Source organism: Bos grunniens, chromosome 26 (assembly GCF_055505025.1).
Source record: "Bos grunniens cultivar Pamir isolate PY7600 chromosome 26, Bosgru_T2T1.0, whole genome shotgun sequence".
Taxonomy (NCBI): domain Eukaryota; kingdom Metazoa; phylum Chordata; class Mammalia; order Artiodactyla; family Bovidae; genus Bos; species Bos grunniens.
Genome location: NC_141190.1, coordinates 50,341,920 through 50,412,812, shown reverse-complemented (window position 1 = coordinate 50,412,812; position 70,893 = coordinate 50,341,920).

The following is a 70,893-nucleotide window of genomic DNA, read 5'->3' as shown; positions in this document are numbered from 1 at the left end:
GATGGCCCACCAGCACCTCACCCTCCCTGGGCCCTGGTGGCTCCCCTCCTCTGCAGAGCAGGGATTGGGTGCAGGCCCAGGGCCCCTAGTGGCCTGAGCATCTTTCCAGCCAGACTTTCCCCTGCTGCCTGCCTGCCCCCTTCCACCCCCACCCCTCATGGAGTATTTGGGTATTTCCTGCTTTCTGGAAAACTTCGCTTTCCTCCTGCTGTGCCTTGTCCGTCAGCCCAGCCAGCTCCTTATCTCCTGCTCCCCAGCCTCTTCTAGGGCTCCCCCAGCTCTGCACATTGAGCCTCCTCCAGGCTCTGGTCATGTCCCCCAACAATCCCCCCGTCTTGGTGAGCTCACTCCCCCCACCTCAGTAAGCTCCAGGGCCAGGGACGGGGCCTCCAGTTCCTCAGCCCAGTCTCTACCACAGCCAGTCCTGTGCAAACTATATAAAGAAAGGAAAGAGCCAAAGTGTTTGCACAAAGCAATCTCCAACATTAGGACCCAAAGCGATGCAGAGCCCAAGCATGTGTGGAGGGATGGTTCATTTCAAAGAGGTACCAAGCAAGAGCGCTGCAGAGGAGGGTGAGTCAGGCACCTCGGGGAGCACAGACACCCGTGCTGAGCCTGTAGCCTCCTTCCTGCGCGTCCTGAGCTTCCACCTCAGGCCGCCAGCAGACAGGCTGTCCCCGCCTCCCCACAGGCTTGGCCCCCGAGGGGCTACTGAGGATGATGTTAACTGGATCAGGGAGACAAAAATTGAGTTTCTTTGAGTGAAATGGTAATTTGAGTTTTAGAGCCAGAAATCATTCATTTCAGCAAATGCATGTGTTCACAGAGGAGAGGCAGGCTGCAGCCCACAGGTGCGGACAGGTCGACTCAGGGAGCAGGTTGTGGCCGGACACAGGTGCGGGCTGGCGGTTCAGGGAGCAGGTGGGGGCCGGGTGCAGGTGTGGGCCGGCGGTTCAGGGAGCAGGTGGTGGCCTGGTGCTGGCCAGCCCGCGGTGCTGGACAGGAGGCCGCAGGGGGCTTTGCCTGCGGCACCTCGGTCAACACCCAGAGCAGCTCTCAGTCTGCCCTAAGCGAAGTCGAGTTTAATCACGACACTCTTAGCAGTCACATAGACCAGAGCCTTGTCTAGCTCAATGAAGCTATGAGCCATGCCATGTAGGGCCACCAAGATGGACGGGACTTGGCACAGAGTTTTGACAAAACACAGTCCACTGGAGAAGGGAATGCCAAACCACTTCAGTATTCTCGCCTTGAGAACCCCATGAAGAGTATGAAAAGGCAAAAAGATAGGACACTGAAAGATGAACTCCCCAGGTCAGTAGGTGCCCAATATGCTACTGGAGATCAGTGGAGAAGTAACTCCAGAAAGAATGAAGGGATGGAGCCAAAGCAAAACCAACACCCAGCTGGGGATTGTGATGGGTGATGGAAGTAAGTCTGATGCTGTAACGAGCAATATTGCACAAGAGCCTGGAATGTTAGGTCCATGAATCAAGGCAAATTGAAAGTGGTCAAACAGGAGATGGCAAGAGTGAACATCAACATTTTAGGAATCAGCGAACTAAAATGGACTGGAATGGGTGAATTTAACTCAGATGACCATTATATCTACTGCTGTGGACAAGAATCCCTCAGAAGAAATGGAGTAGCCATCATGGTCAACAAAAGAGTCCAAAATGCAGTACTTGGATGCAGTCTCAAAAATGACAGAATGATCTCTCTATCTGTTTCCAAGGCAAACCATTCAATATCACAGTAATCCAAGTCTATGCCCCAACCAGTAATGCTGAAGAAACTGAACCTGAACGGTTCTATGAAGATCTACAAGACCTTCTAGAACTAACACACAAAAAAGATGTCCTTTTCATTATAGGGGACTGGAATGCAAAAGTAGGAAATCAAGAGCTACCTGAAGTAACAGGCAAATTTGGCCTTGGAATACAAAATGAAGCAGGGAAAAAGCTAATAGAGTTTTGCCAAGAGAATGCACTGGTCATAGCAAACACCCCCTTCCAAGAACACAAGAGAAGACTCTACACATGGACATCACCACATGGTCAACACCGAAATCAGATTGATTATATTCTTTGCAGCCAAAGATGGAGAAGCTCTATTCAGTCAGCAAAAAGAAGACCAGGAGCTGACTGTGGCTCAGACCATGAACTCCTTATTGCCAAATTCAGATTTATATCGAAGAAAGTAGGGAAAACCACTGCACCATTCAGGTAGACCTAAGTCAAATCCCTTACAATTAGACAGTGGAAGTGAGAAATAGATTCAGGGGATTAGATCTGATAGAGTGCCTGAAGAATGGCAGGGAGGAATGGATGAGTGGACAGAGGTTCATGACATTGTACAGGAGGCAGTGATCAAGACCATCCCCAAGAAAAAGAAATGCAAAAAAGCAAAATGGCTGTCTGAAGAGGCCTTACAAATAGCTGTGAAAAGAAGAGAAGGGAAAAGCATAGGAGAAAAGGAAAGATATACCCATTTGAATGCAGAGTTCCAAAGAATAGCAAGGAGAGATGAGAAAGCCTTCCTCAGTGATCAGTGCAAAGAAGTAGAGGAAAACAACAGAATGGGAAAGACTAGAGATCTCTTCAAGAAAATTAGAGATACCAAGGGAACATTTCATGCAAAGATGGGCTCGATAAAGGACAGAAATAGTATGGACCTAACAGCAGCAGCAGAGAAGGCAATGGCACTCCACTCCAGTACTCTTGCCTGGAAAATCCCATGGGCGGAGGAGCCTGTTGCACTGCAGTCCATGGGGTCGCTAAGAGTCAGACACGACTGAGTGACTTCACTTTCACTTTTCACTTTCATGCATTGGAGAAGGAAATGGCAACCCACTCCAGTGTTCTTGCCTGGAGAATCCCAGGGACAGGGGAGCCTGGTGGGCTGCCGTCTATGGGGTCACACAGAGTCGGACACAACTGAAGTGACTTAGCAGCAGCAGCAGCAACAGAAGCAGAAGCTATTAAGAAGAGGTGGCAAGAATACACAGAAGAACTATACAAAAAAAATCTTCATGACCTGGATAATCACAATGGTGTGATCACTCACCTAGAGCCCGACATCCTGGAATGTGAAGTCAAGTGGGCCTTAGGAAGCATCACTATGAACAAAGCTAGTGGAAGTGATGGAATTCCAGTTGAGCTATTTCAAATCCTAAAAGATGATGCTGTGAAAGTGCTGCTGTCAATATGCGAGCAAATCTGGAAAACTCAGCAGTGGCCACAGGACTGGAAAAGGTCAGTTTTCATTCTGATCCTGAAGGAAGGCAATGCCAAAGAATGCTCAAACTACTGCACAATTGCACTTATCTCACACACTGGTAAAGTAATGCTCAAAATTCTCCAAGCCAGGCTTCAGCAATAAGTGAACCGTGAACTTCCAGATGTTCAAACTGGATTTAGAAAAGGCAGAGAAACCAGAGATCAAATTGCCAACGTCTGATGGATCATCAAAAAAGCAAGAGATTTCCAAAAAAACATCTATTTCTGCTTTATTGACTATGCCAAAGCCTTTGACTGTGTGGATTGCAACAAACTGTGGAAAATTCTGAAAGAGATGGGAATACCAGACCACCTGACTTGCCTCCTGAGAAATCTGTATGCAGGTCAAGAAGTAACAGTTAGAACTGAACATGGAACAACAGACTGGTTCCAAATTGTGAAAGGAGTATGTCAAAGCTATATATTGTCACCCTACTTATTTAACTTAAATACAGAGTACATCATGTGAAATGCTGGGCTGGATGAAGCACAAGCTGGAATCAAGATTGCCAGGAGAAATATCAGTAACCTCAGATATACAGATGATACCACCCTTATGGCAGAAAGTGAAGAGGAACTAAAGAGCCTATTGGTGAAAGTAAAAGAGGAGAGTGAAAAAGTTGGCTTAAAGCTCAACATTCATAAAACTAAGATCATGGCATCTAGTCCCATCTTTGTGGCAAATAGATGGGGAAACAGTGGAAACAGTGAGAGAGTTTGTTTTTTTGGGCTCCAAAATCACTTCAGATGGTGATTGCAGCTTTGAAATTAAAAGACACTTGCTCCTTGGAAGAAAAGCTATGACCAACCTAGACAACATATTAAAAAGCAGAAACATTACTTGGCTAACAAAGATCCATTTGGTCAAAGCTATGGTTTTTACAGTAGTCATGTATGGATTCGAGAGTTGGACTATAAAGAAAGCTGAGCACTGAAGAATTGATGCTTTTGAACTGTGGTGTTGGAGAAGACTCTTAAGAGTCCCTTGGACTGCAAGGAGATCGAATCAGTCCATCCTAAAGGAGATCGGTCCTGAGTGTTCATTGGGAGGACTGATATTGAAGCTGAAGCTCCAATATTTTGACCACCTGATGTGAAGAACTGACTCAATGGAAAAGACCCTGATGCTGGGAAAGATTGAAGGCAGGAGGAGAAGGGGACGGCAGAGGATGAGATGGTTGGATGGCATCACTGACTCAATGGACATGAGTTTGAGTAAACTCTGGGAGTTGGTGACAGACAGGGAAGCCCGGCGTGCTGCAGTGCATAGGGTTGCAAGAGTTGGACGCAGCCGAGCAAATAAACTGAACTGCTGATTTTACAGCAGCAGTTTCATCAATGTTATAGCACCTCTCCTCTCCTCTCTCTTTTCTGAGCATGGAAATGAGCCAGTGTGCGGAGATTCTGGGCCAGCATCCCCTCCAGCCGCTGGCTGGCCTGCAGGAAGACGCATATCCTGTGGATACCAGCGCAGAGCTGCGGCCCGGCTGGCTTGCCGGGCTTCCCTGCTCTTTTCCCAGAGCCAGAGAGCTGCTGATTTGTTTTCAGGTTAGAGAACTGAAGCGCATCTGATAGACCCCCGCGTGGAAGGTGGTAAACACTGTGAAACACCCTCTAAGTGTCTTCACATTTACAATGTGGAGGCCAACTCCAGAATACGCGTTTCCACAGACAGACTGTGGACTGAGGCCCTGAGGACGGCCTCTGTGCAGGGTGCGGGTGGGGGAGCTCATTCCTGTCTGCTGTGCAGTCTGTTTACCAATGCACAGCTCATCACATGCACCCAACTCACCTGTTACACACACACAGGTCACTATGTATGCAGACCTCATCACGTGGACAGCCTGCTCATTGCACGTGCAGACATTATCTCATATGCACAGCCGCATATTATATACACACGGCTGTTTATGCATGCACATCTCGTCTCGTGCATGGGCTTACTACATGCGCACAGATTGTGACATTTGCAGAGGTCCCATGCAAAGCTTGGCCCTGGGGCAGGGGGTAGCCAGTCACTAAGCAGGAAGTAGCCATTGGCAGACACTCACCTCCTCAGTATTATTACCCTGGGGGGCCTCCCTGGCCCGATGTGCCTCCTGCTTGCCCCATGCCCTTCCCGCTGCGATCGTGTTGGGGAGACACAGGAGTCACCTATGAGTGCACGTCAAATGGAGTAACCTCCAAGTAAGCCTCATCCCAGGACTAGGACGAGCTTCCAAGGATGATCAAGGGGCTGGAAACCACTGCCACTTAGCAGGAAGGGACCCGCTCAGCCACTGGGGGGTCTGGAGAGCCAGCCTCGGCCTGGGCCTCCACAGGGGCAGTGCCCGCCACGAGTGGTCGGCAGGTCGATGGACCTGGGGCGCTGGAGCGGGAGGCGCTGCAGGCACTGACTGGCCCGGGTGCAGCGTTGATCCACTGCAAAGCTTTTCTTGGGAAAAAACTAAATACAGTTAAAAAAAACAAGGGTAGTTTCAATATCGAGCGTTGTCTTTGAGGTCCTCTGCCTTGGGCCTAGGACGTCTCTTGTTTACCTGAAAGTAAGCAGCACTCTGAGGTTAGGACAGAGTCCAGCTCAATTTCGGGTGCCCTCTCTGACCGGCGGTGGGAGAGAGAAGGTTCTTCTCACCGTCTTGGAGAGAAGATGTCCACCCTGGGCCCCAGGGCAGAGTGGCTCTCAATCGTCATCTAACACTTGGCGTGTGAAAGGGCCAGTGCACGTGTGAGCATTTGTTTTACTTTTCTTTGCCCACAAAGCAGTTGGTAGTTCCTTTGGAAGGAAAGCCGTGGGCAGAGAAGAGGCAGGGCTGGTGGAGGAAGGCCCACAGTTCTTGGGGTGATCTCGTTTCCATCGACATGGAGTGCTGAGGGCCGGTGTTGGCCCCGGGGGCTGAGGACTGAAGCCCCGGGGACTGAGGCCTGCGTGGGACTGGAATCAGACATTTAATTGACCACAGTTTGCAGATGACCACTTCACGACATGGGGGTTTGAGCTCTTAAAGACAATATATTATTGTTGCATAGACCTGACACAGCGAAGCAGAGTTTGGGATGATAAGATCAGTAGGGTGGCCCCAGGGTGGATATCCGGCTCTGGTGTCAAAAGCGCTGCATTTGGGGCAGGCAGGTGGGGAGGTGAGTCCCAGAGCAGCGGGAGGGCTGGCCACGGCCCGCTCACCCTAACGGAGGGCGAGGACCGCGTATTTGGCCGGCAGAAGCAAGCCAGAGAGACGGCAGTCTGAGTTACTTTTACCCACTTGTGATTCCAAGAATGTCAGCCAAGAGCATGTTTGGGGCCTGGCCAGGGGGACAAAGGTCTAGATGGGAGCGGGTGGAAGCTCCATTTCTAGCTCTACCAGTTATGGGAAACCCTACCTTGTTCAGGATACACTGCTGGTCACACGGTTACCAGTACTGATGATGTAAATAGGGCGCACGCTTCCTGCGCGCTGCAGGCCCCTTATGGGGACTCCCCATGACTTAGCCTGGCCTCACCACCGGCCCGTGGGTCACGGATGGTGGACCATTGTGGCTGGATTAACAAGCAGGTGCAGACAGGGGAAGTAACTGGCCCAAGGTCACACAGTCAGTGAGCGGCAGAGCTGGGGGAGGAAACAAGGTCTCTGTCACAACACCAGGCTCCCACGCGGCAGCCAAGGGCCCTGCCTGTCCCCGTCGCAGCAGGTAAGGGGGTACGTACAAAGCCACAGTATTGTGTCGATGGTCACCGCATAATTTAGATAATCTAATTATCTAATATATAGATATATAATTATCTAATTTAGATTAGAATCATAGATGATGGGACTGCCCAGGTAGCTCAGTGGTAAAGAATCTGCCGGCCAGTGCAGGAGCTTCAGGGGATGCAGGTTTGATCCCTGGTTTGGGAATATCTGGAGAAGAGAATGGCAACCCACTCCAATATTCCTGCCTGGAGAACCCCATGGACAGAGGAGCCTGGTGGACTGTAGTCCATGGGGTCCCACAGAGTTGGACTCGACTGAGTGACTTAGCATGTGCGCACGCATGGGTGAGAATCCCTAACTGAGGCTTTTCCACTTGACTCTCAGCCCCTCCTCCTCCAGCAGGGAGGGTAAAGCCCGCCCTCGGCTGGTGGGGGCTGTCCAAGGCCCGTGAGAAGGTGGATCTGGAAAATGGGCTCCTCCAGTGACCACGAACATGACCCTGACGAGGCTCTGGTTACCCTGGGCTGACACCCCGGACCACAAAAAGATGCCCCCTCTCCCACACTGTCTGATTGTTGCCTTTGTTTAGTTTTTGAGTCGTGTCTGACTCTTTGTGACCCCGTGGACTCCTCTGTCCATGGGCTTTCCCAGGCAAGAATCCTGGAGTGGGTTGCGGTTTCCTTCTCTAGGTTGTCTTCAGAGGAGAGCTTTGCTTTTACTTCTTAGTCCAAGAACGTAAGCTGCTCTCCTCGTGGCTGCCGTCTCTTCCTGCTGGACTGCATCCTCACGTGGCCCTCTTGGTGAGGGCCAGTGAACGGCCCATCAGTCTTCATCCTCCCCTCGGTGTGGGTAGGGTGAGGCCCCGGGCATGTGGGGAGCTCTGCTGGGAGGCGGCAGTGGCCACGCAGGTCCTCTGAGGGTGGCCTGTCTTTCCTCTTCTGCCCCTGTCCCATCTTGACCCCTTACCAGCCAAGCATTTAGCTGAGATTACAGCTAGAAGAAGCACAAGCTGAAGTCAAGATTGCCAGGAGAAATATCAATCACCTCAGATATGCAGATGACACCACCCTTATGGCAGAAAGTGAAGAGGAACTAAAGATCCTCTTGATGAAAGTGAAAGACGAGAGTGAAAAAGTTGGCTAAAACTAAGATCATGGCATCTGGTCCCATCACTTCATGGGAAATAGATGGGGAAACAGTGGAAACAGTGTCAGACTTTATTTTTTTGGGCTCCAAAATCACTGCAGATGGTGACTGCAGCCATGAAATTAAAAGATGCTTACTCCTTGGAAGAAAAGTATGACTAATCTAGATAGCATATTCAAAAGCAGAGACATTACTTTGCCAACAAAGGTCTGTCTAGTCAAGGCTATGGTTTTTCCAGTAGTCATGTATGGATGTGAGAGTTGAACTATAAAGAAAGCTGAGCACCGAAGAATTGATGCTTTTGAACTGTGGTGCTGGAGAAGACAAGGAGATCCAACCAGTCCATTCTGAAGGAGATCAGTCCTGGGTGTTCTTTGGAAGGACTGATGCTAAAGCTGAAACTCCAATACTTTGGCCACCTCATGCGAAGAGTTGGCTCATTGGAAAAGACTCTGATGCTGGGAGGGATTGGGGGCAGGAGGAGAAGGGGACAACAGAGGATGAGATGGCTGGATGGCATCACCGACTTGATGGACATGAGTTTGGGTGAACTCTGGGAGTTGGTGATGGACAGGGAGGCCTGGTGTGCTGCGATTCATGGGGTCGCAGAGAGTTGGACACAACTGAGCGACTGAACTGAACTGAACTGACAGCTGTTTTATCCAGCACTCATGTGGGAGCGCCAGTTTATCTGCTGAAACAGAACTCTTCTGCTCTGAGCTGCCTGACATCGAATTTCTTCCTTTGATTAGGAATCTGACTTTCACAGGCTCATTGTCCAGGGGGCGAGTTTGCGGAGGTGGGGGGTGCCTTCTTTGTTCTGTCTGGTGTGCGGTTGCCGCCGTGGCCCTGAGATCCTCACCACGAGCCGTGGTCGGCAGCTGTCCTGGCTCAGTGCTGATGTCATGGTGTTTTGGGCCACCCTGGCCTGTGGGTTTCTCAATGCTGAAACCCCATGTGGAGGCAGCCGGCTCCCCAGTAGGGCGGGGGCCCTCCAGGCCGAGCGCCGGGCTCTGTCCGCTTTCCCCGGGAGCAGGTGAAGCAGGAGCAGCCTTGCCCTCTCTGCTTCTAGGCCCAGAGCCCTGGACCATCAGCCCTGCTCCCAGAGATCCGACAAGACACCGAGGAATGATTCAACCTCATCCTTCCAGTGTACCACGGAGAGGGAGGAGGGAGGAAATAGGCGTCGTACTGGAGCAGGGGCACCTGTCTCCCCGCGGCGCCAGCGACACTCCTGCCGTGAAGCTGGAGGAGGGCTTGGCTCTTCTGCTTCTTTCTCCCGTCTTTCGTGTTATTTGCCGCCATCCTTTAGGAATCACATGCTGCAGACGGCTGTCTGTGCAAGCCGAGGCTCCCCAGGGGAAAGACCGGCAGGACGCACGGAGACACGTGCAGGGGGAGATGTGTGGAGGGAACCGGTCCACACCGTTGAGGAGGCCGGGGAGTCCTGCCCTCCGCCGTCAGCTGGCCGGGCAGCCCGGACAGCTGGGGTGTGAGTCAGTCTGAGTCCAGACCCTGAGGACCAGGGGCTCCAGTGTCCGAGGGCAGAAGATCCAGCTCAGGAAACCGCAGTGAGCTCCCACCTTCCTGCTCCACGGGGGCCTCGGCGGGCTGCCGACGCCCACCTCCGACGGGCAGGACCACCTGCTCTTCATCTGAGTCACAAGTTCACCGCTTCCGGAAACACCTGCGCAGACACACCCAGCAGTGATACCCGAGCAGCCGTGGACGCGCAGCCCAGCAGACTGACACATGTGATGAGCCGTCACAACGACGGTGATGAGAGAGTCCAGAGGAAGTGGGGCAGAGGGCGGGACCGGCCGCACTGACAGGTGATTGTTGGAGGAGTGAACAGTGCTTTCAGGAGTGTGACACATCACACATGTACACGCCGTCATTCTCACTTAAATATTTTGGAAGATAAAATTTTTATAAAGGTAAGTTTTTTATTATCGTAAAAATATTTTTAAAAAACACATGTAAAAATATTCTTTTTAACTAATTAACCAGTGAGGAAACCAACACATTACTACACTTGGTTAAGGAGAATTAATCAGACAAACACACAGGTGAGAGACAGCAGTGAGGAAGTTTATGACTAAGTGAGAACGCGGCCAATCATCACAGTCCCTTCAGATCACTCTTTGCGACCCCATGAATCGCAGCACGCCAGGCCCCCTGTCCATCACCAACTCCCAGAGTTCACTCAGACTCACGTCCATCGATTCCACCCAATTTGCTGTGTTCGCTGTTTGTGGCCAGAATCCTTTGTTACTCTGTATGGGCCAGGCTCCTGAGGGTCTCCTGAGATGGGAACGGCTTTGCCTTCCATCATCTCTGCTCAGCCACTGCCCTCCCCAGGTGAGGGGTTCCCGGGATGAGGGACTTTCCAGGACTGTCCCAGGGGGTCCGGGACTGGCTGGTCTGCTGGTCTCTGCCCTGCAGCTGCTCTGGGGGAAGGGAGGGCTGAGGGGTTCTTGTTGGGGAGCCAAGTTCTCTATATGGAGCCCCGTGTGGGTTCAGGGGCCCCCAAAGCCCAGCTGCATGGCTCCCTGTCCTCCAGGACCCTTCAGACGGCACCTGGAGGGATGTCAGAGCAGGGTCCGGGGGTGTCCTCACCCAGAGGATCGCCCTGCACCATGAGGCCTTATGAGGACCCCTCGGTGGTCCCGTGAGGCTGTGTCCAGGCCCTGCCCCACTCCACACTAGCCTGCCTGCCGCACCACCACTTATCACGGGCTTAGCCCGCCGTTGCTCAGCCTCACCTTTGCTGGCCCCTCTTCCAGGGTTTCTTCTCGGACCTCTGGTCTGAGTTACCCATCTTTCCCTTTGGCCTCTTCAGACCTGGGCTTTGGCAACCATCCCGCTGCAGAGTGACCATCTGAGCGGTTCTGCCCGTCCCTCCCCCTCCCTCCCCATTCCCCCAGGTCCCCACCCCTCCCCTTCCCCGTCCCCCCTCCCCGTCCCTCCAGGCCGCGGGCACGGGGCCTCCCCCTTCTGCCTCTTCACCCTCAGGAAGCACCTGTGCCACCAGCACCCGGGCCAGGCGTGCGCACACGAGTGGGTGCGGAGCATCTCCGTGCCGTCTGGTTGAGCATCTTCTTTGTGCTGCAGTTAGTCGTAAACTTTGCTGCTTGTTGACATTTGTCTGCCCTTTAAGATAATTGTGAAGGTTTTTTCAGGTTCCCATGAACACTTCATGTCTGGGAACGAGGAAGCCTGTGGTCTCCCCCTCTCAGGAGCTGAGTGGAGCTGGGCGATGTCTCCGCACAGAACGTGGGGACCCTCTTCAGCCTCAGCTGCAGTGGCCTCAGTGTGTTTGTCAAACAGCTGCCACCAGCCTGAGATTCTCAGTGACGGGCAGCAGACGTCCCCCAGCGGCCCCGGAAATGCATGTTCCTGGAACTCTCAAGGTGAAGCCTCTGAGATGATGCTTGATGAGGCAAGCACGATGTCTGCTTCAAATGTTAACGAAAGAGGGGACGTCCGGGGCACGTTTTCTGTAGGAAAAGCGCTGGTGCTCTGCCTGTCCGGCGGCTCTGCTGCAAAGCACGGGGTCTGTGGCGTGGCTCCCCCATGGTGGACAGGACAGGCGCAGACCCCTGTGTCCTCCTCTGTCCTGAGGGGATGCAGCAGGAGGCCTGTGGATTCTGAGGGTCTGAGAGGGGCCCCGGTGAGTGACCCCGGAATCACTGCTCCTGATTGCAGCAACTTCCTGCCTCCAAATGTGGCTGTCAAGGTGTGAGATGGAGACGAGCCTAACTACTCACTCAACTGCTTTCAGGTCAAGGAGCTGCTTTACTGACTGGGGGCCTGTTAGAAGGAGAAAGACCTCGTGGGTGTTGTGTTTAATGGGAGCAGAGACAAGAAGCATCACAGGGGGAAGCTTGAACGTTTTGCTTTTAGGCCGAGGCAGGGCTGTTGGGCCCAGGCTGTGTTCACTCCGCAGGATCCTGTGGCAGGGTGCTGAGAGGGCGTGGGGCACCCGGCAGTGACCGCTCTCCACGGGGAACCCCTGCCATCAGGCCGCAGGCATCCATCTTAAAGTGAGACTGTGACATGGGCATGTCCTGGGTCTATCTGTCCCTCGACCAGAGCCCTCCAGGAGCACCTCTGACTGCCAGAGAAGGTGAAGTGGACCCCCCAGTGGGCCAGCCTGCAAGCAGGTGGAAGCCGGGGTGCGTGTGATCATGTGCATGCATGTGGCGTTCGTGTGTCCGTGTGTGAGATGCAGACCAGGGGGAGCGCTCCCATCCCACAGAGCTCCTCCCCTCCCTGCTGTGTGCAGCGTGGGCACAGGCCCCGCGGTCCTGGGCAGACGGCCATGGTGCCCTGGGTCCCCTTTCAGCACGGGCAGCAGCTGTCCCGCCCTGCCTCCCTCCCTCCCTTGGAGCACGTCCATCCCCTGTGAGCCTTGGGGGAACGTGGCCCCATCAGTGACCTGAGGGGATGCCCCTGCCCCTGTGTGAGGGGGTGGTGGACATCCCTTTTGGGCATGGGGCTGTGGTGGAGGCTGCCTGCCCCCGGGAGCAGTTACCACGGTTGGGGACACCCAGCGCCGTCTCACCCTGTGTGAGGGAGTGGCGGACATCCCTTTTGGGCATGGGGCTGTGGTGGAGGCTGCCTGCCCCCGGGAGCGGTTACCACGGTTGGGGACACCCAGCGCCGTCTCACCCTGTGTGAGGGAGTGGTGGACATCCCTTTTGGGCATGGGGCTGTGGTGGAGGCTGCCGGCCCCCCGGGAGCGGTTACCACGGTTGGGGGACACCCAGCGCCTCTCATTTCAGTCTGTCTGTGGCTTGAGTTTCCATGGAAACCCCCATTGCAGGAAACACAGGCCCATGAAAGTTTTTCAACTATCATCTTTTTAAAGAATCTTGCTCCTCCTTCCTTGCTCACATTGAAATAGCTGTTTCCATGGAAACTGGAATAAAAACTGCCAGTAGGAGAGGAAATCAAATTTGGCTGTTTCCCACGGTTGTCTCCGGGAGCAAAGGCGGGTAGGCAGGAAGGCCCAGGGCAGTGGGGGGGACCCAAACTCACCTGCCGGAGCTGAGGGGCCCACCTGCAGACTGGGCTCCTGGGAAGATGTGATTTCCATCATACTGGGAGGGAAGGGGCCCAGGAGCAAGCCCCCCCTCTTTGATGACTCTTCTGCTTGGAGTTATGATAGCTAAAGCCTTTGGAAAGTGAGACCAGGAAGGGGGAGGAAACATTTTCTAAGAGGCTTTTACCCTGAAGTGCCCTCGGAGCTGATCCCTAGATGCTCAGAGAAGTGGGCTTTTACCCTCGGAGCTGACCCCTAGGTGCTCAGAGAAGCATCTGTCAAGGCCTGATGTATCCCCCCACATAGAGACCCTGCCTCTGCCTCCACCCACAGGGGATGGTGGAGGTGGAGGGGCACAGGCCTCACCTGGGGTCACTGCTCCGCAGGTGGGACTACTGAGGGGACCACCCTGAGGCCACACCTCTCTGTAGGTGAGAGCCAGGGCCCACATGCAGGACGTGGGAGAGAGGGCTCTGGGCCGCCCGTTCCAAGGCTCTGGTGGGTGGAGCCAAGAGAGGCACCGAGGGCCAGGAGCGGGGCTGCCGTGCCTTCTCACGGCTCTGCGACTGGCAGGATCCTTCTTGTTTGTGCGTTGGCTCGGGGCCCTCCTGGGGTGGGCGGAATGCTGGACCCCCACAGAAGCACCTGGCACCTGTGAATGTGACCTCTTCAGATCTTTGCAGATGTAATCAAGGATTTTGAGACAAGATCATCCTGGATTTATAATCGAAGGGAGAAATAGACAATTCAACAATAACAACTGGAGCCTTGAATACCCCACTTTCAATACTGGATACAAAACCAGACAGAAGATAAATAAGGGCATAGAAGATATAAGCAATTTTATAAATAAACTAGTTCTCATAGATGTCTACAGGACACTCCCCCCTGCCCCGACCAGCAACAGTAGAACACACATCTTTTCAAGTGCACATGGAATATTTTCCAGAATAGATCATATGTTAGGCCACAGAACCTCAATAACATTTGAAAGATTGAAATCACACAAAAAATGTCTCTGATCATAATGGAATAAAACTGGAAATCAGTAAGACAAGGAAATTTGGGAAATTCACAAATACATTCAAATTAAACAAAACACTCTTAAGTAACCCCTGGGTCAAAGAAGAGATCAGAGGAAAATTAGAAAATGCTTTGAGATGAATGAAAATGAAAACAAAACATACAAAAACTTATTGGATGCAGGTAAAACAGTTCTTAGAGGTTAATTTATAGCTGTAAACACATATATCAGAAAAAAAGAAAGATTTCAAAAACAGCCTAAGCTTCCACCTTAAGAACGGTGCAATCAGGCGAGCCAACGAGCCAGTGGCAGCAGAAAGGAGTGGTTAGACTAATGGTTAGAGTGGAAACAATAAAATGCAGAACAGAGAACATCAACAAGACCAAGGATCAGTTCTTTGAAAAAATAAACAAAGTTAACAAACCTTTAGTAAGACTAACCAAAGAAAAAAGAGAAAGAAGACCCCAAGTACTAACTCAGGGATGAAGGAAAGACATTACTCTTAGTGTTGCAGGAAAAAAGGATTATAAGAGAATATTACAAACACTTGTGTGCCAGTTAATCCCACAAAGGGAATGAAACGGACAAATTCCCAGAAAGACACAAATCACCAAAACTGACTCAAGAAGAAATAGAAGATGAAAAAAGACCTATAACAAAGATCTAGTAATAGAACAAGTAAAGATATTGACTGGGTAGTTAAAATACTTCCCCAAATGAAAAGCTGTACTTACTGAAAAATTCTACAAAATATTTAAAGAGGTATTAATATAAGTTCTCTACAAACTCCTCCAAAAATACAGTAGAGGAAACTCATCCCAGCTCATTCTGATGCTAGTATTACCAAGACCCTGAAACTAGACAAGGACACTTCAGTAAAAGAGAACTAAATGTAAGTAAAAAGTAAATAAAAAGTAGAGACATTACTTTGCCAACAAGGCTATGGTTTTCCCAATAGTCATGTATGGATGTGAGAGTTGGGCTATAAAGAAAGCTGAGCGCTGAAGAACTGATGCTTTTAAACTGTGGTGTTGGAGAAGACTCTTGAGAGTCCCTTGATCTGCAAGGAGGTCAAACTGGTTCACCCTAAAGGATATCAGACCTGAATATTCATTGGAAGGACTGATGCTGAAGCTGAAACTCCAGTACTTTGGCCACCTGATGTGAAGAACCGACTCATTTGAAAAGACCCGGATGCTGGGAAAGATTGAAGGCGGGAGCAGACGGGATCGACAGTGGATGAGATGTTTGGATGGGATCACCAACTCAATGGACAGGAATTTGAGCAAGCTCCAGGAGTTGGTGATGGACAGGGAAGCCTGTCGTGGTGCGGTCCATGGGGTTGCAAAGAGTTGGACATGACTGAGCGACGGAACTGAACTGAAAAGTAAATAAAGAGAAAACTAAAGACCTATATTCCTTATGAATTTAGAGACCAAGCCCATCAACAGAACAGTAGCAAGTGGAATACAGAAACATATAAAAAGTGTTGTACTCCATGACCAAGTAAGATTTATCTCAGAATTGCAAGGCTTGCTTAACATCTGAAAATCAGTCAGTGTAACACAGGGTGTTTTACAAGAAAGGGCAAAAACCATATGATTATCTCAATAAGGCAGAAAAATCATTTGGCAAAATGCCATACCCTTTAATAATGAAAGTAGTCAACAAATTATAAGTGGAAAAGAAGGTTTCAACTGATAAAGGACCTTTTTGAAAAACCTAGAGCTAATGTATCATTCCTAATGGTGAAAGAGTCAGTAACTTACCTTTAAAGTCGGGAGTAAGAGAAAAGTGGTGCTCTCTACAGGGAATGTCCTGGACAGGCCAACGCAGAGGGAAAGTGGATTATCCACAGAGCCTGGAGCTTGGCGAGAATGGAATGGGGGTGACTGATAAGTGTGTGGTTTCTTTTTTGGGTGATAAAATGTTGTAAAATTAGATAGTCTTGATTAATGTACAACTCTGTCAGTATATTTAACTCCCCTGAATTGTACACTTAAAAAGGAATTTTGTAGTATGTTAATTATCTCAATAAAGTTGTTTTCAGTTCAGTTCAGTCGCTCAGTTGTGTCTGACAATTTGTGACCCCAAAAGAAACCAAAACAAGCCAAACTCTGATGTTAGATATGAGGATGCTGGTTATCTTGGAGGGGTGGATGGTGGCTGGAAGAAGCTTGGAGACAAGTGTGGGTGGTGGTACATCCTTCTCTTAACCTGGGTGCTTGTTACATGGGAGTCTTTGCTTTGTGAGAATTCATTGAGCTGCTCACTTGTGATAAACAGACATTACATTCCAATAGAGTCTTAAAAAGAAGTAAAAATAAGTGTTGCCCCATGACCTGTCCCATCTGATGGGCACTGGAGGGCAAGCGGCCTCTCCTGGCAGAGGAAACAGCGCATGAAGGCAGTGGGCAGGGTCCCTGGAGCGCCCAGGAGTCCCATGTCTGGGCCAGAAGTGTGCCTGGGGGGTGGGAAGTGTGCTTGTACGGGGAGGGGGTGGGGAATGGGAAGCAGGAGGCCCTTTAAACTTTACTTCAGCCTGGCTTCCCTGGTGGTTCAGACAGTAGAAGAATCTGCCTGCAATGTGGGATACTCGGGTTCGATCCCTGGGTTGGGAAGATCCCCTGGCAAAGGGATCCACTCCCACTCCAGTATTCTTGCCTGGAAAATCCCTTGGACAGAAGAGCCTGGCGGGCTACAGTCCATGGGGTCGCAAAGAGTCAGACACAAGGGAACGATGACACAGGCTTTGCTCAATGTTGCCTCCTATGGGGTGTCTTCCCGGGTTCCTTAGGGCGACTAAAGGCCTTCCTTGGTGCCCTGGGGAAGGGAAGGCTGAGGTCAGGGCTCCTGACCTGCTAGCTCCTCGGGGAGGGACCGTGTCCTGGTCAAGGCTGCGTGCACAGCCCGTGGGAGGAGGGCAGCGAACTCGGGGATGGGCGCATGCGCACGGGCCTGCACCCTCGGGGCTGCGGTCGCAGCCCCGCCCCCTCAGCGGCTCCCGCCGGCCCTGGACTGGGGGTTCCAGGCCGTCAAAGTCCAGGGATGGCCCTGCCCCTCGGCACTCTGGTTGGAGCCCACCCAGCACCAGAGGAGCAAGATGACACTCACTGGCTCTGTTTGTTCGTGGCGTGTTCCCTCTGCACTCCCGTGATCTCACCCGGCTGTGACCTGTCACCTGGCCCGATTCCCCCGGTGGCTCTGCCTCCTGCCCCCTCCTCTGCCCGGGCGCCCACACCCACGTGACAGGTGAGACCTGACGCCCGCCGGGTGCGTCCCTGAGCGTGGGCTGCCTGGGAGTCCTCTCCTCCTTCACAAAGCAGAGGCTTCTCTGCGCCCTCCTCCTCACACAGGAGCCTGGAGGCCCCCCAGTTCCGCAGGCCACCCCGGGTCCCACCCACTGTTCGTGCCCCTGAGGCCTGAGAAGGGGCACCTACTGGTCCAGCGGGCACGCAGGCCCCGACGGTTCTCAGACCTGGAGTGGCGGCGGCTGAGGTTCGGGCGTTGCCCTGCCGGGTCCACACCTGCACGGGGGCTGCAGAAGCCCCTTCGGGCTGGGACCGCACCTGTCCTGCCTCCGGGGCATGCGGGAGGGCGGAGGGCCGCCGTCCGGCCCTGACCGCAGGGCCCGGCCTGCAGCGCGGCCTCCGCACGTGAGAGTGTCCCTGCCTTCTGCACTGGCCTCGCCGCTGGGGCCCTGCGGGGCCCACCCTCTTTCCGGGGACTGCGGCCGCCCCTCAGCCTTAGCCGACCTGTGATCTGAAACGAAACCCCAGAACTCCAGGGTTCCCCGAGGGTCTTTCCAGTTTTGATCTGTCGCCCTGAAACCGTGAAACCCAGTGGAGACAGAAGCCGGGAGGAGGGGGCGGGGCCCTGATGATGCGGAGCCCTTCAGGCCCGGTGACCTTGGACTTCTCCCTACCTGGGGGACAGAGCTCATTTTAATATCAATGATCTGGCTTCCTTCCTGGTTAACATTTAAATATAGAAGATCAACTGAATTTTTAAAAGGTAATTAAGCTTCTTTGATTTCTGCTTAAAGACTGAGTGGCAGGAGCAGAGGTTCCCGCTTCCTCCCCAAACGCCCCCGAGGGAAGTGGCTTCCCTCTGGGGGGCGAGCGGTGCCCACTCCCCGTCCTGGATGCTGCGAGCCGCGTCCTCACCCGCCGTAGAAGGTCAGGCCTTGGTCCCCTCTGACCACGTGTCTCCCCTAGACCCACTGCCTCTCCTCTGGTGGAGCGCACTGCCCCCTGGACATCTCCGCGAGGGTGACCACACCCTCCTCTGAGGCCTAGGCAGACTCTGAGCTGGGTTCTGAAGGCCCCGACCACCAGACCACTGTGACCCCAGCCCCGCCCCCAGGGTCTTTCTCCCGGGTCTGCTTCAGCAGCCAGAGGGCTCCCTGGACACATCTGGATCTGTGCTCCCCCCCCACCGCCCCCCCAGGCACCGCAGACACGTGATTCCTGGTGGACCCGCTCACAACAGCAAAGCCACACTTGTTCTTTTCCTCTTTTTCCTCATGTGGCAGGAAAAATGGCATTTTGTTTCGAGAACGCTGACAAAGGTGCCCTTGCTTCTGGCTGTGCAGCCCCCAGACGGAGGCTCGCTGGGCGCCCCTTCTTCCCCGCCTCCCCTTGCAGCCCCACTTCCAGCGCCCGGTTTCCGAAGATGCTTTGCAAGCCTCTGCCTGCTGTCCTGCCCTGCTATCGGGTTTCTCTCTTCAAAGTCCTCTCAACTGTCTACCTATTCATTCAAGATTATGTTATAATCGTCATACTAAACAATAACTTGATTGGATTTTTAATTCAAATAAAGTAAACCTGTAAACAATTTGGGGACGAATTCGGTTTTGTACTTTTTTCCTTTCCTCTCCTTTCCTTTCCTGTTGTTGTTCAGTCACTTAAGTCGTGTCGATTCCTCACGACCCCGTGGACTGCAGCATGCCAGGCTTTCCTTTCCTCAAAAGTGATGTGCATTTTTCCTGTTTCTACTGTAATATGTTACCACAAACTCGGTGCCTTGAAAGAACACATGTTTATTATTTCACAGCTCAGGAAGAGGGTGGGCAGGGCTGGCTCCTCCAGGAGGCTCTGGCAGGAATTGGATCCCTCTGGTTTCCAGCACCTGGAGACCCTGCATCCCTTGGCCCGTGGCCCCTCCTTCCACTTCAAAGCCCCCGAGCCCACACTGTCTGAGTGCTCTGTCCCTCCAACCCCTCTTCTGTCATCTCAGCTCCTTCTGATGACTGTAGCCTCCTGCCTCCCTCTTGTGAGGACTCTGTGACGACCTGGGCCCACCCAGGTGACCCTGTGATGACCTCTGCCCACCCAGGTGACGCTGTGATGATCTGGGCCCACCCAGGTGACCCTGTGATGACCTCGGCCCACCCAGGTGACGCTGTGATGACCTGGGCCCACCCAGGTGACCCTGTGATGACCTCTGCCCACCCAGGTGACCCTGTGATGACCTCGGCCCACCCAGGTGACCCTGTGATGACCTCGGCCCACCCAGGTGACCCTGTGATGACCTCTGCCCACCCACGTGATCCTGTGATGACCTCTGCCCACCCAGGTAACACTGTGATGACCTAGGCCCACCCAGGTGACCCTGTGATGACGTCTGCCCACCCAGGTGACCCTGTGATGATCCAGGATAACCTCCCATCTCCAGGTCCTTCACTTCATCACACTTGCCGAGTCCCTTTGTCACCGAAGGTCATGGACTCTCAGGCTCTGGGGATCAGGGGTGTATATTTGGGGGGCATTATTCGACCACCCGTGGCGTGCCTCTATGATTTTTCTTTCAGATGTCTCAGCAAGCTTCTATGATTTTCTGACAAACAAATCTCTCAAATAAAGATAAGGTTGTTTTTATAGAAACAACCCTATCAAAAATGCATATTTTCTGCCACTATAATGAAAGGTATTGGGATCTTTTCCTCCTGCCTGATTATTTCTATGACATAGAAAAACTATTGATTTATTTAAATGGTCGTGTTTTCAACAACTTTATAGAACTCTTTTATGAACTCTCATAGGTTTTCCTCTGACTTTCTTGATTCTTCTTGGCACACCATCATTGCATCGACAAATCATGACAACTTTAGCTCCTCCTCCGCAATAATCAGAGGCTCCACATCTAGGAAACTTTACGGCCCCGCTGGCTCTTCTACTACAATGGTGATGGGGCGTCTGCAGTTTGCTTTTGGGTTTTAACTGCTGCGATTTTAACTTTCTTTGCAAGAGTCACCTCCTCGGATGGTGCCTAAGTGGGCAACTCGCTGGGGGTTGGGGGTCAGGACCAGGTCTGCGTGACGGCCTCCCTCTCAATTCTCATCCCAAGGGAGTCCAACTCTGAGACTGACTCCCCTGAGGTCGGGAACAGGCGAACTGCTCCCCGGTGGTCTCTCAGCTCTCATTTGATGGGACTGCCCCTTGTCCTGCAGGGGGGCCCCCGGCCCAGGGGGAGGGGAGGGCAGTGCCCCCTGCCAGGTGCTTCTGTCGGCAGCCAGCGGAGCCGGGGGTGATGGTCATAACTGAGTCTCCAGGCGACGGGCATCAAATATTTACATCAATGTCAGGGAAGACAAATTAAGCCAATAATAAAAGCCGTCTGGAGACGGTGCCCGCTCTTTTATTTATGAGAGGACTCCCTTCTTGGGGACGTCACACGGGGTGAGCCGCTCCTCCCTGCAGCCCCTTCAGAGCTCGGATGCTGAACTGAGCCTTCCGCTCTTTGTCCTGTGTTCCAGGACTCCTCTCCCCTTACTGCTGGGCATGATGCAGAGGGGACCGAGGCAGGGAGGAGGCTGCTCCGAGAGGCCATCCGGCCGGGGGGCCCTCCTCCGCCCAGTCCGCTCCTAGCCCCCTCCCAGCCCCTTCCTTCCCAGGGGCACCACCTCTGCTGGAGGTCCGGCTGCTGGGCCTGATCTGGTGCCCCTGGTGTCCTAGCAGCCAGTGCCCTGGGCGGCCCCGAGTGCAGCTCAGACACTCTGGTGGGCCCAGGGGGAGGGGCAGGGGGCTGTGCCCGTCACGGCAACAAAGGGCTTCACAGTCCACAGACACAACTCTTCTCTGCCCCTTGTACCTCGGGGCTCCCGCCCTGCGCTCCCCTCTCTGATAACCCACCCAGCGTCCCCCTTGGCTGGACTGGCGTGTGTGTGGGCCGAGTGCAGCCTGGCACTCTGCACAGGCGTGCCTCTTGAGCCAATGCGGGAGATCCTGGTTCTTGGGGAATCCTTCCCTCTTTCATCGCCGTATGTTCCGAGCGCTGCTGGGAGCGGGTTTCAGTGGAGGGGACAGGAGTGTCCCTTGCTCTGGGGACCCGTAGTTGTGGAGCCGAGAGGGTCGGGGGGCAGCAGAGCTTCAGACCCCGTCTCAGCCCCACGCAGCCCAGCCTGGAGCTGACCACCCGTGTGGGGGCGCTCAGGGCACAGGGTGGCCCAGGGCGGGGGGTGACCCGCCTGGGTGCCGTCCCCACTTTGAAGAAGAGAAGCAGGGGTTATGACGTCGGCCCGAGGCCATGGGAGCAGCTGCAAGGTTGGTGGCCTGGCTGTGACCTCAGGGCCAGGCTCCCGGGGAGAAGGGGGCACCCTTGTCCGGCTCGGCCGCCAGTTCGGGGGCTGACGGCCCCGAAGTGGGAAACTGGGGTCCCAGAAGTGAGGAGGGCCGCCAGTCTCGCTCTGCACGTGGTCTGTCCCGGGTCCTGGTTTTTGAGTCTTAGCTGGCTTTGCCCCCAGAGCTGCGGAAGGGAGCTGAGGCAGAAATGAATGAGGAGGGCGCTGGGGGTCCGCCCGCCCGGGAGGAGGCGCTGCTGTGTCCGGGCCCCGAGGCCACACAGGTCCTTCCAGCCAGCGCCCGTCACCCCGACCGGGGCCCTGACTGTCACCCGCGCCCTGGCCTTCCAGACGTCCCCTCCCCGTGAGCTTGCCAGGCCCACATCCGAGGGAGGCGTTGCCAGGCTGACCAGGACGGGCCCCAGGAGTGACTTTCCGCAGCAGTCCCCACACCAGCCCGGGCTGCGGTCAGAGGGGGCGCCCTTCTCTGTGGAGAGTGAAGCATGTTTGTTTTCCTGTGGATGATGGTGAAAATATCTGTGCACACGCAAAAACACAATATACACGCACGCACCACACACAATTCACACACAACACGCATGCACACACAACATACATGTGCTTCACATGCAAACATACACATACACAGCAAATATCTGTGTACACACACACAAACAATATGCACGTGATAGACACGCACGCACCACACACAGCTTACACGTACAACACACATGCACACACCACAACATGCATACGTTGCACGTGCAAACACACACACAAACACAACACCCATGCACACCCGCTGCGATCTACTCCAGGGTGGCGAGGTGCCTGAGCTCTGCTCTCCTCTCGTGACTGAGAGCCCGTGTGCCTGGAACACGCACACGCTCCACGTGCCCATGACGTGCTTGCTGAGTGGAAACCGTGTGCGGGCTGAGGTCTCCTCACGGAGAAGGGTGGCAGGAAGGAAGCAGAGGAACTGGGTTCCCACGTGGCCGTGAAATGTCAGGAGAATAGCTTCGTCTGCTCCAGTCGATGACGTTTTTAATTTGAATTTGAATTTGAATTTGAATTGACCAGAGTCACCGTTGTCTCTGGTGTATGTTTCACTGATAAATGTGCTTTGTTTTCAAGGTCGTGTCGCTGGCTCTCTGCCTGCATGAAGACAGGATTGTAGCTTCATAGGAAGACCGCTGATGTCATGCTGAGGACGGAGCGTCCGCGTCTTTTGCCTTCTGCCAGCTCCTCCCTCGTCTGCGTCTCGAAGCACCATCCCAGGAGAGGGGTTGGTGTGCTGAGCTCAGGGGCCGCTGCCTGCTTCTCACTAGTCTCACTGGGACGCTCATGAGCGGCTGGGGCCCGCTGAGCCGAAAATACTTGTGTCTGGTCCTTCGGAAAAGGACCCACCTTCAATAGCTGGTTTTCTGAAGCTGCTGACAGCAGAATCCACCAACGAAGTTCAAACCCAGAAGATCTGAGACTTTCCTGAGCTTGGATTCTGACTGGGATCAGGGGATGGTGGGCCGTGGGCGGTGGGGTCTCTATTGGCCCCGCAATGCTCTGGTTCCTCCTGAGGGGACCCCTTGGCTGTTGGAAGACAGTGACTGCACTGGCTCAGGGGGCTGCCTGCACCCCCACCTGTAACTCTCCCCGAGACCCTGTCTTTGACCCACCTTTGTCCATCTGCCCCTGGGACCACGCTGCTCCTACGAGAAGCTGGCTTTGCTCTCACGTGACTTGTTTAAATTACAGTCATCACTGTATTCCCTAACTCGTTTATATGGTCGACCACTCCCTAAGTCACAAGGAAAAGTGTTCAAAGCTTTTTCTCCCGTAAGTGGCAGTTTAATTAGACATTGTCAGGACATCTGGGGATGAGGATAAATAATTTATTTGCTTTTTTCTTACATAGAAAAAGGGCGCATCCCAAGGAAGCAAAAAGTATTTGAGAAAATGAACACGTTTTTCTTTGGCCAGGAGATGCTTCTATTTACATCATGCCTCGACACAAAGCAGAGAGCCTACCTGGCAAGTGACCCCCAGCCGCTCACGCCGGCACTCGGGAAGGCCCAGGACGCAGGCTTGGAGCTTGAGGCCCTTGGGGGCACTGGAGTGGACGCGGTAAACCCGAGAGATGGCAGCGGTAACTGCAGCGGAGGAGACAGCACGGGGGTGCGGGGCAGGGACAGGGCCCCGTGAGGGGCGGCTGTGGCTCGGGGGCGGGGGCTCCTGGCCCTCCCTGCCCTGGGTGCCGGCCCGTCCTCCCTGGACACAGACCTGACGGCCCGTCCACCCTGGATGCCGGCCCGTCCTCCGTGGGTGCCGGCCAATCCACCCTGGACACAGACCTGATGGCTCCCCAGCAGAAAGACCCTCGTCCGCTGTGGGGAGAGACGTGTTTCTGGAAACAGACGTCGTGGGCATCAGTGTGATCAGAGAGGCTCCCGGATGGCCGGTGGGCAGGCTCGGGGTGCAGCGGGGGGAGGCGGCCCGGGACAGAGGAGCTGGCCCCCGTGGCCTCTGCTTCCGGGACCTCGCCGGGGACACTGCACACAGGGCCCCGGACGCTGAGGCCATGCAGGTGCGTCTCTGCAGGGAGGGCCGTGCACTGGGGACAGAGGGGCGGCCGGAGGCCTCCAGTGTCCAGGGCGGGTGGCCCCTGCCCCGTGGGAGGAGGGCATGGCCCGCCCCACCGGCCAGAGGAGGCTGCAGCTCACGGCTCGGGGATAAACCGGCGCCTGGCGCTGCCCTGGGTGAGGAGGGCTTGGGGGCTCGCTCCCAGAGGTGTGTGGGGACAGGACTTGGGGCTGGGCCCTCCTGGTCTCCCCTGGGCATCAGAGCGGCAGGCATGGTTGGACCTGAGCAACTCTCTGAACTGCTGTCCCCCACATGTCCTGCCCCAGGCCTCCCCTCACCTTCCAGTTCTGTCCGCCTGGCCAGCCTGCACCTCGAAGGCAGACCCGGATCTCAAACATAATGTGCCCCCGAAGGGTGTCTCGATGTTCCTCCCCACCCCGCCCCCCACCCCAATCCTAATCCCCCCCCAATCTTTCTCAGCTGGGGAACAGCAAATTATTCATTGAATGGCCAAGTATTGAGCTTGGAGTATTTTTTGATTCTTCCTTCTTCTTCCCTCCTCCCAGATCATCCACCTGCAAGCACTGTTGATTCTGTCAACACATACCCGGGTCTGCTCGCCGTCCTCTGTTTGCAGGGCCGCCTTCCTGCAGCCCCAGCCCCTCCCCAGGCGCTGGAAGGGCCTCTTTCCCTCCGCTCTTGCCCAGGGTGACTCAGCCACATGCACGTCATCAGGAGCGCTCACCATTCAGTGAGGGGACTGCAAGGCCCAGGAAGGCCTCTCCTGTGACACAGAGAGAGACACAGCCTTCAGGGATTTCAGGGGATGGATGAACAGAAGGAAACAAGAGCAGAGTGGATGGGAATAATGGGGGCATCGTTGTCGGAGCTGAAGGGAGGCTCACGGAGCCCTGCGGGGTCCCAGCCGGACCCTGAACCCATAGAGTATGAGAGACAGACAGAGATAGAGAGAGAGAGAGACAGAGACACAGAGAGAGACAGAGAGAGACACAGACACAGAGAGACACAGAGAAAGAGAGAGAGACAGAGAGAGACAGGGAGAGACACAGAGAGAGACAGGGAGAGACAGGGAGAGACACAGAGACACACAGAGAGAGACAGAGAGAGAAACACAGAGACAGAGAGAAACACAGAGAGACAGAGAAAGAGATAGAGAGAGACAGAGACAGAGAGAGACACAGAGAGAGAGAGACACAGAGAGAGACAGGGAGAGAGACCGATTATCCTCAGAGGGACTGGAGTCAGGCTGCGACAGACTGCTGCTGCTGCTGCTAACTCGCTTCAGTCGTGTCTGACTCTGTGCGACCCCATAGATGGCAGCCCACCAGACTCCACCGTCCCTGGGATTTTCCAGGAAAGAGTATTGGAGTGGGCTGCCATTGCCTTCTCTGGCGTCAGACCTCTACCTGGGGCTAAAAACCAGGCAGGTGCCTTCCAGGTCTGAGCAAAATTATGCAATCGCTTCATCAGGAGCGCTTGCCAAAGCGAAGATGTTTTCCGTTACACAGAGGACTCTAGAAATGCCCCTCCCCTGTGCCTCCATCCTGAGGTTGTCAGGGACTTTCTCCAGGTGAGGAGGAAGCCAGAGGGTGAAGGGAAGGGACGGGGAGAGAGACAAGCCCCCCAGGAGCCAGGAGGGTGGGTGGCCTGCTGCGGCCTGGAAGCGGCCAGGCTGTCCGCCACCCCCAGCTCCCCTGTCCAAGCAAGCAGCCCCAGAGGAGGTAGGGGTGCAGCTGCGGAGCGGGGGAGAGCTGGTGCCGGGGGTGACAGAGGGGCAGGGAGGCAGCTAGAAGCTCCGGGAAGATCACAGGTGGTTTAGAGACCCTGGCTCAGAGACCGTGGGTAGTGTGGTGGGGTTGAGCTCCCGGGGCGGCGGGGCAGAAGAGAAGATGATCCTGGGTCCATGATGCCAGGGACCCACTCCCTTCTGCCCTCGGTCTTTCAGGAGAGACCGGGACCCCAGTGCCCAGCCTGGCCACACATGATCCATCTGTAATCATTTCCTAGCTTCAGCGTCAGACGGCAGACGAGGGGTGCATCACGGGAGCCCACACAGCAGGGCTGTCAGCCTGGGCTGGGGGACCACCGGGTCACGCTTCATCCCTGTCTCCTGCCTATGCCTCCGTCAGGGGGACCACCGAGGCCCGTGCTGCTGTCTCACTCTGCCTGTGGCTCCTGGAGCCACAGCTCAGCGACATCCTGTCTCCAGGAGGTCCAGTCTCCTCCGGGCTCTGCTCGATACTCTCTTACCCTCGTGGCCCCTGGAGCTCCTTGACCAGCACCTCAAGTCTGTGTCCTTAGTCCAGGACAACCACTGACCTGGGATGGGACAACCGCAGCCTCTGGCCCCCAGTTCTCTCGTGCTGTAGGGTCCAGAGCCGCCGGGAGGGGTCAGGCCGGTTGCTGGGCCTTCTCGGGCCTTCCCGGTCCGGCTTTCCCCTGAGTGGCGCCGGCTCTGGCTCCACGCTGGTGCCAGATGCTCAGGGTCCAGCTCCCTCCATCCTGGTCAGGTGCACCAGTGGCCCCAAGGCACGAGCTCCGAGGCCGTGTGCTTACCCGGCCCCGAGAGGCAGGGTCGGGCCTGGGGCTCTGCGCTGTCCTTGGCCAGCAGGCCCTTGCTCTCGGCCGGTCAGAGGTCCCCTGCTTTTCTGGAGGCCAGCAGGCTCCTGAAGACTCCGGCAAGCCACGTGCATGCTGGGGGGCTGACCAGGGAGTGGGCACCTCTGGTGGGGAGGCAGCCCTGCGCCGTGAACTCACCCAAGGCTTCCCTCGGTCCCACACCCACGCTCAGGACCAACCTGGCAAAATGGGAGGAGCGGGGCACAGAAAGTGTGCCCAGATGGTGGGGAGGGGTCCGGCCGGGTCTGTGACCCCAGGCTGTTCGGAGCTGCTCGGAGCCGAGCCCTCTCTCCCTGGGGGTCCCGCGGGCTCACCCTAGCAGCGCCAGACAACTATTTTTCTTCTGGGAATCAGTAAATTCGCACTGATTTCCCTAAACATTACTGGAGTCTGATTTCTTAAAGTACAAACACATACAGTATGTTCATCATTTAAAATATCATTTCCTTAATGGCCGGAAGTGTTCTCTAGCTGTTTCTTTCGAACTGTGAACAATTAGAGAACAGCACATTGCATTTCAGAAATAAGTACTGTTAGTGATCATCATAAACATCAGATGGTGGGATAATTAAATTAGGGTAATATACCAGTTTCTCTGCTAATCGCTGACAATCCATAGTGGCTGTAATAACCGCGATTTGTCATGTCAGACCCACCGGTGCAGCCTCGGTAATTGAGGCGGTGCGCTAATGACCCTGCACTTTGCGGGCCTGGGACACGCCAGAAACACCCACATCTTCTGTTTTTGTGTTTTGTATGAAAACACAACTTCACGTTGCACTTGTATGAGCAGGATCAGACAGCGAGACTAAGACGGGGTCACCGAGAGACTTTCAGGGTGTGGGTGTCACGCAGTGTCCACCTGGGGCGCTCAGGCACATGTGTGCGTGTGTGTGTGTGAGAGATGTGCAGGCCCATGTGAATCAGTGTGGTGGGGGTATGTCCATGTGGGGGGTGTGTGTGTGTATGTGAGTGTGTGGTGTTGGTGTGGTGTGTGTATGTGTGTGTGGTGTGGTGTGTGTATGTGAGTGTGTGGTGTGGTGTGTGTATGTGTGTGTGGCATTGTGCGCTCCTGTGTGTGTGATGCACAGCCAGATGTGAGTGTGTGGTGTGGTGTGTGTATGTGAGTGTGTGGTGTGGTGTGTGTATGTGTGTGTGGTGTGGTGTGTGTATGTGAGTGTGTGGTGTGGTGTGTGTATGTGTGTGTGGTGTGGTGTGTGTATGTGAGTGTGTGGTGTGGTGTGTGTATGTGTGTGTGGTGTGGTGTGTGTATGTGAGTGTGTGGTGTGGTGTGTGTATGTGTGTGTGGTGTGGTGTGTGTATGTGAGTGTGTGGTGTGGTGTGTGTATGTGAGTGTGTGGTGTGGTGTGTGTATGTGAGTGTGTGGTGTAGTGTGTATATGTGAATGTGTGGTGTGTGGCATTGTGTGCTCCTGTGTGTGTGATGTGCAGGAAGACGTGAGTGTGTGTCCATGTGGTGTGTGTGTATATGAGTGTGTGGGTGTGGCATTGTGTGCTCTTCTGTGTGTCCCACCTGATGTGTGGGAGTGTTCCCTGTAGAGTAGATATTCTCACCGGCTGGAGTCCTCCATCCCAGGACGGTTGCTGGGGGCTCTGGAAGGGGAACTGGGTGCCCAGGTGCCTGGCTGCCCGCTGTCCAGAGCGGCAGAATGACAGGGTGGCTGGGAGAGCTGTGACTCCCAGCGGGGACCCACCAGGAGGGCAGGAACATGCCGTGCGGGACCCCGCTCCCCTGTCTAGAAACCTCAGAGACCCTGGCGGCTCAGAGCCGGGCGCCCCCACTCCTGCCCTCGGAGACCCTGGTGGCTCAGAGCTGGGCACCCCCCACTCCTGCCCTCGGTCTCCGGGCCTCCAGTTAGGGTGAGACGCAGCCATGGTGCCTCCACAGCCTCTGTCCTGTGACTGAGCAGGGGGGCTGTGAAGCTACAGGCCGCCGGTCGCTAATTAAATGTTACTTGGGGACAGAAGAGAGACTTCTGAGCTCCAGAGACCGTGGAGAGTTCCAGAGTGGGAGTGTGGTCAGGGTCTCCTCCACCCCAGGCCCACCTGCCTGCCTGTCCTGGGTCCACTGTGGGCCCCAGGCCCCCTGGTTCCACAGGGCCTGTTCCGGGGGCACAGGCAGGAGACAGGAGGGCAAGGGAGGGGGGCAAAGAGCCCTTTCCTGGGTCCCTCCGGGTGGAGGTAACTGCCCTGCCCTGTCTCACTGCGGAGGGGCAGTGTTGGCGACCCGGGACAGCCCCCTCTTCTCTTTCCTGGGAGTCAGCATGGCCATGGTGCCCACTGCCTGGCCTGGGATGCTGCCAAGCTGGGGGCTGGGCGTGGTCTGGGCACTGGAGGGGCTGGCAAGGGGAGGGGAGGCACTGAGCCCATGGGGCTGCCCGCAGCCCTGGGGTGAAACGCTGTCTCTAGGGGGTTTGTCCCGCAGGCCCCTTTCCCACGGAGGGGCAGGCTCTGGAGGGTCGGTGTTTCATGTCATCCTTGTCATCCGCTGGCCCCCACCTGGCATGTCCTCCTGCACACAGCAGGGCCTTCGTGAGCTTGTGGGACTCAGAGTGGACTGGGGATCCCTGGCCCATGCAGAGGCCACTGGGCCAGGGGAGAGGCCCTGGCCTCAGCCGGGAGACCGGGCTCCTGGTCCCTGAGTCTGTGCTCTGAGGCCAGGGTGTCAGCGGGCACAGGGCTGGGGGCAGGCCACCCTGCTCTCTGGAGCCCAGGGCCAGAGTCCGGCCTCCCGACGGCCTCCCTGGAGCTGTGGCCGGTGCCCGGGTGTCGGGGCAGCCGGCCCTCCCTCCGGGTCTCTTCCAGGAGGTCAGGCGTGGCGTCTGGCTGTAACAGCACCGAACTGTGAGCCAGTCAGAGAAAGAGGACAGGACGTGAGGAAGTGAGCACACGCTCCTCCCAGTGCTCCCTGGGTCAAAGGGGGCACTCCAGAGGACGCTGCCAACGAGACGCAGAAGCGAAGAGACGAAAATATGTGGGCTGCAACACTGTGTGTGTACCGTGGGGGTGTGAGTCTGTGGCTGGTCCGTGTGTGGTCCGTGTGTGTGTACTGTGGGGTGTGTGTGAGTCTGTGGCTTGTCTGTGTGTGTGTACTGTGGGGTGTGTGTAAGTCTGTGGCTTGTCTGTGTGTGTGTACTGTGGGGTGTGTGTAAGTCTGTGGCTTGTCTGTGTGTGTGTACTGTGGGGTGTGTGTAAGTCTGTGGCTTGTCTGTGTGTGTGTACTGTGGGGTGTGTGTGAGTCTGTGGCTGGTCTGTGTGTGGTCCGTGTGTGTGTACTGTGGGGTGTGTGTGAGTCTGTGGCTGGTCCGTGTGTGTGTACTGTGGGGTGTGTGTGAGTCTGTGGCTGGTCTGTGTGTGGTCCGTGTGTGTGTACTGTGGGGTGTGTGTGAGTCTGTGGCTTGTCTGTGTGTGTGTACTGTGGGGTGTGTGTGAGTCTGTGGCTAGTCTGTGTGTGGTCCGTGTGTGTGTACTGTGGGGTGTGTGTAAGTCTGTGGCTGGTCCGTGTGTGTGTACTGTGGGGTGTGTGTAAGTCTGTGGCTTGTCTGTGTGTGTGTACTGTGGGGTGTGTGTGAGTCTGTGGCTGGTCTGTGTGTGGTCCGTGTGTGTGTACTGTGGGGTGTGTGTGAGTCTGTGGCTTGTCTGTGTGTGTGTACTGTGGGGTGTGTGTGAGTCTGTGGCTGGTCCGTGTGTGTGTACTGTGGGGTGTGTGTGAGTCTGTGGCTGGTCTGTGTGTGGTCCGTGTGTGTGTACTGTGGGGTGTGTGTAAGTCTGTGGCTGGTCCGTGTGTGTGTACTGTGGGGTGTGTGTAAGTCTGTGGCTTGTCTGTGTGTGTGTACTGTGGGGTGTGTGTGAGTCTGTGGCTTGTCTGTGTGTGTGTACTGTGGGGTGTGTGTGAGTCTGTGGCTTGTCTGTGTGTGTGTACTGTGGGGTGTGTGTGAGTCTGTGGCTGGTCCGTGTGTGTGTACTGTGGGGTGTGTGTGGAGTGCGTGCACACTCCTGCACTCTGAGCTGGTGGCTGCTCCATTGCAGACTGTACCTTGAGTGGGATGGACCGTCAGCCGGGTGGAGGTGTGTGTGGCTGCGAGAGGATTCCTGCGGGAGGGCGAGGCGGGCCCTGAGCAGAGTGGGCTCTCTGAGCTCAGGTCCCGCGCGGGCAGCCCGCAGCGCCTTGACCCGCGTGGGAAGGAGGCTCTGGAGCCCAGGCCCCCGGGGGCGGGCCTGGGCCTGAGGGAGCTTTCCGGAGCCCCGCGCCCGGGAGAAGCGTAAATGCGGTTTCTGGAGCGGGCGGCAAGACTGTGGGGGTGGGGCACGCGTTCCCATTTGGACTGCGTCAGGTGTGTCTTTTCAGAAACAGTTTCCAGCCCGACAGTCGCGTGCCTGCGCCCCTCGGCGGTGAGTGGCCCGGCGAGCAGTGACGCCGGTCTCCGGGGCACGTGTGTGGTCTCTACAGTCCAGGCCTCGTTCCCACAGGTGTTCGGCCCCCAAAGCAGCCCAACTGCAGGAGGGAGACTGCTGTGTTAATGGGAGGCGTCACGCTCTGATACAGGGCTCGTCACAGGGCTGGTGCCCGCCACGCGTGCCGCTCTGCTTGGAGGTTGGGGGGCAGCCCCGACTCTGAGACGCTTCCCCGTGGCCCCCAGGAGGCGCCGGCTGCCCTGATGTCAGAGCAGCTGTGCGGGATGACGAGCCCACCAGGTGCCCGTGGAAACCAAACGAAGATGCCTTTGTTTTCTCATCCGCATGCTTTTCGGGCGGTGATGTGGAGGCCCTGGTTCCGCTTGCCCACAGCTACATACAGCCCCTCGCGCTCATCCTCCCTGCTTGGGAGGCCCGAGATGCACAGATGGCTCCAGAGAGCAGACAGAGGCTGGGATGCTGCCAGCGGAGCTCCAGGTCCACAGCTGGGGGACCCCTTGGGCCCAGGGCTGGTTTGCAGGCCCCCAGCTCTGGTCTTCCATCTCTGGCTTTCTGCTGGCTCCCCTGCACCCCCAGACCTCCAGGTGTTGTCTGCCCCCACCCTGCGCCTGTCCCGTGCACAGACCCCCACCCTCTCCGTGACCCCCTCAGCCAATCCTCTGGGGAAGAAGCCCGGGGCTGTCCCACCTCCTCACCAGCTGTATCCCCGTGTAGACCTGAATCCCATTCAGGTTCAGCTGCCCCTGGGCTCTGCCGTTGCCCCTTCTCTGGGGAAGGAGGTGAGATTTCTGGCTGACCCCAGAGGTGCCCCATGTCTGCTGGTCTTCCTGGCTTTGTCCTGGCATTGAGGCCAAACACAAGAGTTTGTTCCAGAGCCACTGGCCACAAAGGGCGCCTCGCAGGAGGCTGCAGCGCGTGGAGTCCTCCCTGCCAAACGTCCGGGCAAGGGGGCCTCTGGGCCTCGGGCTTCTCTGCTCTCTTCTGGACAGCAGTGGGGTGACGGGGCCATCAGTGGGAGAGGCTTGAATTCCACGGCACAAGCTGGTCATGGGGCAGGGGGCCGCCCCATCAGGGCCTTGGGCAGAGCAACAAGTGGGTGCCCGCCCCTTCTGAGGGTCCACACTGTGGCTTGTTGTTTTCCTTCCTCAAGTCCCACCGCCCGCAAGTCCGTTGTTTCCCTAGAAACTGGGGACAGAAACAGGCCACTTTCTGAGACATGGAGGTCCTCTTAGTGAATCATGTTGATCCCCGTTCCTATACAGACCTGGATGTGTTTGCACAAGTGCATTTTACACCTGGGCGTGCACATACCTGTCCACGTGTAGACTTGTCCGTGTCCATGCAGGTACATGAATACCCAGTGTGTGCGTACCTGTGAGTGTACACACTGTATGTGTCTGTGCCCATACGTGTCCATTCTTGTGCACGCACAGACTTGCACGAGTTCACACCCGTGTTCTTGTCTGCGTGTGTCGTCCTCCGTACCCACTACCTCCTGTGTAACTCATCAGCCCAACACGGATTTCACAGGTAAAACAAACGCCATTTTGTTTTCTGGGAATTCCGTGGCCAGCGCCTGGGGCAGGGCTCAGCTGGGCAGTTCTTCAGCTGATCTTGCTGGAAGTCACTTTGCAGCTGTAATCACCCAGCAGCACCCCCGCAGCCAGCTGGTCCCAGAAGGCCCTGCTCCCACCTCTGGGAGTTAGTGCTGTCCTTTCACCCCGGAACTGTGGTCCTAGGAGGGAGGGTGGATGCCTCAGAGCCTCTTGGAAACTTACCCTGGACAGAAGTCCCCGAGCTCTGCTTCCCCAGCATTCTGTTGGTCAAACACACCACCAGGCTGGCCCAGACTCAAGAGGGGACACTGGTAGGAGGTCGGGGATGGAAGATGCCCTGTGATGGACGCTGCCCACTGGCACCATGGCCAGCAGGAGGGGGAGAGGGTGGCCCTTGGCACTGGCCTGCCCTCCTTCGCCTCCAGGGAGGTGGCAGCTTCCAGAGGAGCAGGGGATGAATCTTGGAAGGAGGGGAGAAAGGAGGCTCCTTCAAGGAGAGAGGGAGACAGGTTAGAGTCCTGAGGGGTCCCTGTGGACCAGGCTGACCGTGTGTTAGTGTTCACAGTCAGATGGCGGGAAGAAGGTGGGCATCACTGCCCGAGGTTGAGGAGGATATGGACTCCATGTGCTGGGACCCTCCTGGGGGGATGATTGCAGTCCAGAGTGCATTACCGCTAGGTCAGGATTCACCCCAAGAATGGAGAGCAGGGTCTTCTGCTCATGGTGGTACCTGTGATGGCAGGAAGACGAGAAGGGTCTGCACGTGCGTTCATGGGGCTGCTGGAGTGATGCAGAGCCCAGCCGTGCAGTGGGTCATGCTGTAATCGGCAAGACAGTCTGCTGGTGCCAAGCTCACCCCCGTTCAGCAGGTGTGCCTGCCCCTGCTTGGAGCAGGAGTGACAGAGTATAGACACAGGAACGACTGCTGAGAAGGGATGGGCGTTTACTGTCCTCGGGGCCCCTGGAGGTGGGGACAGAGTGTCCCTAGCACTTCATATCCACCCATTTCCTGTTAGGACGGGCCCTGGTGAGTTCCGTGGGACGTGGCTTTGCAGGTGGAGGGTGGGTGCCCAGGTTCATGGAGCTCCCCGGGTCCGGGGAGGGCTGGTGGGCAGTCCTGTATGAGCCAGGCCCAGGGGAACACAGGACAGGGGCGGTTCTGCCTCCGAGGCTGGCCGCTCGAACGCACAGCACATCTCAGGTGTGTGGGCTGCACCTACTCTGCCGCATGAGGGCGGCGGCTCTGCCCCAGCCTCGGTTCTGGAGACAATTCATCTCGGGCCCCTGGTTCTCCTTGTGTTCCACTCTCCTATTTCCTAACTGGATTGATTTAGGCCCGAGGACATGGTTGGCTCTGCACCCAAGTCCGTGTGCTGGGGCCACGGAACCTGCCCCTTTAATCATAAAACCAGGGAGCTCTCAGCCTGCTCACTGCTCCACCGAGCCCAAAATGACAACAGTGAAAGATGCTTATGGCTCCTCCTGGAAATAATTCATAAAACTCTTAGAAACTTCCTCATGGTGCTCTCCAACTTTTCCATTTTGTGTGACAGGGGACAAGAAATGACCTCTGCTCTGTGGCGACTGCCCCTTCATCACACAGACTGTCTGCAAAGGGGGAGATGCAGACCCACTCAGGTGGGGAAAGCCCATCTCCTGACTGAAGTCCTCATCAACCCTGTGTGCATGGTCAGTCGTGTCTGACTCTTTGCGCCCCTATGAACTGCAGTCCGCCAGGCTCCTCTCTCCATGGGATTCTCCTGGCAAGAATACTGGAGTGGGTAGCCACGCTCTCCTCCAGGGAATGTTCCTGACCCAAGGATCGCACCCACGACTCATGTCTTCTATGTTGGCAGGCAGGTTCTTTACCACTAATGGCACCTGGGAAGCCCATTAACCCCATGGTCAAGGACAATTTCATTAGGAGAAAACCTCAGATCAGAGGCTGTGAGTGTCTACATTCATGGATACTCATAAAAGTCAACGGTGGGAAAATTAAGAACACCTACTGATGAGGGCAGGTGCTTGGGGCCCCTGGTGGGGGCGAGGCGGTGTGGAGACTATGCATCTTTAGGGGCACACTTGGGGGCGGGACCTGGCAGGCCAGTTACAGGGGTGCCAGCGGGCATGTGAGGGCCACTCGGTGGACACCAGCCCCGTCCGGGTGCCGCACGGCTGCCTCCTCCTCCTCATGGTTTATGATGCGATGCTGCACACAGGTGGCGAGGTGACAGCCCAGCGTGTCCTCGGGAAGATGGTGCTTCTCCCTTCCGGATGTGGTTTTCTTTGCGGTACCACCAGCTCTAGCTCGAGCACAGAGATCTGCAGGGTCACATCTCCTCTCTGACGTCCTTCCAATGTGAAGTGACTCTGAGCTTGTTGTCGCAGGAAGATGACACGTCCATGTCCCGGAGTCTCTGAATGTGTCGGGTTTTGCAGCAGAGGGGAATGGAAGACACAGATGGATTGAAGAGCTGATGCTTTCCAGCTGTCGTGCTGGAGAAGACTCTTGAGAGTCTCTTGGACTGCTAGGAGATCCAACCAGTCAATCCCAGAGGAAATCAACCCTGAATAGTCACTGGAAGGACTGATGCTGAAGCTGAAGCCCAAGTACTTTGGCCACCTGCTGTGAAGAGCTGACTGACTGGAAAAGACCCTGATGTTGGGAAAGAGTGAGGGCAGGAGGAGAAGGGGATGACAGAGGATGAGATGGTTGGATGGCATCACTGACTCAGTGGACATCAGTCTGAGTAAACTCCGAGAGATAGTGAAGAACAGTGAAGCCTGGCATGCTGCAGTCCATGGGGTCACAAAGAGTCGGACATGACTGAGCAACTGAAGAACAACAAATGGAGTGAGGCCGTCCAGCAGGTGGGACGCTGGTTCAGCTCATCCCAGTGCCCAGGGTGGCGACAAGGGCCCTTACAAGTGGGAGGCAGAGTTGGAAGCAGAGCTCAGGGATGCGGGTGAGGACTCACTGCCTTGGGGATGAGAAGGGTCAGGCGCCGATGGACCAGGCACTCTAGAAGCTGGGAAAGGGGAAGGATAGAAGACGCTGCTCAGTCACGAAGCTGAAGAAAACCCTGCCATTTGTTTCACATGAGCGGGCCTTGAGGTCGTTATGCTGAGAGAAGTCAGTCAGACAGAAAGACAAACACTGCGAGATCTCGCACGTGTGGAATCTTAGAAAGTCACACTTGTAGAGACAGAGAGTAGGGTGGTGGGTGCCAGGGCTGTAGAGCGGTGCACAAGTGGGGCCAAGGGTGCAAAGTCCCAGCTCTGAGAGGAGTAAGTTCTGGGGACCTAACCGATAGTGCGGCAATTGTAGTCAGCAAGACTGTAACAGGAAGATTCTTAAACCTTCTTGTCACAGAGTGATCACGGTGGGTGCTGGGTGTGTCTCCCGGCCTCAGTGTGGTAATTACTTCATGCGTGCGTGCTAAGTCACTTCAGGCGTGTCCGACTCTGGGCGAACCCATGGACTGTAGCCCACCAGGCTCCTCTGTCCCTGGGACTCTCCAGGTGAGAATACTGGAGTGTGTTCCCATGCCCTCCTCCAGGGCATCTTCTGGACCCAGGGACTGGACCCACAGGAGACCCACATCTCCTGTATCTCCAGAATTGCAGGCAGATTCTTTACCGCTGAGCCACTGGGGAAACCCAGTCATTTCATAACCTGCATCGTACACCTCCATTACGCTGTACACCTTACACTTACACAGTGTCACATGTTAACTATATCTCATAAAGCTGAAAAATACTACTCATAATGTTGTGTTGAAAGATATAAAGTTCCCAAGGAAATACATTTCAAAATCAAAATTACTGACAGTGACTTGAGAAGTAGACAGTCTATATTAACATGGAAAAAAAATGGAAAACATTGTCACATAATTACCTCAATAAAAGCATCAGATTCTCCTCCCTCCCCCCAAGAAACAATTTATAAGGAGATTATCCTGGATTATCCAGGATGGTCCAATGTAATCACAAAGTTCTTATTAGGAAAAACGTAATGGGGTCGGAGAGAAAGGCGGAGGGGGACAGAGACAGAGACACTGAGCAACAGAGACACGCAGAGAGACAGACACACTGACAGCGACATAGAGAGACGGAGATATAGAGAGACACAGAGAGAGACGGAGACGCAGAGAGACGGTGACGTAGAGAGACGGAGACACAGAGAGATGGAGACGCAGAGAGACGGAGACGCAGAGAGAGACGGAGACGCAGAGAGATGGAGACGCAGAGAGAGATGGTGACGTAGAGAGACGGAGACGTAGAGAGAGACGGTGGCGTAGAGACCTAGAGAGACGGAGACGCAGAGAGCCCGAGACCCGGCCGCTGCGTGCTCAGAGCAGGTGACGGGACGCAGGGGCGCAGTGGTGGTGGGTGCACCCACTTTTCCGCAACACCCGACTCAGAGAAGTTCCTGTTAGGAGCCCCCTTGAGGGGGTCTTAGGGGTGTTTAGGGAAACTGTCTACAGGTATCTCAGTGCCGGTCTTAAATCAAAATGCTCTGCTATTTCCTTCAAATGACGTTCCAATGAGAAAGCCAAAGACCAGTAGAGGTGAGGAGACGTGAACGTCATACAACCCTCAGAGCGCACAGCGCGCTTCAAACACATGAGCTCATTTAAAAAAGCAACTGTGTTGATCTTTATTTTTAATCCATATTCATAATAGAATATGTGGCTGCAACAGTGGTGTCTGTAGACTACCAAAGAAGGAAGTTGCCAGGCCCTCAGATGAAAAGAAGGCAATGGCTACCCACTCCAGTACTCTTGCCTGGAAAATCCCATGGACAGAGGAGCCTGGTGGGCTGCAGTCCATGGGGTTGCGAAGAGTTGGACACGACTGAGCAACTTCACTTTCACTTTTCACTTTCAGGCACTGGAGAAGGAAATGGCAACCCACTCCAGTGTTCTGGCCTGGAGAATCCCAGGGATGGGGGAGCCTGGTGGGCTGCCGTCTATGGGGTCGCACAGAGTCGGACACGACTGAAGCGACTTAGCAGCAGCAGCAGCAGAGGAAAAGAGGAGGGGAGGGTCCCTGAGCCCCCAGACTCCCAGAGGGCCTCTCTGACTGGATGGTGGTTTGGGGGCTGTGCTGAGCCCAGGGCGCCCCAAACCCCCTGGAACTCCCACCTGCACATCTTGTCATCTCTCCTCCAAGGACGCCCCCTCCCTTGACACTGGTGCCCTGTCCGTTCCTCAGACGAGCCCTGTGATGCCTCAGATGCTTGTGGGTGATGATAATGTCCAACCGTTTGCCATGAGAAGGTCCGGATTTGAATGTCCTGCCTCATCCAGGGGATGAGGAAACTTCAGAGGTTTCTACTTGGCTTTCCTCATTAGGATCACACTTACCCATGGACCAAGGACCCCAGGAGGCCATTGCACCTGCTAAAGTATGTTAGCCCCTTCATTCACTAGGGCCTGGGGCCTGGGGCACGACCAGTGAGTGGGCCTGTGGGCCTGGTGGACACCCCCTAATCCAGGTCTGGGCTTGGACCCCATTTTTCCATACGACTTCCACATGTCCTCTCTAATGTGGGGCCATGATGACTCTCCATGTCCCTCCCTGGGCACCAACAGAAACTCAGACACTGTGTCCACTTCTCCCCTGCGTGTGCCATCTGGGTAAATGAGGACAGATCAGGGACGCTCACGTGGGAGCTCGCACCTGTGTCACAGGGCCCTTTCTGCCGAGGCTGGGCAGTAAGGTGGAAAGGGTCGTCCTGGCTGTTTCAGATAAAATCACCTGTGTGACGGCACATAGATGTCGGTGGAGAACAGCCATCAGTTTGCTTCTCTTCCTGGAAAACGTCCCAAGCGCTGCTCCGCAGCTCCAGCCTGTAGGAGCTCGTGGGGAGCTGGAGGGACAGTGGGGGGGGGCATCTGGCTCCTTCGGGGCCAGAGGAGTTTCCCCTAAGTTATTGGCTCTCTCTGTAGGAGGTAAATCTGCGTTTACTGAGATCTGCATCAGGACTGTGTAACGGTTTTGTCTCCTGCTAGTATTCTGTTGGGGTCTGGTCCTGGGGTTCACTTGGCTGAGGTTTGCAGATCAGTGCTTACCCAGCTGCTCTGAGGGGAGAGACGCGGAGCCTGTGCCTGCAGGGAGGAAGGCCAGTGTAGACACAGCTGTGCTCCATAAACGATGTGATGACCCGGGGCTCAGCGGTCCGCCAGGCCAGCTGGCACGGGTACCCTCTTCTGACCATTCCTAGAACTTTGGGCAATGGATGCCGTCTCTGAAGGCAGCCGTCCAGCTTGTTGAAAATCTCTGTCTTCAGCGAATGAGATCTGATTTCTCTTCCATGGAAACCTCTCCTAGCAGGCAGGAACCCAACGGCCTCTGGTAACCTGCTGAGTTATGCTCTCATTCAGGTGTGTGTGTGTGTGTGTGTGTGTGTGCGCGTGAGTGTGAGAGTGTGTGTGTGAGAAAGTGTGTGTGTGTGAGAGAGTGTGTGTGTATGTGTGTGTGAGAAAGCGTATGTGTGCATGAGTGTGTGCGTGAGAGCGTGTGTGTGTGTGAGAAAGCATGTGAGTGTGTGTGAGTGTGTGACTGTGTGTGAGAAAGCGTGTGAGTGTGTGTGAGTGAGTGTGTGTGCGTGTGTGAGCCAGCGGAGGTGGGGAGGCAGGGCTGTGGCTGAGGACGTGGACTCCTGGGTGTGGTAACAGGGCTGGGTCAGCAGGCGGGGTCGGACAGAGGAAGACAGTGAGCCGGGGTCCCCTGCAGCTCCTGGGGGAGGCTCTTTCCAAAGGGGTTAGACGCGCACTTTTACTGGAATGTGGGGGACACAGGGATGGGTCTCCCGGCTCAGCCCTGGGACCCAGGGCGTCCTGTCGTTACTCAGGCTCCCTGGCACTTCTGCCCCACTGCCGACAGAGGGAAGGGCTGTGTGTGCGTGTGCATGTGTGTGTCGGTGGGGTCTGAGGGCTCCATTTCCTTGCTTCTTCCTCAGGCAAGGCTGAGGACCCAGGGTCTGAGAGCACTGCCTCAACTAGATCCAGCAGGTCTGAGCACTTCCGACCAAGACCTGAGCATTGGGTCAAAGTCAGTGAAGCCAAACCACACCGGTGACTTACTGGCTTGACTTTGACTTCTATTTTTAGTTCTGAAGGGAGAAAACACCATTTGTGCACAACAGTGACCTCACGCAGGCTCACACCCACTAACCCCCCTTCTTTCTTTCAACCCCAGCAAGGCTCAGAGACTCACACAGACCATGTAAGAAGTCTCCCTTGGACAGAGAGCAGTCTCTCTATGGAGGGGAGGCACGTGGCTGCCTGGAGCTGCCCAGAGGACAGGGGGCAGAGCGGGGCACGGCAGGTGGACAGGTGACCGACTGGTGGCCTCTAGCCTCTCCCAGGGATGGGGAGACGGGTGGGGAAGGTCTAAATGGGCAGGAGAGGAGGGGCAGTGGCCAGGGCCACGGTGGGCAGTGTAGAGGAGCCCTGAGGGCCAGGGACAGGCGAGTGGCCCCGGCTGTGAGTGGCAGCCCCACGGGGGCCAGAGAAGGTGATGGGTGAGGTCGGGGAAGGACAGGAGCGCTGGTTACCAAGCAAGTCAGCAAGGGGACCCGACCAGTTTCTAGCGAGACACAGAGGGAGCGGAAAAATACATCTGCCAAAATATCAAGCATACCAAATGCTCCAAGTTTACCAAAAAAATTTTAAGAACCGTTTGAGAGCATCCTCCTTGTGACTCTGTTCAGACGGCATCTTCCTGGGTAAAGCCGTCTTCTGATGCCTTAGGCAGCAGCACACTTGCTCCATAAACACAGGGATAAGAGTACACGAGGTTCACAAGGAGCTGAGCCACTGTGTGATGGATGATTTTCAACAAATGGAGCCTTTCTCAAACTTCTGGCAAGGAGTGTACGTCTATCAGATATATTCAGGGACTACGCGTGTCTACTCGGGTTAATTTAGAGAACGTTCATAAAGCAAATCCACTTTTTCTCTATTTTTTTCAAAACTGACCTGGATTCCCCAGCATGACAGTGGCTCATGGGCGGACCTGCAAAGTGAAGGAAGTACCAGCCAGCTCTGACTCCCATGCTGAGCACGCTGTGGACCTTAACCCAGCCGGGCATCCGAGAGTCGGGGCCGCTTCGCCCCACTTTCCTGATGAAACAACCACCTTCCCCACGGGGCACCCTGCTCTCATGGGGGCTACGGAGAGGGCAGGGGTGGGGCTGGCAGACTGGGGACCCGGGGTCAGGGGCACGGGGGTCTGGTGAGGCTGGAGGACGCACACGGCAGGAGCAGGGCCCCAGGGTGGGGGAGGGGAGGCGGCCATCCCTGGAGGAGCATCGGAGATGAAGGTAGGGGAGAGGGTCTTGCCGGGGCAGTGAGCGCTGGCACTGTATGCGCACAGTCCTTGGAGTCCTTGGAGGTGTGCGCTGCCTGGGGGTGCGCTGCTGTCCACAGGGCGGCAGAGGCTGGTGTTTGCAGCAGGGAGTGTGTCCAGGGCAGGCATGGGGTGGGGTCTGCCCGGCCGCACCCCCAAGTCCCCTCCAACGTGATGCATTTGGAGTCTTAGCCCCGTTCTTAGAGGGGTCGTCCATGTGAGCATCCTTGTCTTCTGAGTGTGGAGGCGGGAATCTGTCCACTGAAGACAGGTCTGTGATGCCTGCAGACACTGGCGTCCCCTCACGGTGGGAGGAGCCCTTGATAGCTGGCTGTGTGGTGGGACCAACATGGTCCACCCTGGCGAGCACGAATCAGGGGACCCGTCTACCCAGAGCATCAGTAGTGTGTGCTCAGTCAGCGCCAGGACCTGGGGGCCACTCTGGGAGGTGTGTGCAGAGGCCACGGAGCAGTTCCCTTGGGGATGGGACAGGGCAGGAGCCCCAGGAAGCCCCAGCATCCTCTGAGCTGGGGACAGAGCTGGACACACGGAATTGGGGACAGTTGTCACCTGCTGAGACCTGAGGAACATCACCCCTGTTTGTTCATGTTCATACTAGGGAGGAGTGCTGTGGTTCTGATTTCTGATTGGAGGGGTCACAAATGCAGTGTGTTTCCACCTTTGAAAGGAAGGTGCTAACACATTAGCTTGTTCTCCATCAATTGAGGTTTCCTCTACTCAAGGAAAGGAGGACTCTGCACAGAGGAAGACTGGTTGCAGGCGAAGGTCTCAGCCACTTCCTTTCAATGGTTCCCCATCGTGAGCCAGGCGCTGTGCACGACATTTCTACGCATCATCCATGTAAACCTCACGACCCCTGCAAAGAGATGCTGTTAATCACTATTCCCAGAGCTGTCCCCAGGGAAACATCCTTCCACCCCAGCCTCGGCTCACACGTCGTCTGACCCCGCTCTTTCTAACTGCCCCTCGAGCACCCCACCCTCTGATTCGATTGTCCTTTAACACTCGATCTCCAGTTGACATCCTGCCTCCCAGTGGGTGCTGCCTTCCGCCAGACTCCTGGAGTCCTCCAGGGACTACTCCTCCTCGTGGTGTCCCCAGCCCACCACCCTCCTGCCAGTGCTTGCTGCCCAGTTGGCTTGTCTGTGGGGACCTCTCTTCTCCCAGACAAGCAGAAGGCGAGGTTCACCTTTGTATGTAAGGGCACAGTTGTAGAGAGGCTCAGTCTCCTTTGTAGAGAGGGAAAAAATACCCTCGGCCTTACTGAATTTATGATGTAAGTGTATAGTCTTGGCCGGTCTTCAATCCACGGCACCAGAAGCTCTGCCACTGTGTGAATGATTGCTGGGACCGCAGCTCTGACAGAAGTAGATAAATCCTTGGCCAAACTTTCCCCTTTGTCTCCACCTTATTTCCAGACAGACCTCCGCATGACGGCCCCTTGTAATACATGCAGAGCATCTGCGCTTCCACGGTGGGCGTGGCTCCCAGCCTGGTCCCAACTTCTTGAGCATTTGCATTTCTTGGCCTATATATATTACTTCTTTTTGCCAAAGAAATGATTTAAAAAAATGTGTACCCTTGACTTTGGAAGGCAGCTATGCTTATCACCATACCACCCACGCAATACACTTGACTTTGACAAACTGAAATGTAACACTTTGGAATAATGTACCTGCATTTCACTTGCCTGATTACTTGTTCAACTTACGTAAAAGAATTCACCAATGTAACATCAGCATGCTCACGAGTATACACATCTCCGTCTCTCAGGTACAGGCAGGGCGGGGAAGCAGCACAGCACAGGTTAATTTAGGGAACCTTGGCGGGCGCTGGGCTTCGGGTGGTCTCTAGTTGTCTGAGATGATGCAGGGTGGGAAATGTTGGCTTGACATGTGAGAATCAGAGCATGTAGGTGGGGTTTGGAGTCAGGCTTGGTGATTGAGGGGAGGGTTCACCCGTGGACCTGTGTGGATTCTCTTAGAATCAGCCGGCCCTGGAGGTACAGACTCTCCGGAGTAAAGGGCTGTGGTTGGGGGTAGAGGTTGAGCGGGTGGGTGTTGGGGGGACGAGGTTGGGGGGACGAGGTTGGGGGGACGAGGTTGGGGGGATGTGGGTGGGACACTCCAGGGTCCACTGCCCTTGGGTTACCACTTCCAAGTTCACAACACGGACACCTCTCTCTTCTTCAGGGGAGCTTGGGGAGCCCCCAGTAGTTGCAGACGGGATTTCAGGGTTTAGATCTGCTTGGCTTTCAGTGTTATGGGGCCTCTTAGGTTTTTGAGGGAAAAGGAAGATTTGATATTTAAAAAGAAACGATGGTAAACCTTCGGGACTATTTACATAAACAGTTCAGGTCTTTTCCCCCATAAAGAGAAAACTGTAATTGTTGGGGTCAGGGCAAACACATAAGCGGAGAGGAGCTCTGTGTCCTTTGCACGGAGTGCACTTTCCTAAGAGTGAAGGAAAGTGAAAGTGAAGGTCGCTCAGTCGTGTCCAACTCTTTGGGACCCCAAGGACTATACAGCCCATGGAATTCTCCAGGCTGGAACACTGGTGGTTAGTCTTTCCCTTCTCCAGGGGATCTTCCCAACCCAGGGACTGAACCCAGGTCTCCCACATTGTAGATGGATTCTTTACCAGCTGAGCCACCAGGGAGGCCCAAGAATACCGGAGTGGGGAGCCTATCCCTTCTCCAGGGGGTCTTCCTGACCCAGGAATTGAACCAGGGTCTCTTGCATTGCAGGTGGATTCTTTACCAGCTGAGCTACCAGGGAAGCCCATGAGTGAAGGGTTCACATCTAACTGTAGCCTGGGTGGAACCACAGCATCTCAGTGGGATCCTGGTGGGATCATCAGGCCCCTGTGTGTCTCCATCCTTAGGGCTCCTCCCAGACAGTCTTTGCAAGAAGGAGAGATACGTGTTTGTTCTGGTCAAGCTGCATGATGCCCTTCATCCCCTGGAGCCAGAGCGGCACTTGCAAAGCTGTTCAGTGGCCAGACCCGAGTCCAGGGACAGAGAGCTGGGTCCTCATGCAGGCCGTGCTGTTGACGGCAACTCGACAACTTTGCTCACTTGTCTAGAAATAATTTCCCTTCCTGAAAGTTGGAAGTGACCGGGCATAATAGATGTGGTCTGGACGCCCTGCCAGGACCTAGGCCTCTGGGTGGTGACTCGCAGGACAGAAGGCCAAGTTCTGCCTCAGCACAGGGAGCTCCGACAGGCTGACCCCTGCGCCCCTCCCCTCGTAAGGGCACCAAAGCTTGCACATGGGGCCTCAGCCTCTCGTGTTCAGGGGTGTGTGGTGGGATCACAAAACAGAGCTGTCCTAGCAGTTTGGGGCCCTCCAGCAATGGACAGAGAACAGGTCAAGTTCAAGGTCTGTGCAAGCCTGCCGCATCCCAGCCTTCCCTGGTGAGAAGGCGCTGAGGCGTGCAGTTCTGCCAAGGGCAGCAGTCCTGTCTGGAACACCGTGTTTCTTCCCTGATGTGTCAGTTAAAACAGTGACAAATCAAGGTCCCACGAGTGGAGATGAAAACCCCCCTTTTAGCAGGAACCATGAATCCGTGATCTGAGTTAACGTTTTGAGATCGTGGCTCCGGGGGGACTTTCTCCCATATGGTGAGTTCCAGGATCAGAAGGCCTCCTGTGACACCCCTGCAGCCACAGAGGGCCTCACAGGACGAGGCTCATTCCAGACGACCCAAGGCTGACGACAGCAAAGTAACTGGTTAGACAGAGACACTGGAAGACCTGCCTGCCAGCAGCGTTCTTGCGGTCCTTCCTTCTTGGTTCGGGGTCCCCTCCCCACAGCTATCCCTCTCTAGCCACTGCCTGCGCTGTGCCAAGTGCTCCTGGTCACTGAGCAAGGGGGTGGGATGGGCTGAGCCTGCCAAAGCCTTGGTTTTTAAGGGCTCCCTGCTTCGTGGGTGGAGTCCTTTCTTCATGCTGCACCCAGCTCAATGATTTTCCAGCCTGCCCCAGAGGGGCTGCAGAGCAAGCTTACCCTGAGCTGCCAGCTCTCTTGCTGACCCTGCAGAGCCCTCCCAGCTCCAGCTTTGTGCTGAGCCATCCCCTGGGGCTGGGCCGTGGCTGTCCACACCCACATAAGGTGAGCGAAGGCTGTGCTCGCATCCTCCAGGAGGGCCTTAACGAGCCCTGCAACCGTGTGGGTAAAGACGGGAGAGGTGCCGGGCAGGTGCATGGCTGCTGGGACTGTGTCCTGGACTGAGGGTCCTGGGGGCCAAGGGCCCCTTCAGTAGTCTAGGGCGGGCCCCCCCAAACGTCAGCGTACACAGTGAGAGCCTGCTGAGATGCAGGTTCTGACCCGATAGGTCTGTTGTGGAGCCCGAGAGTCTGCCCTCCTAGCGATAACTGTCTGGTCACACTGAAGCTGTGGATCTGTGAGTCTCACCCCCAGCACGGGGGCCTGGGCAGTGAGGGAGCCACGAGGTACCAGAGCCGTTTAAATTTAAATAAAATAACAGCTTGATTTCTCCGTGTCCCGGCCACATGGCCACCCTGACTGGAGCTGCTGTGCTGAGTGGTGCAGGGGCGTTTCCGTCACCGGGGATGCTCTCCCGGGGAGGGCTGTGCAGGTCCTGGGCTTGGTGAGAGGTGACAGGTAGAGCTGCCATGTCAACGGCAAGGCCATTCTCTGTATCATCCAATTATCAGAAGGGTGTCTGGATGGGCTTCATCAAGAGTCAGACCAGGAGCTGTCAGAGAAAATTAAAACAGCTGTTCATTTCGTCTGAGTCCGTCTTCCTGGAGGACTGATGGCAAGTTGGGAATTCTAATTGATCTCATTTCTGGCATTTTTCCCATGAGTAGACACCGATAGTCTAACAGCGACTGGGAGGTGGTGTCATTTCCTGGTCAGCGCCAGTTGCATCCTGCGCTTCTGGTCTGGACCGGGCGGCAGGAGTCTCTGTTGCTGGCCCAGGTCCAGGCAGAGCTTCATCCACGTCCCTGCTTGGATGCAACCCTGCTCCCTCCCCTTGCTCTCACCCTGCTCCAAGCCCACTCTCCTGAGCTGCTGCAAAGTTTGTGGCCGATAAGTCTGTCCCTGGCTTCTGTCTCCTCAAATCCACCCTCCCTGAGCTGCCCAAAATCAATAAGACCTTCATTAAACTAACCTTAAAAATGTACATTACGGCTAGTGTGATAAGGCAGGAAACTGAAAAATGAGACATATTGGGCAGGAGAAAGCCAACACATTTGCAAACAATATGATTGAACACTGGAATGAACTCATGAGGAATTAGTGACAAGCCATTAAAGCTGCACACACACACACACACACACACAAGTTCTGCACGTTGGCCAGATTGTTTTGAAAGAATATCATTTCCCTGTAATTACAGTAGGGATATACATCAATATAATATAAAATATAACATACCATGACATGGCATAGAGAGTTCAAGCCCCAGCTCCACTCGTGGGGGCCCAAGTCCTTTTGATCCAGGCCCAGCCTGTGGACGGTGTGAGGCTGGTAGAGGCCCCCGGTGTGCCAGGCCCATGTCTTCCCAGAGTCAGGTTGCTTGGGAATGCAGCCCAAAGTGGGTGGTAAACTCCATCTAAGGCTAATAATATAATATAATATAATGTATATAATGTACTGTAATATAATCAGACACAGAACCCATCACAGTGTCTACCTGGGCTCTAGGGAGGCAGGCTCTGTCTGGCAGCCTCCCCAGCCTCCACAGGGGAGGAGGCTCCAAGGAGGCTCTTCCATCCCCAGGTAGCATAACTCACTTGTTCCCACATCCTTATCTTGGGGTCTGCTTCTGGGGTGACCTGACTCTAGACGTACTCTCCTCAGCCCCCTGAGGCTTCCAGGCCCCACTCAGCAGTGCAGGCGAGCTGGACAGACTTGGCATGGACACCTGCCCATCAGTTATCCATGATGGTCCCCACACGTCCCTCACCTCTCTCACAGGGGAGCCGTTAGACTGTCAAGGATGAGTCAGGTCATATGGGGATGTACAGGGTTGGGGGCCTGGGCCTAACCAACGTCTGCCTCCCACGTCCCGAGACCGTGACCCTGGATGCAGAGGTCAGCTGACAGGAGTGGTTGGAGACCTGGTTCTGTCAGCTCCTCTCACTGATGGGACACTTTGTCCCAGGGAAGGACGAGAGTCCTTGGTGCCTGACTCCTGACTCCTCTGATTCCTCAGGGCTTCTGGAGCAAGAGGTCATCAGGCCAGTGCCCTGCTGCTGCTGCTCCTAAGTCGCTTCAGTCGTGTCTGACTCTGTGCGACCCCATAGATAGACAGCAGCCCACCAGGCTCCTTCATCCCTGGGATTCTCCAAGCAAGAATACTGGAGTGGGTTGCCATTTCCTTCTCCAGTGCCCTGGGCTGGGAGAATAATTAGACCTGGAGCCTGGAGCAGCTAGGGCGCCTCCAAGGCCCGTGTCCTGGGAGAACACAGGGTGTTTCCCTTCTGCTTTGTCAGTCTGTTGGCAGAGGAATCAGCACTGAGGCATCAGGACCAGAATGAGTCAGCTGGACTCGGGGCCCCGGGCACCTCAGCCTCGGGGTGAACTTCTCTGCCAAGAGTGGGGAGCGAGGCTGAGATGCGGGAGACGTGGCCCCACCTCCCACATTCTAGCTCCAAAGAGTGACATAGGACATCAGCGCATCCCATGGGAACACACCGAGCCACCGCCCAGGCCAGCAAAGAGCCTCGATTCCTCGGAGATGACACAGAGGAGGGACGAACACGTGTGCCCGGTGGGGCCTGGGTCCTGCCTGTGGGCTCAGATACACGTGGTGAGAGACGATTCGGGAGGTAGCGTGTTTTGCATTTGCACTTTTGACGAGCACGTGGTACAGCTTTTACTTTAAAGGGAAGACAGTGAAAGCAGACACCTTCTAAGAGGAAGGGGCCACTTCTCCTGACCCAGCTTTCCTTATGACCTTCAGAGAAAGAGCTAGAAAATTAATGAATCGTGCAGCTAACCCTTGGCTCTTCTAAAGATATTTATTGCTGTTGTTTAGTCACTCAGTCATGTCCAACTCTTTGCAACCCCATGGACTGCAGCATGCCAGGCTTCCCTGTCCTTCATCATTTCCCAGAGCTTGCCCAAACTCACATCCATTGAGTCGGTGATGCCATCCAACCATCTCGTCCTCTGTCACCCCCTTCTCCTCCTGCCTTTAATCTTTCCCAGCATCAAAGCAATTAATGCTTTGGAGCAATTCCCTGTGTCCTCTGAGCCTGCCAGCGTTGTTCTAAACACTCCGATTCTCCCAAATCACAGTTCAGGTCCCCCTGCTCACGCCATCGCTCAGGCACTGGGAGCCGAGAGGGTGATCCAGTGAGTGGGGAGCACCAGCCCGTGGCCGGGTCACCAGCAGGCGCGCTGGCTTTGGCTCGTGGTGGGCTGTGACTGCTGCCTGAGAATCCTTGAATCAACGAATTAGCTAAATGATTCTTGAAAGTCAGTTATTGCATTTTAATGACTTAATATCTGTGTTTTGCTGCAGAGTCCACCGACCAGGGCTGGCTGAGACCCAGAGCCTCAGCAGAATGGAATGGAACAGATTCCAGATTGGACGGTTGTGGCTTCTGGGTGGGGAGCCGCACACAGACCCAGGAGCCCAGGACCACTGACTCCCTCAAGGAACCAGGTCCAGGCCGACGAATGAGGAGACGCCAGGCACAGCCTAAAATCATGGAACTTTTTTGAGGATGAAATACTACCCAGTGGAATAGCCAGCCTAGAGGCTACCTCCTCCCTGCCCAGCCCCTCTTTCAAATCTGTGGTCTTTTCTCCCCTTTAGAACTCCCTTCTCCAGAGTAACAGGCAGGCTTCCTGGGGTCTACCGTACTGCGACCTCACAGGTACCATTTCCTAAAAGTACCCACAACATGTATTGCTTCAAATAGCAGCAAGCACTTATTTTTTTAAAAAACGGACATAAGGGAGCTGTTCTCAGGATTCTACGTTTCTGGGGCTATTTGTGGAAGCGCCCCCATTGGCCTCCCCCAGTCCTATCATGGCTCTGACACCATCCCACCCACTCGAGATGTCGGTGAACCAACTTCCCCCCACAGCCTCCAGAGTCGGGACTTGGAAAACTGGGCTTCCCGGTCTTGATTCTGTGACTGTAACCACAGGCATCGTCATGTTTGCCTTTAAGGAAAAAAAATAACATGAACCACTTTTTTCAGGAGAAGGATAAAAAACAAACAAACTCTGCAATATCCGCGGCATTATTACCAGGAATCATAAAAATGATGCGGGATGTGTGAGCTGAGAGGCGGGTCTCTGAACAGCCCGTGTGCGCCAGACAGCAGGGCTGATCTTGGGTTTTCCGCCGTCCCCGAGGCCTCTGGGGGCCGCCACCATGCAGGGCTGATGGCCGGCTCGGCGTGTGCGCGGGTGGCCCGGCTCCTTGCGGGGCCTGGGGCTCCGCAGGGACTTGCCTTACCGGTGCCGGCGCGCCCCCCGCTCCCCCACGCCCAACTCCCAAGCGGGGACCTGGAGGCGAGCGGCCGGCCCCTCGTGACGCTGTCCTAGCGCCTGGATTTATTGTGTGAAATAACTGCTGTCGGGCCCATTTTGAAATGTCAGGGAATGAGAAGAGCCTTGAATATTTATAGATGTCGGGACCCACTTTCGGGCTGCCTTAGAGAGGAAAATGTGAGACGCTGGGAGTGGAGGCAGCCTGCCTGCGCCCCTCGGAGCAGGGTGCGGGCAGTGGGCTCCGGGCTGGGGCCTCCCCGGGGCCTTTCCCGGCCTCTGCGGGGGCTGGTGCCTGGCCCCCAAGCTGGAGCACGGTGCAGGCCTGAAGGGTCTTTCCATCTTTCCCTCTGCCTCTCCTTCTCTCACCTTTTTCTGAACTATTGATATTTGGACGGATCAACTTATTTGAGAAGCTAGACCAGTCCTGGACCTGGAGGGCTCGGCCTGATTCCTGGAGAAGCAGCCCTCAGCACCCCTGGAGGCACAGACCATTCCCAGGTGGCCCGAGATGTCAAGGCTGGAGAGATGGACACAGAGGCCAAGGGACAGCCTCGACACTCGGGGCCGACTCTCAGAACACGCCAGCGCAGCAGTTACAGTGGTCACAGCATTTCCTCTGAATAATCACCAGGGGGAAAAGGGGGCCCACACAAGGTTTGAAGCCTCAAGAGCTGGGGCAGTCCGCCTGGGAGAGAGGCTGGTAAGAGGCAATTTGCTAAGAGTTTCCTCACTCCGCACTCTGTGGTCAGCCCGGTAACCGGGCTCTCACAGGGGGGCTCTCACAGCCAGTGGCTGGGGTGGTGGAGCCGGGACCCAGCGCAGCCTGCCAGCGGTGGGGTGTGCGGGGCGGTGGGCATTGCTTTGCACGGCTCCCCAACTCCTCCTGGCCTCGTGGTGGGGTTGCATTTCCTGCCCCTCGAAGTGTCAGGTGGGCCTCGAGAACTTGCTGTGATGCTGGATGCCGTGAGAGGTGGCCCCGCGTCTGGGCAGAAACTGGGGAGTGACGCGTGGCTCCCCTCATCCTGCAGGCAGGGTGGCCTGCTGGGCCTTCTTTGGGAGCTTCATGACCGCAGCCCCTCCGAAGGCATGACCTTTCTCAGGACTTCCCCAGGGCCCCCATACCCCGAGTTCTTTCCGCCAGCTCTGCTGGGGACACAGCACCTCCCTTCCCCTCATGGGGGCGGGAGCTCCCTTCCCCCGGCCTTGTGGGGTCTCACCCACATGTGTGCGGGCCACTGCCGGCTGAGGCCTCAGGGGTCCACCGCTGTCCGCTCTCTCTGCAGGCCCCCCCGCCCCAGTGCTCCGTCCTGCACATCCCGGCCACCCAGCCCTCTTCTGGAGAGAAGTGTGAGTGTCCGCGGCCCCTCCTGCTCTGCTTCCCAGGAGCTGCCTCGGCCGTGAGCTGGGGAATTACAGGCTTACCTCTCAATTCTCCTCGCTCCTGCATCTCAGTTATCTGCTCCTTTTTGTACAATATCTGAAGACAGAAATTCATATATTTTGTCGGGGTTTCTACTTTTGCAAAGAGGTCTGTTCTCATGGCAGTTAATCCTTCACAGATGTGGAAGAAGCCAGGTGGGACAGGTTTTTGTTATTTGGTTTATTTTTCCTTAAAGGTAATTTTTTCCCCCAGACCTATCTGATCGGTCCATTTGCTCTTTTTTTAAAAAAATGTATTAGTTTATTTATTTTAGTTGGAGGCTAATCACTTTACCACACTGTAGTGGCTCTTGCCATACACTGACATGACTCAGCGGGGGCACACATGTGTCCCCACCACGAACCCCCCACCTCCCTCCCATCCCATCCCTCAGGGTCGTCCCAGTGCACCGGCCCTGAGTGCCCTGCCTCATGCATCGAACCTGGGCTGGCGATCTGTGTCACATATGGTAATACACATGTTTCAGTGCTGTTCTCCCAAATCATCCCACCCTTGCCTTCTCCCACCATTTGCTCTTCTTGAAGAACAAGGTTTGCATTCTCCAGGGTAACCGCCTCCTCCTCAGCTCCCTAGCTCGGGGTCATATTCTCCGCGCTGACCACAGGGGCCTGGGGTTCCTCTGTCTGCTCCCCCGTCGTGTGTGGAGCTCCTGGAGGCAGGGTCAGGACTTTCCAGCCTTGGACCACGTCGGCCGGTAGCACCTGGCCAGTGTGTGAGTGCAGAGTCAGGAGAGGCAGAAGTGACGGATGCAAACTGGCCTGAGGCAGAGCAGCCGCAAAGCCCCTCCCTGCCCCTTGGGTACCGGCCGTGCTCCCAGCTGTGCCCCAGGCATCTGAACGCCCTCATCCTCCTCTCAGCAAGCACGGCCTGTCGGAGGAGATGGACTCTGTCCCAGGAGCATGGAGGCCCTGACTGGAAGACGCGGGTAGCCTACGAACAACGGCTTCAAAAACTAAGGTTAGTGGTGGGTGCTGTGACTCCTGCAGGAAAGACAGGGCCTGACTCCGCCTCGCGTCCCCCAGCTGGGCTGTCTGCCCACGAGGCCGTGAGAATCCGAGAACTGGCCCAGGGAGCCCCGAGGGGTGAGCGGGACCTGTGCCTCCTGCAGGCTCAGAGCCTGGCAGGATGGGGCTGAGGCCCTTGACTGCCCTGGGGTAAGCTCCTAGCCAGGCGCTCAGGTCGAGGCTGTCCTGGGCTCGGGCTGCAGGAGGTTGATCACCACCACTGCCTGGAGGTGTCTCCAGGCTGCGTCCTTAGTGTGGGGCCAGGGGCACCCGGCCGCCTGGGCTTCTTACAGTCAAGCAGCAGAACGCCTGGGGTTAGCGTCAGCGAGCTGATGAAACAGCCGCCTCGCCGGGAGCCGAGTCTGCCGCCCTTGGGAGTGTGTGTGCAAAGTGGTGGGTCACAGGAGCAGTGCTGCGGCCTGACAAGCCAGGGGCCGTTCCTGCCAGCTCACCGGGAACCCTGTGCCGTTAGCTGCCTCGCTCCCCCGTGATGAGAAGGCCTGAGACCCAGAGGGGAGCGTGGCTTGCTCAAAGCCCACAGTCCATGGGAGAGACCCTGAATCCACAGCCGGGCTCAGGGTTCTAAGATGAAGGAAACGCAAGGCTTTCAAGGAGCTATCGAGGTCTGGCTGGCGGTCAGGAAAAAGACCCAGATGGCACGTTAAAATGAAGAGGAGGATTTTCTCCCATCCATCCATCCATCCATCCATTTGTCTATCCATCATCTATCTGAATCTGAGCAGGACCCTGTGGGGCCATGCTAGGGACAGATACACACTCACCATATTCTCTGCCTCTTGTTTATAGAAACAAGCTCTCGATTTAGCCTCCTAGGTCTTCCCAGAGTTCCAGAGAAAATTTAATCAGAGAAGGAAAAAAATGTAGACAAAGGAAAACAGCCAAGCAAGACAAAATAATAATAGTTTAGCCATAAAACAAAGTCAAGGACCTTTAGTCCCTTCTCAAGGGCTACAGATAATATTATGAACAATGCCCTTGAGTTGCTTTGCAGATATTAAACCCCCAGCAGGTTGAAAAAGTTAACTGCATGCTGACTACCGATATGTAGACCCCAGAAGGTTGAATCAGAGGCTGATAATGTTACTGTCAAAATATTAATACCCCCTGCTACCTTTGTTGCTGTTGTTCAGTCTCTAAGTCATGTCCAGCTCTTTGCGAACCCATGAACTGCAGCATGCCAGGCTTCCCTGTCCTTCACTATCTCCTGGAGTTTGCTCAAACTCATGTCCATTGAGTTGGTGATGCCGTACAACCATCTCATCCTCTGTCGTGCCCTTCTCCTCTTGTCTTCAATCTTTCCCATCATCAGGGTCTTTTCCAATGAGTCGGCTCTTTGCATCAGGTGGCCAAAGTATTGGAGCTTCAGCTTCAGTCCTTCCAATGAATATTCAGGATTGATTTCCTTTAGGATTGACTGGTTTGATCTCTTTGCTGTCCAAAGGACTCTCAAGAGCCTTCTCCAGCACCACAGTTTAATAGCATCAGTTGTTTGGTGCTCAGCCTTCTTTATGGTCCAATTCTCATATCCATACATGACTACTGGAAAAACCATAGCTTTGACTAGATGGACCTTTGTTGGCAAAGTGATGTCTCTGCTTTTTAATATGCTGTCTTCATTTGTCATAGCTTTTCTTCCAAGGACCAAGTGTCTTTTAATTTCATGGTTGCTGTTACCGTCTGCAGTGATTTTGGAGGCTAAGAAGATAAAATCTGTCACTACTTCCACTTTTTCCCCTTCTATTTGCCATGAAGTGATGGCACTGGATTTCATGATGTTTGTTTTTTGAAGTTGAGTTTCAAGCCAGCTTTTTCACTCTCCTCGTTCATCACTACGAACAAAGCTAGTGGAGGTGATGGAATTCCAGTTGAGCTATTCAAAATCCTGAAAGATGATGCTGTGAAAGTGCTGCACTGTATATGCCAGCAAATTTGGAAAACTCAGCAGTTGCCACAGGACTGGAAAAGGTCAGTTTTCATTCCAATCCCGAAGGAAGGCAATGCCAAAGAATGCTCAAACTACCGCACAATTGCACTCATCTCACACGCTAGTAAAGTAATGCTCAAAATTCTCTAAGCCAGGCTTCAGCAATATGTGAACCGTGAACTTCCTGATGTTCAAGCTGGTTTTAGAAAAGGCAGAGGAACCAGAGATCAAATTGCCAACACCCACTGGATCATGGAAAAAGCAAGAGAGTTCCAGAAAAACATCTATTTCTGCTTTATTGACGATGCCTAAGCCTTTGACTGTGTGGATCACAATAAACTATGGGGAATTTTGAAAGAGATGGGAATATCAGACCACCTGATCTGCCTCTTGAGAAATCTGTATGCAAGTCAGGAAGCAACAGTTAGAACTGGACATGGAACAACAGACTGGTTCCAAATAGGAAAAGGAGTTCATCAAGGCTGTATATTGTCACCATGTTTATTTAACTTATATGCAGAGTACATCATGAGAAACGCCGGACTGGAAGACACACAAGCTGGAATCAAGATTGCTGGGAGAAATATCAAAAACCTCAGATATGCAGATGACACCACCCTTATGGCAGAAAGTGAAGAGGAACTAAAAAGCCTCTTGATGAAAGTAAAACTGGAGAGTGAAAAAGTTGGCTTAAAGCTCAACATTCAGAAAACGAAGATCATGGCATCCAGTCCCATCACTTCATGGGAAACAGATGGGGAAACAGTGGAAACAGTGTCAGAATTTATTTTTGGGGGCTCTAAAATCACTGTAGATGGTGACTGCAGCCATGAAATTAAAAGATGCTTACTCCTTGGAAGGAAAGTTATGACCAACCTAGACAGCATATTCAAAAGCAGAGACATTACTTTGCCAACAAAGGTCCGTCTAGTCAAGGCTATGGTTTTTCTTGTGGTCATGTATGGATGTGAGAGTTGGACTGTGAAGAAAGCTGAGCGCCGAAGAATTGATGCTTTTGAACTGTGGTGTTGGAGAAGACTCTTGAGAGTCCCTTGGACTGCAAGGAGATGCAACCAGTCCATTCTGAAGGAGATCAGCCCTGGGATTTCTTTGGAAGGAATGATGCTAAAGCGGAAACTCCAGTACTTTGGTCACTTTATGCGAAGAGTTGACTCATTGGAAAAGACTCTGACGCTGGGAGGGATTGGGGGCAGGAGGAGAAGGGGACGACAGAGGATGAGATGGCTGGATGGCATCACTGACGTGATGGATGTGAGTCTGAGTGAACTCCGGGAGTTGGTGATGGACAGGGAGGCCTGGCGTGCTGCGATTCATGGGGTCGCAAAGAGTCGGACACGACTGAGCGACTGATCTGATCTTTCATCCTGTTACCTTACCACCAACCAATGTGGAGGATGTCATGAGATGATCAGGCACCCAGGTGACCCTCTCCTTTACCACCCCCCCCTTTTTAAAATTTTTTTTTTCCAACTACAATTTTATTTTATTTTTAAACTTTACAAAATTGTATTAGTTTTGCCAAATATAGGTTCAATGCACGATACTGGATGCTTGGGGCTAGTGCACTGGGACGACCCAGAGGGATGGTATGGGGAGGGAGGAGGGTTCAGGATGGGGAACACATGTATACCTATGGCGAATTCATTTACCTTCCCTTTAAAAGCTTTTCTCTGAATGAGTTTGAGAGTTTGGGTCTTCTGAGCGTGAGTTGCCTGTTCTCCTTGCTTGACCCCCATGTTGGGTGTCCTGCAACAAATGGTGCATTTTCCTTCACCAAAGCCTGGTGTCAGCGGAGTGGCTTCACTTTGTGTGGGTGAGTGGACCCAAATTTGGTTTGGTAATACCTCCATCCAATCATGCATTTAATCATCCACCCATCATCTAATCATCTAATCATCTCTCCATTCATCTAATCATCCATCCACCCATTCATCCATCCCTCCTCCCTCAGAGTACTTAACTGACACCAGCCATACTCAGGTACTGCTCAGAACCAGATCTGTATCCAATCTACAGTAAGCCCCAGAGACAAGCTGCCTGCTCTCCCAAGAGTCTAGTGAATTTTATCTTCTCATAGGAAAATAAAAAATAATGAAACAAAATAATGACAACAACTATCACCATTTTTATGGGTGAATGGGTTCCCCCCAAATTCATGTGCTGAAGCCTTAACCCTCAATATAGTGATATATGGGGGTGGGCCTTTTGGAGGTCGTCAGGGTAGACTGAGGTCATGAATGTGGCATCCTCATGATGAGACTAGTGCTGATGTAATAAAAGAGACATGAAAGAGATGACTTTTTCTCTGTCCTGTGAGAATCCAGCAAGAAGCGGGCCTCTGCACCCCGGGAAGAGAGTTCCCACCAGGATTGAGCATGATGGCACCGATCTCAGGCTTCCGGTCTCCAGAGCTGTGAGAAAATCAACTCAGAGTTTATTGTTTAAAGATACACTGCTACAGTATTTTGTTGTGGCAGCCTGAGCTGAGACGCCCACCGCCAGCAAACAGGAAGCCATGTGAAGGGTTTCCATGGCTTGCAGCAAAAACACTGGTCGACCAGGGAAGGCCTTTGTTCATGTGGATGGATATGTATCCAAGTCTTAAATCAGATTTCAGAAAGCATCAAAGAGACAAACCCATAGCTTTTATCTAGCTAACAAGCTACTCTGAAAGTATTTGCTTATCCAAAACTCTGCCCGTGTTTTTCACGAAACAGCCTGATGCACTGATGCCCAGTGTCCGTGGTCATTGATCCTGCTGTGAAGGTGCCTGGGCTTCACCTCTGATTCTGTCTGGCTTTCATTCATTTTTTTTTTTTTTAAATCTGCAATGTCACATGGCTGGTGGGATCTTAGTTCCCTGAACAGGGATTGAACATGGGCTCCAGCAGTCAAAGTGCCAAGTCCTAACCCCTGGACTGCCAGGGAATTCCTTTTTCTTTTTTAATTCATCTTTAAATTAGTGCCTGTTTTCTTGTTTAATGGCTTCCTGGAGGAGAGATTCCCTTGTGAAGGACAGGGAAGGCTGGCGTGCTGCAGTCCGTGGAGTCGCAAAGAGTCGGACACGACCGAGGAGAGGGGTGATTTTCACATGAGGAGGAAGGGGCTGAGTTTTGACACTTCTTTGGTCAAGTGAACTCTGGAGTAAAAGTGGTGACCCATGGGGCATCTCCAGCAAAGGACTGTAAATCTATCCTGCAGGTCTGAGACTGGGGCTGGAAGGGACCCTGAAGGTCTCTCGGTCTAATATCTCTTTGCAGCCACAAGGAAAGCAAGGTTTGGGGGGAGACACGGGCTTCCCAGGGGCCTCTGATATGTTGTGCTTCCTGCCTGGAAGTGTATGGGGTGGGACAGGACCTGGACTCAGCCCCTCAGGGCAGAAGTGGGTCTGCTGTTTCTGTCCGTCCCTAGGAGAGGAGGCCCATGTTCCTCCCAGGAAGAAGGAACCGCAGGAGGGCTGGTAGCTGCATGTCGGCAGCCTCTCGCTGCAATCTGTTCTGAACCCACCTCCGGCCCACTTCCTGGGCCTCCATGCATATGGCACTGAAGAAGCAGCTTCCCGGGGGGCCTGAGAATGGTGCTCAGCTGCAGACTCCAGACTGCACAGGCTGTGGTGGTCGAGGGTGGGTTGTGGGGTCTTCAGGGGGTGGGTCGGTGGGGGTGGAAAGAATAATTCTTTTCTCTCCTCTTGTCTGAAATCACTTCAAGAAGACATGTAAGACTTTCTAAATTTCCTTCATTACAAGCAAAAAATGACAATCTCCTTAATGTTTTCCCCCTAAGTTTAGGGCTGACGATGTTGAAGTTGGAAACTGGAACATACCAGGTTCTACCAACTGGCACATCTTTCTCTGAAGCGGAGGCTCTGCTAGAAAATGTACTGCTTAGAGGAGATTGGTTTTTGCAGAAAACGAAGTTCGAAGGGTGAGCTGTGTGTCATCTGTACATGGTGGTGGGCGGGGGTACAAGACGGCCCCGGGGTTCCCGCCTCCGTGGTGTGTGTGTCCCGTTGAGTGGGAAGAGCCTGTGCAGATGTTGGAATGATTTTCCCATGGCGAGGTCCAGTGCAGTCCAGGCGAAGGCGGAGGGAATTTTCAGATGCGGTTCATCAGTTGCCCTTTAGCTCATCAAGAGGGAAATCATCCTGTGTAGCACTGACCTAATCAAGTGAGGGCTTAAAACTAAGATTTTGGAGCTGGCCTTTGAAAGACCTGGCAGCCACACTGAGAGCTGCCTCTGGAGGGGCCACACGGCAAAGCCCAGAGTGGGTCCGAGGTTCAGCCACACTGAGAACTGCCTCTGGAGGGGCCACACGGCAAAGCCCAGAGTGGGTCCGAGGTTACCTGACAGCCACACTGAGAACTGCCTCTGGAGGGGCCACACGGCAAAGCCCAGAGTGGGTCCGAGGTTGACACCTTGAGTTCAGCCCCGTGGGGTCCCGAGCAGAGGACCCTGATAACCCGTGCCTGGACCATGGAAACCATGTGAAACTAATTCTGCATGTTTTGTTATTATTAACCTAAAAATTACTTATTTTTTGGTTGAAGGATAATTGCTTTACAGAGTTTTGTCGTTTTCTGCCACTCCTCAACATGAATCAGCCACAGGTATACAAATATCCCCTCCCTTTCGCACTTCCCTCCCATCTCCCTCCCCATCCCAATTATTAGCTTTTTAAAGTTGATTTTTTTCACTCATCATAATTCTCTAGACATTAAGTCAGTTCTTCGTGTGTAGGAGCCGCGCTCCTTTTTACGGCTGAGTGGTGCTTCCTGCGTATCACACCACGGTTTGTTTATCTACTCATCTGCCGAGTGACGTCTGGGCAGATTCCAGCTTTGACTACAAAAACGTTGCTGTAATTATTCATTTTGTGCGACATAATTTTTTATTTCTCCAGGATAAATGTCCAAGATGGTAATTTCTGGGTCACACGTGGGCTTCCCTGGTAGCTCAGTCAGTAAAGAATCTACCTTTAATGCAAGAGTCGGGTTCGACGCCTGGGTTGGGAAGATCTCCTGCAGAAGGAAATGGCAACCCACTCCAGTACTCTTGCTTGGGAAACCTCAGGGACAGAGGAGCCTGGAGGGCTATAGTCCATGGGGCTGTAAGAGTTGGACAAGTCTTAGCAACTAAGCCACCACCACCATGGTAGCTGCAGTTTTGTTTAGTAAGAAGCAGCCTGTTTTCTGAGAGGCTTGGGCCTTTGTACATCCCTCCCAGCAATATATGAGTGACCCAGCTTCTCTGCGGCCTTGTCAGGACTTGCTGGTGTCACTGTGCTCATGTTAGCCATCTGATAGGTGACATCTCATCGTGCTTTTAATTTGCATTTTCCTAATGGCTACTGATACAGACCTCTTCCCATGTGCTTATTGCCCTCATGCGCTATACCCTCTTCAGTAAAAGGACTCTTTGTGCCTGTTGCCCATCTTCTAATTGGATTATCTGGGTTTTTTTTAAACCACTGATACTCATCATTTGTTAGATATGTGGTTTGCAAATATTTTTTCCCAGCCTATGCTTGTCTTTTGTCCTCTTAATGGTATCTTTCTCAGAGCAAAAAAATTTTAATCTTGATACAGTCAAATGCATGGACTTTTTTCTTTTCATGAATTGTGCCTTTGATGTCAAGTCTAAGAACTCTGACCAGATCTGGGTCCTGAAGAATTTCTCCTGTGTTTATTCTAATAGCTCTAAAGTTTTACATGTAAGTCCATGATCCATTTTAGTTAAATTTTGTGTAAGGCGCGAGACCTCAGTCTGGGATTCTTTTCTAGCTCTCCCCCCGCCCCCCACGGACGTCCAACCGTTCTAGCGTCGTTTATTGAAAGGCTCTTTTCTTTGTTGAACTGCTTTTGCGTTTCTGTCAAAAACCAGTTGAATACATTTTTGTGGGTGCAGCCCTCAGTTTTCCCTTCTAGTCCTTTGGTCAGTGAGTGCACCGTCCGCTTGCCAACACCACGAAGTCTTGATTGCTGTAATTGTATAATACGTCTCAAAACGGATTGACTGATTCTTCTGTTTCTCCCACTGTCCACCCCCCAATTGTTTCGGCTATTTTAGTTCCTTTGCCTTTTCAGATGCATTTTTGAGTTAATTTGTTTACATCTACAGAAAAATTTTACTGTAATTGTGTTGGCAATTATACGTATATCAATTTGGGAAGAACTGGCATCTTTACTATGTTGATCCTTTTATACTCTAATAGTGTATTTCTCCTCTTATTTGAATCTACTTTGATTTCTTTTCTTTTTTAAAGGAATATTTACTGGTTGATTTGGTTGATTCGTTGTGGCATGCGGGGTCTAGTTCTCTGACGAGGGCTCGAACCTGGGGCGCCTACACCGAGCCTGTGCGGTCTTAGCCGCTGGATCAACAGAAAAGCACCTGATTTCCCTCCTAAGTGTTTCCAGCATACGCGTGTGCACACGTTTTGATGGACTTATACCTAAGGACTTCAGTGTTTGAGTGACTGTCCGTGGTATTTTGTTTTTAATTTTAGAGTCTGTTCACATGATTATGCCTGTGGTGGAATCATTTTGATATTTGGCAAAACTAATACAATTATGTAAAGTTTAAAAATAAAATAAAATTAAAAAAAAAATAAAAAAAAGAATGAAAGAATTTTAAAGCTTCAAAATGACTTAAGAGTTTTACCAAGAAAATATTTTTTACCCAAAATAGAAATTACTCAGTGTGGAAATAAACTTAATAATACATTAAAAAAAAAAAAAAAAGATGTCACACGTTTTGCTATAACCATCAGGGCTTAAGCAGTGGTGGCCGGGGGCCCAAATCACGGTTTGGTGGAAAGGAAAGTTGGCTACACTTGGTGACTAACCCAGAGGACACTGAGACTCCCTCTGGCCGCCCCCCCACGGCTGAGAGCCCAGGGCTTCCCGCCCAGAACCTCGGATGGGTTATCTCCTCAGTGAGGCCTCTTGGAGCCAATAAGCAGGCGCGGCTGTGAGGGGTCACCATCAGGATGAGGGTGGGGGTCTGTGAGAGGCCAGTCAGAGCCCACGGGGCTCAGCTAAGGAGGACACGTGGGCGCAGAGGAGAAAACCGTGCAGATGCAGGCGGGGCTGGGAGAGATGGTCACAGCCCTGGACCACCAGCAGCTGGAAGAGGAAGACCCCTCCTCTGGAGCCGTCAAGGGAGTGTGACCCTGCCCACACCTAGGTCTCAGACGTCTGGCCTCCAGAATGCGGGAGAAGACATTTCCGTTCTTCTATGCAGCTAGTTTGTATTAATAACAATTTGTCATAGCAGTCCCAGGACACTGTCACATGACTCTTGAGCCACTGTCCATCCCCCACGGTTTCCACGGAGAGGCAAAGGGCTGGAGTGAGCAGGTGGGCATGTCCCACCCGTCTACCGAATGAGCCTCTCTGTCCATCCCCCATGGTTTCCATGGAGATGGCAAAGGGCTGGAGTGAGCAGGTGGGCATGTCCCACCCGTCCACTGATGCACCTGTTTGTTTCCTTGCTCTGAGCACTTGCCACTGGCCGACCAGTGGAATGCTGGCTGGGTGGGCTGGGAAGAGGGGAGGGTGACAGACAGGAGCAAGGGGGTGATGGGGAGAGGGGGCAGAAGGGTTAAGGGGAAGGGGAGCAGGAAAATGAGACCCCAAAGTGGCTGCATCCTTCCAGGCCCGCGTGTCTGCCTGGAAGGGAGACAGAAGCCGGGTCTAAAGGTGGAAAGACGAGCCCTCCTCCAGGACCCCCGACAGTAGGGCAGCGGCCTGCAGTGCTCAGGGCTGTTGGACACACCCTTCTGGGCAGTGCTCAAGGGCAGCACGGCGCGTGCTGCCTTCCTCTCTGTGCCGGTGGTCACTCTGTGTCCCGCTTGGGCAGCCCCGCTGCACCCTCCTGCCGCCTGGCCTCCCTGCATCTTTCTCCGAGGGCCGATTTCCCGTTACTCATCCTTTTGAGTCACACACGATGGACAGCAGGGCTGCTCATTTCTGAAGAATCTTCTCTGTTTTGTGTTTCTTTCAATCAGAAGGGATTTTGGAGGACTTTTCATCTCCAGTGAAGAAAAAACCCTCAGAAGCCACAGCAACACACCGCCCGGAGCTTCTCTGGCCTCATTAGAGAGTCAGGGCCACAGCTCTGGGGGCACTTAGTCACAAGGCCCCTCCCCTTCCCTGTGTAGCATCAAGTCACTGGCATCTTACACGTAGAAGAAGCCGTCAGAAACCTAGGCACACGTTGCCGTTTCCGGAGGAAACTTCTGATTCAGGAGAATGAACTTGAGCATTGCTCGCAGTGTCACAGGTTCGGTGGGAAGTGGTCCGGCGCCCAGCCCCCCTCTGAACTCAGCTCTGAATCATCCCCGATTTAGGGTGATGACTCTAAATGGGGTGCAGGTGGAATGTGAAGTCCACTTTCCCCGTGAGCTGAACGGAGTCCTTCATGCCCCTGGCTCTGTGTGATGGGGCAGCTGCTGCCTCCTTCATGCCCCTGGTTCTGTGTGATGGGGCAGCTGCTGCCTTCTCTCCTGTTGACTGAGCACCCTTGCTGGTTCCTCCGGGTCCACGTCTCATCTGTTCCCACCTCCCTCTTCCTCTTCTGCTGCTCTGCGTATGTTCCCTGAAATGACACCTTCAGCCTCGCTTGGCCCCTTCTCCTCGGATGCCTCTGGGCATCATTCCTTTCTCTGTCCTGGGACCTTTGCACGTGCTGTGCATCTCACCCAGGAAGCATCTCTGTCACCCAGGAAGTGCCTCACCTGGGGAGCTTTTCTGTCCTCCCGCTTCTGGCCAACTGCTTCCTCACCCTCTTCATCACTGCAAACACCCGGGAACTTCCCCGCTGCTGGGGCATCTCTCCCACGCCCTCCACCTTCGTTATCGCCACATCTGGTGTTGCTGGACTCCTCGCTCCCGACGCCCCGCCGGGTGAGCTGTCTGGCTGCTAACGCTGCCCTGGCACTGGAGAACAGACACGGTCCCAGAAAGGACTGGGGTGTTCATAAGCTGAAAAGTTGCATTTATAATACTGACACACGTCGGCCCCCAGTTACAGGTGTATGTCATTTTTCCCTTCCAGCAACAGAAATTACAGCATCATTTTGATAAAATAATCAAGGGCAAAACATAATATGAGGTTCAGGGACACTTTAAAGAAAATTATGGATTAAAAAAAGGGAAGTAACTTTTCATAAGAAGCAACAACCATTGGGGAAAAAGCAGCGTTCTTAGGAGACTGGAAAGTAATTGAGCAGTAAATTACAGCTTCCAGCTGGCGTGCATGTTTAGAGCACAAGAAACAGCCCCACATAAAGGGAGAGGTTTTTTCGGGAGAAAACTAGAAAAGCTGAAGAAACACAATTATCGCTGTGACTGTGGATGGGGTGGTGCTGGGAACGCTGGGTTCTCTGTTCTGAGGATGCTCAGAAGGCGGATAAAGAGCTTCGTCTGTCACCGAGCGCTGAATGCTCACCAGCAAATCTGTCTGTGTTTAAATCACGCCCCTTTTGTCAGCCACATAAGCTAATTCCAGGGAAAAGCTGTTCCGACGGTTACTAGGAGTGGAGGGTCCTTGTCCAGCCCATGGTCTCTCTTCTGGACAGGGAAGACGCTGGGGAGGGGTGGAGGGGTTCCACAAACCTGCCATCCCAGGGGGACAGGGTGGGGGTGTTTGGGTCTAAGAGACGGCGGCCTGGGCACCCGAGGTTCTCTCCCTGGCTTTGTGACCTCGCTTTAGGTGACGGCCTCAGCGTCCTCATCTGTGATGAGGGGTAACGACAGCGTCGTGAGAGGAGGGAAGTGGTCCTGGGACCAGCGCGGGACGCAGAGACGCTGCCCCCACCCCACCTCCCCTTCCCTGCCCACTCTTCTCCCCACCCATCCTCCACTCTTCTCAAGTAGAGACCCTTGGGGGCTGGGACGGCACCCCCCGAGGCCCTGGGCGTGGCTGTGTCTCTGCCAGAGCCGCAGGAAACCCTGCCCCCCGCCCCCTGCAGGGCTCGGGTGCCAGCAGTTCCTCTCCCTCCAGAGCCTGGGTGCTCCTGTCCTGCCCTTGGGGTGTGTGCAGCTGCGGGCACCCCCACCCTATTGGGCATCTCCGGACAGACCCTCAGCTGGAGGAGGTGGGCCAGTCACCACAGGGGCCACATCTGAGACTGACCAGGGGGCACCCCTAGGTCTGGGCCCGGTTCCAGCCTCCTCAGAAGACTGGCTGAGTCTCTGCTGGCGCTGCATCTTCTCTGCATCTGGCGCTGCGGCTCAGACCTGGGCCCAGGTGACCTCCGTTGGAAGCAGTGCCTATGACCTGAGCCGCAACGGGCCCCAGGTGTCCCGTCCTGGGGAGCCGTCCCTCCCTCCTGTGCTGCCCTCACCGCCCTCGCCCACTTGGACGCCGAGTCCTGGCTTAGCAAGAGCATGCCCCAGCCCCAGAGCCCAGCACAGACTAGGTGCTCAGAAACGCCAATGACACTCTGCCTTGCATTTTCCAAATGCTTAAGCTTTGGCTTTGTTTCTCCTTAAAGCTAACATCTGTGCACAATTATTTAGTATCATTTCCAGCGCTCGCTCCTGGTATTTTAGCGGTATTTCAGTTTAGTCATCAAGTTGCCAAAGATTCAGTCCGAAAGAGAAAGAGGCCTCGCCGTGGCTCTGGGTGGGGGCCCAGCAGCTCTTTCGATCCCCAGCTTTGGGTGACAGGGCTTCCCTGGAGTTGGGGACGGGGGAAGAGAAGGTTTTGCTCTGAGAAGATAAGAAATCATGACGTCAAACAGTGAGGTCCAGGTCGGTGGAGGACTGCAGGGTGCCCAGCAGGGAGCACCTTGAGATGGACGGGTTCATGGAAGGAAGCACGTGGACCTTCACCAGCAGGGCTGCAGGCAGAGCCTGTGCTGGACGCTCCCTCAGATGGCCTTCTGGAATGTTCGCTGGCCTGGAGTGGGTGCAGCTGGCTGTGGGCGTGTGCACGTCGGACACCTTCCTTTGCATCTTCACGTCCTCCCTGTGCTCTTTCCTGATTTCCAGGGGAGGCAAGTAACCTTCCAGGCTTCTCTGGGGCTCAGACAGTGAAGAATCTGCCTTCAGTGTGGGAGACCTGGCTTGATCCCTGGGTCGGGAAGATCCCCTGGAGAAGGAAACGGCAATCCACTCCAGTACTCTTGCCTGGGAAACCCCATGGACAGAGGAGCCTGGCGGGTTACAATCCATGGGGTCGCAAAGATTCACAACTTTAGTGACTTAGCACACACACACGCAAATATCCACCTTTGCTGCTGTGATGGGCACTCACAGTTACTTATCAGCCTGACATTTCCAAGCTCTTCATGAAGGCTTGAGCCATGCCGCTCTTTGTTTCCTGAAAGGACATTGACCGTCTGCCGGGGCGGCCCTTGGGTGGCAAAGGCTGCTTTCATGGCCCCTGGCGCCCTCTGGCCGGTCCAGGCTCTCTGCCTCCCCACGTGCCTCCTGCCCCAAGGCTGGCCTGGCCCCGCGCGGCTGTGCTGGGGGCTTGGTGCTCACATGAGGCAGGCATGGCCCTGCCTCCTCCTCGTAGGGCCAGGCTGGCTCTGGCCTGAGGTTCCAGGGCCAAGGAGAGGCCTGAGCACAGCTGCTGAAGACACAGCCTTTCTGAGGAAAGCAGGCTTCCTCGTGGGTGGATCACGAAGCTCTCTGAGTTTGGTTCCTCCTGTCTGGAATTGTGGGGGTCCTCTGGGGGTCCCCATTTCCACTGCCAGAAGCCCGTCTGTAGGGAAGGTACAGACTGAGTCGTATTTCATAATCACGTAAGGGGAACTTTAAAAAGTCACAAGCTAGAGGGTAGACGTTGACCGTTAAGAATGTTCTAAACCTGGAAGAGAAGATCTGTAAGGAGAAGACCTACAGCAAACAGGGGAAGCAAAGTGATGTTCTCCCAGATCCCTTGGAAATGTTTTAAAGCCAAGATAATACTTTACACTACCTTTTATTTACAAATGATCAGTGTTCAATGTTAAGTCAAACGTCGATTTGCAGGAAGGATCCTGCAGTGTGAACAGCCCGGCTGTTTCAGGATAAGCACAATGGCGCCTTGCTTTAATTAAACGGGGGCCCTGGCGAGGGGCCTCCTCCAGCAGCTTCTGTCTGCAGATGCTCCGAGTCTGGGTGTGTGGAAAGCATGTTCCCGGGGAGAGAGTGAAATTAACTTGTCTTCATGGGCTGGCTCAGGCTCTGCACTTATTAGCACCGGCTCCTGCCCTCTCTGGAGCGCATCTGGTCCTCACTCACTTGAGTCTCCGAGCACAGTTGGCAAGGTCAGAGCGTCCACTGCTGCCCCGAGAGCCAATGGTACAGACAGGGCGGGTGCCCGTCACACCCACGCTTCTTCTGGAAGACTGCAGGGCCGGCCAGCAACTCACCAGGAACAGGTCCCCGAGCCTGTGTGTGTGCACGGGCTGTGGAGATAGTGACCTTGACCGCTGACCTACACCCTGAAGATGTGGGCGCAGGAAGGATGAGGCATGGGCGTGGCTGCTGAGACTCGGCTCGGTGGGTGCGAGCAGCTCTGTTCAGCGTCAGAGGAGCAAGGACTGAACCGGCTTCAACTGCCCCAGGGCTTTCCCATGACCTGGGGAACCTGGACAAACGTGACAAACAGAGCAGAGAAGAGAGATGAACAGAAACGCACAACAGAAGAGCCACCGAGACGCCTGTGCAAGGGTGAGACGCCTGTGATGGGAGACCAGGACCTCCACCCAGACTGGCCGGGCGCTGTCCCTCCAGCCCCGCACCCAGGGCAGCAAAGTCCACATCGGTGGGCCTGACACTGAGGCTGTAGGACCCAGGCCCCGCCGTGGACACCCAGGGATGAGAAGAAGTCACAGTGGACGGACAGGAGCAGAGCGAGCAGGCGGCTGTGCCCCTGTGGGCCCTGCCTTCCTGCTCAGAGACTGGGGGGTGGACAGCTGTCCCCCTGTTGGAGCTGCCTGCCTGCTCAGACTCCTGCTCCAGCTCACGGTGGAGTTGGGGGTGAGGGGCAGAGGAAACTGCGCCCAGGAGAGGCGACGGTGCTTCAGGGCTGCAGAGGAGGTGCCCGGGCTGGGGGGCGGTTCCGTGCCCTCAGCCGGCCAGTGTGTGGATACAGACCACCTTGTCCTCCCCATGGCCAGAAGGCACAGTCCTCCCTTTATAGGTCCAGGAGCTCCCAGAAAGACCAGTGAAGTCCAGCAGATGCTTCCTGTGTTCCCAGGCTTTCACGCACGGTCCTCCTGACTCAGGGACTGAAGGTGCTCCAGTTACTTTATCCTCAACCGTAGATGAAGAAGCGGACGCTTTGTCTTTGGGCAAAGGACACAGATGGTAGACGGCCGAGCTGGGATCTAAGCCTCCACTGGCCTCACTCCAAAGCTGAGACTTCTCATCTGTCACTCCCGCTGTCTGTGGGCATTCAGCAAGTGTGGCCACCTCCGAGTCCAGTTCTCGAGGCGCAGGAGGCTCGGCCTGGGAGCTGAGGCAGAGTCAGCGTCAGTGTCCACTGGCACCTCTGCCATCGCTGAGGTTGTGCCCGTAATTCTCGTCCCGTTGGCTGGTTGGAAGGTGGCATTTCCCAGCCCACTCCATCCGAGGGCCTGATGAGGCTTCGTTTGCTTCCTTGCATCTATAACCATCTTTAAAGCCACCAGGTGCCTTGGGACCATGATTCCATGATTCCTTTGCATGGATCATAATTTCAGTCCGGAAATGGCATTTCTGAGAAATGTTTTTTAGGAACCCAAGAAACTCCAAGGCTTGCTTGGAGGCAGTAAATACAGGTAAGTAGCAATGAATCTTCCAAGCTCTCTGGGCTCACTCTATGGTTCTCAGAATAATATGTTTCCTAAGACAGCAGCTTATAGAACCACTGAGGTGTTTTCCTCTCATTTGAGATCACAGTTCAGAGCTGGTTTGAATTTCTGAGTTCATTCTTTTAGCAAACCCTCAGCAGTGAGGTTTGTGGTCTTGAGAGGGTTAGTTCGTTTTTTATTTTAACTTTTTATTTTATATTGGAGCATAGTTGATTAGGGCTTCCCAGAGAACCTGTCTGCCAACGTAGGTTAGACATGAGACATGGGTTCAACCCCTGGGTTGGGAAGATCCCCTGGAGGAGGGCATGGCAACCCACTCCAGTGTTCTTGCCTGGAGAGTTCCCATGGACAGAGGAGCCTGGCGGGCTGTGGTCCACAGGGTTGCAGAGTTGGACATGCCGTGCACACATACACAGTTGATTAACAATGTTGTGTTACTTTCAGGCGCACAACAGAGCGATTCAGTTATACACACATCTATTCTTTTTCAAATTCCCTTCCCAATTAAGTTATAGAATACTGAGCAGAGTTCCCTGGGCTGTACAGTAGCTCTTTGTCAGCCTGGTTCATCTTTAGAGTGGGAGAGGAGCCACAATAAGGCAGGAGAGTGGGTGTGTTGCTAGGAAGGAGGCCTTTGTCTGCCTAGTGGGAAGGTCTTCAGTGGAGGGAAGGGGCCGGTCTGAATGGTGGGAGATGCAGCTAGAACAGGCTGTCCTTCAGGAAAGTCGGCGGCGTGGACAGCTGTCATCTTGTTCACTTTTGGGCAATCCAGCTCCGACTGTGAAAATAAGGCCCCACCCCCACCCCGTCTGTGGGCTGACTTCCAGGGGCACCACCTGCCTCTGAGATGCCCCGCTTCCGACCCCTCTGTTGGCCTGTCCTTCAGGGGTCTGGTCGCCAAAAAGTTGCCTTCACAGAGGGGACTCCCCAAGTCAATTTTCCAGATTTGGAACTAAAAAAGCAGAGAAATTAGAGCCCAAATAACAATCAGGGAACAGCAAGAGACTGTGGGCGTTGTTTTCAAAGCTGGAATTCAGAACAGCGTCTCAGAGGCTGGACCCTTAAATGGCTCTGAAGGCAGGCAGGTGGTTGCTGGACACTGGAGCAGCACAAGGAAAGGGTGCTCACTGGAGAACTGATTAGAGCGGATGTTTTACCTGCTCCTTACAGGAAACGGCCCTTCATGGAGGAGCGTTCACTGTCCCTTCCCGAGAAATAAAGACATTAAAGATGTTTGATACTTAAAGTCACGTTTATGTTGTCTGTGAAAATGTGATAAGTATGTCCATGAAGACGGTGGGGAACTTGCCTTGTGCAAAGTTTGGGATTCAGAGCCGGGTCTGGGAGGAGCCCCGAGGCCCTGTGGGACGCGTTGCCCAGGAGACGGCTCCGTCCTGCACGGGGTCCAGCCTGCTGACGTGGCCTCCCTGCGTGGTCTCAGGCTGGTGGAGGAGGACGCCCCGCCTGCTCCCTCCCCGCCGCGTCCTGGCCCCTGGGACTTGGGTGAAGAGCCTGCGGCTGGTCCTCCCCCATCCCAGCCCCCACCTGCTGCCAGCTGGCAGTTTGATCTGTGGTCTGATTTGGTCCCAGGCCAGAGTGAATCTGGGGTCAGCGCAGCCACAGGGATCAGGAAGCCATCCGACGAAGCCTGGGGGAAGCACAGCTGGGGTGGACTTGGCATCGACATGCAGGTTTGCTGACTTTGCAGGGTTCTCCTTGAAGTCTTTTTTTCTTTTAAGCTAATTAATTAATTAATTTGACGGTGTTGGGTCTTGGTCGTGCACGTGGGGGCTCAGTGGGGTCGCGCAGGGTCTTCCTTTGTGACGCGCAGAATCTCCAGCTCTGCAGCCTGTGGGATCTTAGTTCCCCGACCAGGGATCGAACCCACCTGCCCTGCGTTGCAAGGTAGCGTCTTCACCACTGGGCCACCAGGGAAGCGCCTCCTCGAGGTCTTAAGTGATCAAAGTACGAGCATCTGCGAACAAGGCGGTGAGAGCCAGCATCGGGCCTTATTTTTGGCAAGAGACAGCGTGGCCGATCTCTCTCTGATACCCCAGGGTGCACATCAGCTCCACGCGGGGCCTCAGGGGGCCTGAGGAGCCTAGTCTGCCAGGGGTGGTGGGGGGCAGGCGCCAAGGCAACACCTGGGTCATTCGCCCATTCACGTGAGCGTTGGGTGAGTCTCCCTTGTGAACAAATCTCTCTGCTAAGGGCCAAGACTATCGACAGGCTCTGGACATATCCCCCAGCAGGCCAGGGCCTCAGAGGGAGTGGGGTGCAAACCAGGAAGCACACCCCATGACACGGCCCCGAGGGAGGGCTGAGCGTCCCAGGCGGGTGGTGTTGGGATTCCCGTCAGGTCGAACTGAGGCTTGCAGACGCTGCTGCTTCATCCTTTGAGGCACCTCGGACAGCCCGTGTCCCTCTATGGGCCCCTTGGGTCAGAGGGACTCACTCCACCTGGACAGGGGCCTCTTCCTCTATGACTGCCCCCCGGGGTGCCCCCAGGTCCGAGGTTCCGTGAGATGGCCTCCGCTGGAGCAGCCCTTTCTAGGGGCCCGAGGACCTGAAGGAGGCACAGGAAACAGGGGGTCACTGAGGGTCTCAGAGGGCGATGGGGCCGGCAGAGCCGGGCAGCAGCCATGTGGCCCCGGGGAGGCGGGCTGGCCGTGGGGCTCATGGGCACCGAGAGCAGGTGGCCTGTGACCCCTGTATGTCCGCGTCTTGTGGCGGCTGTGTCCTTGTCTATAAGTGGGACTCTGGCGCCTCCTGCACTAGGCAAGGGGGGAGAGGCCTCTGGACCGGGGCACCTGCTCGGCCCCTGGTCCTGGGAGCCGAGCTCTGCGCAGGGCTTGTCCTGAGAGCGCACGGGGC